We start from the raw sequence: 72089 nt of genomic DNA, 5'->3' as shown, positions 1-72089 counted from the left end.
TCACAATTCGTTTTCATTTAAGTATAAATTTATGACCTTTTCTTCTAATCTTTTATGGACATAGAACAATCCATCTCCATAATTTGAGATTGCATACTGGACAGATATTGCACACCCCACCCGACAATCTATAAATATATACATATATATATACACAAATACAATCACAAATATATATTATATATATCTCAGCAAAATATATATATAAGAGTAGGACTAACTAGCAATGCCACCCTCCTCAAGTTTTAACTCGATTATGTGCCATAAATCTTGATCTATAATTTCACAGTTCCAATTACAATACAAAACCAGAGCAAAAACCAGCTATTTTTTTACTTTTGCACATTATGGATCGGGAAAAAAAAAGAGCAAAAGTAAAAAATAATTATAAGGAAATAAAAGTGAAAACCCATTACCCCAAATGCAAAATAAAGCTTAAGAAGTAATGAGAAAAGAAGAATACCAGTCAGTCACAGTGGAGCCGTCGACGTTGGGTCTTCTTGGGTGGGTGGAGCCGTCAACGTCGTCGGGCCTTCGCCGAGAAAGAAGGCTGCCTCCTCCCGCTCCCCGCTGCTACACCGGAGATGTGCTGATTGCTGACGGCGATAAGAAGAAGAAGAAGGGTTTTGGATACGATAGAGAGAGGAGGAGAGAGTGCGAAATGATCTTTAGGTCTGATAGGGTTTCTCTCTCTTTTTTTTTAATTATTTTTATTTTATATTTTATAATTTATATTTATGTTACAATAAAAGCTAAAAGTAAAAACAAATAATACCCATTTGGGTTGGGCGGGTTATCTTCTGTTAATTGGGTTGGTTACTTGGTTAGACCTATTTTTAACCCGTTCAATTAATAGATTTGACGTTTTATAATTTAGTCATTTTTTTTTTGGTATTTTTTATCGGTTTAGCTTGAACAGTTTACAAAAAAAAATTGTAGAGTTTTAATATTGGGATAAGTTGAGAAATATTTTTTTTATCTATTAATTTAAAGGCTAATTAATAATTTTTCCCCCTGAACTTTAACATGTACTAAATCATACCCCCTAAACTTTTTTGGCCGTTAAAAATTCCCCCTGAACTATTAAGATTGTTAAATTTAAAAACTTTTATCTAATTTTAGTAAAAAAATTCTAACATGGATGAAAGTTCAGGGGCCATGATTTAATACATATAAAAGTTTGAGGGGCATGATTTAATAGATATCAAAGTTTGGGGAGCATGATTTAGTACATGAAACAGTAAAATTGAATAAAATTAGACAAAAGTCCTTAAATTTAACAATTTCAATAGTTCAAGGGGAATTTTTAACGGCCAAAAAAGTTCAGGGGGCATGATTTGGTATATGTCAAGTTCGGGGGAAAAATTGCTAATTAGCCTAATTTAAAATACCATGTTATATTTCATTAAAATATATCTACTTTTGTGAGTGATTTGCCCAAAGTATTTTTACTCTCCACTTAAATCTACCATATAATTTATATTAACCAAAGGCGTATAAGGAAGACATCATCTATAAATATGAGTACATCTTAAAAAATATAGGGTGATTCTACAATGCACCCCCTTAAAAGGAATGTACTGATGCACCTTCTACTTGTTTCGGCATCCTGAAAATTTTTTTAGTCTATTTTCTTTCATATTCATGTATGTTATAGCTATTTAAGATATCCTACAAAATGTTGAGAAATTCGGAATAATTAACAGTATATAAAACAATATTCAAACAGTCTATTTTAAACGCGTATAAAATAAAATAGTCACGTGTGCCACATACTGCTTGAACGTAATTTTCAGCGTGTTAAATTTTTTTGAATTTTTTAAAATTTTGCAGGATGTCTTAAATAAGTATAATTTACATGACCATGAGAAAAAATTTGACTAAAAAATTATTTTGGATACTAAAATAGATAGAGATATATCGGTGTATCTCTTTTAATGGGGTGTATTATAAAATGATGCCTAATTGAGCTTGGGTAGTGAGGCTTTTTCTCTTGCCTAATTGACTGGGTCGATAAAGGGGCCACGTGCGCTAGTGTTGGATAATAAACGACGGGTGTTGCCTTCTTCTTTCAAGCCGATGATAAGAGCATCTCTAATGGTAAAATTTTAGTGGATGTTTAGTGAGGTGGACATATTATCTGGCAAAATATTGAGATGTTATATCATTGAAGAGAAAAATATGTCATTCTAGAAATTTGCATGGATGCTATGTTGTAGCATTGATGCTATTCTTTTTTTTTTTTAATAAAAAATTGAAGCTAAAAAAATTATTGTAGCTAAAAATTAAGATATATATTAAATAATAATGACTGAGATCATAATTATAGTATTTTTAAAGAGTCTTATACATTAGAGTATTTCTAGAAGTAAGAGTGTCAAACATAATGTGGAAGAGAGATAAAATAAAATATTGGAGATGTTCTAAAAAGATTTTGAGTCCAACTGGTTTTGTTCCAAGTATTTTCCTCCGCTAAAGATGCGAAGAGAATAGCTCGAAGTGGTGGGTTTGATGGGGAGGGTGTTTTATTGAAGTATATTATTCATTAAATTTTAGTACATAAATTCCAACAATTTCCCTCTTGCAGCATAATCTACCACCCTTATAGATGTTATTTATTATTCGACTATTCATGCTAAGTACTGTGACGAGACTCTCCAGATGATGTAGTTTCATATTCTGGAGACTACCATATTATCATTGGACAAATATACATAATTTAATTCTCGTATATTTTGCTTATTTATTCTTTTATTTCCTCCAAGTTCATAATTAATCATTTAATATTCTTAAATATTAAATATTTATTTATTCAAATTTTATTATTTTAAAATGATTAATTATGATTTTTGGCCCAAGAATTTTGACATGTACCAAATCATGTCCCATGAATCTTTTTAGTAGTTAAAAATCCCCTTAAACTATTGAGATTGTTAGATTTAAGGACTTTTATCTAATTTTAGTAAAGAAAATCTAACATGGTTAAGAAGTTCATGGTGCATGATTTGGCACATGTCAAAGTTCGAGAGGCGTGATTTGGTAGATATTAAAGTCTGAGGAGCATAATTTAGGATATAAACAATCATTAAATTAGTAAAATTGAATGAAATTGGACAAAAATCCTTAAATTCGATAATCTCAATAGTTCAGGAGGAATTTTTAACGGTCAGAAAAGTTTAGGGGGCATGATTGGTATATGTCAAAGTTTAGTGGGCAAAAATCCTAATTAGCCTTTTAAAATTGATTAATCTAAAACCTTCTATTAGTCACATCTAATTAATTTTATTAATTATTATAATTAAAAAATTTATTAAAACCCATGACTAATCACGTTAAATGTTGGAATAAATGATTCCAGTCCACATCTTATGATATTTAAATTACTAACAATTTTACGTGATTATGATATTTAAGATTACTTAATTAATGAGAATATTTATTTCTCGTTTCGTAAACAATACTGTAGTATATATATTAATTAACTCCTTAATCTTAAATTCTAATAATGTGGGGAGAATGTATTTTTTTGATGCCTAAGTAATATTTTGATATCACTTAGCTTGTTTTTGTATTTTGGTGAAGGTGGTCACCAATTCTCAGAGATGGAAAACTCGAAACTACCCAATTTTTGAGTAAATCATCTTGTAAGAAAAGTGAAAATATAAAGTTGTGAATTTGACTCTTCTGACTTCATAGCTCTTAGTTCCTTTGAAAAACTAGATGAACGGTTGAGACAAAATCAGAATCGGATAAGCATAATCCAATACTGTTGGAAATTATTTTACCAGGATCTAGATTTACTAACAAGTATGTTGGATTAACAATCTAATATGAATTCTAAAACAATGAAAATAAACACATATAAAGTTAGAAAACCTTACAGTGGGTGCAGCGGAATAATATGACTCCTTCCGTTCAGATCTCTAGCCCTTGATTCCTTTATGTAGCAGAGCATTACCAAGATCTGAACCTGGATCTTCTTTTCTTCTTTGATGCAGAAATTCCATAGTCTTCCATACTATGATTGAGATACCACTTGATGTGTGTGGGCACTACTCATTCACTCAAAGTTTCGAAATTTAGAGAGAAGAAAAGAGAGAGAGGCGTGTGAGGCTTTTTCTGAGAGAAACAAAGTGATCAAAGATGTGTGTGTTAGTTTCCTCAAGCCAACACTTTCTATTTATAGAAAACCCTCTAGGTTTAGGTTAGAATTGTATGGCATTAAAATAATAGAAACTACAAATGGAATTTCCTATGCATAGGGCCGGTCATACAAAGGGTATTGGGCCTCACTTTGCAACTTTCCCATTTTGTTATTTTTCATTCCCATTTTCTCAAAAATGCCAATTTTCCAATTTAACCTTTTAAATGCCAATTCTAATTATTTAATAACTTGGAAATAATTATCAAATAATATTGCCATTTAATATATTTATTAATTTAGACATATAAAGTCTCTTAATCAATAAATAAACCTAAAATCTCTTTTCTTTCCAATTTCGCCCTTGCTTAGTGAAAATTCATAAAGTAGACATAGTCTAACTTTTAGAATTTTAATTGATTAATCAAAATCAATTAACTGAGTCTTACAAGCAGTATGGTCTCAACTAGTATGGGGACCATGGGTCTATATAACCGAGCTTCCAATAAGTCGAACCGAATTTACCAAGTAAATTCCCTAATTATTAATTCCTCATTGAATCCACACTTAGAACTTGGAATTGCACTCTCAGTCATATAGAAACGCTCTATATGTTCCACGATATAGACACGTCATTAGTTATCCATTGTTATAACCCTAATGTGATCAATGATCCTCTATATAGATGATTTACACTGTAAAGGGATTAAATTACCGTAACACCCTACAATGTATTTTATCCTTAAAACACTTAACCCTGTATAAATGATATTTCACCTAAGTGAAATGAGATCTCCACCATTTATCTTCGTTTGGTTAAGCTCGAAGGAAATCATCCTTTACTTCTATTTGCCAAATAGAAGCTATAGATTCCATATTTATGTTAGCGCTACCACTCAATTGCATTACCGTGTTCCCAAAATGTACGTATCACCCTGATACAAAACTAGGCTTAACTAACGAATCAAAGAACACGAGTAAGACTCTTGAAATTGAGCCTAACCATATCAGGATTTCGATCATGTGATCTAGGATCAACAGGTGATATTGAATTGAATAGATATTACAGTAAATTTTAACATATCTAATCAAAGTTCAATATCGGTCCCTTCCGATGTATACTCCATACATCCGATACTGGTAAACTTTGCCAATGTCCTGGAAAGGACATAACACTTTTCCAAGGTGTAAGAATACCTATCGCTGATTATACCATGTCAGTCTAAATCCAGTGTTCTGACAAATCAGGGAATCAACTTTTGAACATACAATAAAGATTATATTCCACTGTGCTGACAACACTATAATCTTTAACAAACTCATATGTTCTGGACTTAAAAAAGAATTCATACATTATATACATATAATCATGAAATAAATCATGTGAACCATGCAACATAAAATGTTATTTCTGATCTTTATTAATAAGTAAATATGATTATATGAAATGAGTTTTATTTAGGGCATAAAACCCAACAAACTCCCACTTGCACTAATATAAAACAAAAAGTGCATTTCAAATAATCATTAACACCTTGATGTACAAATCAAGTGTAGTAGTAGTAAACTCCTCGTAATGGGATCTGACAGGTTGAATTAAACACAACCTCTTCTCCACTATTACTCTTCCTTAATCACAAAATCCTTGATAATGTGAAATTCCTCTCTATATGTCTACTCTTTTGGGATATTGGATTCTATACTTTTGGGCAACTACTCTTTCGTTATTCAGGAAGTAACCCTAGTAGTTAAGGCAAGTTGGAACACTGCCACAAATGTATAGAACTTTCCTTAGACTGAATAAGTATCTTTCCTGCAACTTTTAACATTCAGTCTCTCTCTGGTAGACCAAGAGATTTCAGATAGGTTCTTACACTTCTCCAAAATCACTACTCCACCCCCAAAGTAATCACCATCTCATCAACAGACTTTCTAGCACATAGGCAAGTCTCGAAATCTGATGTGGTGTAGTCTAAGAGTTTTAAAACCACCCTTATTGACTAACATATAGTTCCTCTTCTTAATCTTAAAATTTACTTGATTTTCTTCCAATGTTCTTCTCCTGGATTAATCTGATACTTACTCATTACTCCCACTCAACAGCAGGTGTCTGGTCTAAGGCATACTAAAGCATATCTGAGACCTCTCACTGTTGACTTAAGAAATTCTTTCATGGCTTTATCTTCTCTGGAATAGTTGAGACTTTTCCTTAGATAAATAAAATCTATATCTAAGAAGTTGTGAAGCTTCTATAGATTTTCATTGGAAAGAAAATGCTTCAGCATCTCATGCTTGCATTAGAGTAAGTAATTTCCAGGTATACCACAAGCCATAGGTTTAGATAAACTCAAACCTACAATACTAGGAACAGGAAGTTTTGTTAAGTCCATTGAATAGACTTATTAACAAAAATTTCCTTTCATGTCCTTGTAATAGAAAACTTTTAGGTTACTCCATGTGAATGGATCAAACCATAGTTCTCTTGGCTTTCTTCTTAGTTTCTTATCTTGACAATCCATTACTTGTTTAAACTCACAATGGATTTTAATCACTAGTGTCTTCCAAGTTATAACAAGGTGAGTTCCTAGAAACTCTCCCACTACAACAAGGTACCGTGAACTATGTCAAAGAAAACTAAATGGTATAGACCTCGTCAGTTGTGTTAAGACAACAGAGGTAGTGGGATCATCTTGTAACGAATAAGATGATAGAACACTTATGGAATCAAGAAGAAAAAATATCTCCTTTATTTGCTACTTTATTTTCAGACTTAGTCATTTTCTTAGAAAAGTAGTATTTGTTTAAACAAACACTTTCTTATCTAATGACTATGGGATGCTCCACCCCTAATCACTTAGAATAGCTAACAAACATGCAAACCAAGGTTAGCAGTTCTAGCTTTTCTTAAGATTTCGATTAGGTCATCCATGAATCTAGTAATGATTTACATTAAGTATACAACCATTGCATCATTCTGAAATTTTATTTCCATAGAAGGATTTAGGCAACGACTAGTAACTAATCATCAATATGCAACTCGAATTTCTGGGGAGGTAAGTTTGGATATAATTTAAAATCAAATTAATGATCTTTGAACTGCATATCTACTAACTTTTTCTCCACCCCTATCAGTTCGCAAGATCTTTAACCACTTACCATTGCTAGAAATTCATGAAATTTTTCAAACATTTCAAATTTCTTTTGCGTAAGGTAAAATCTAGAGTGATCGTTTTAAGAATACAACGAAAACTCATATCCACCCCTGAATGTACATCCATCTGCGAATGAGATGATTATACTTTCAATGGATATAGACATATTAACTCTTTGCAGAGAATGATCTTGTCAAAACCACTATGATCAAGATACAAATGCCTTAGATTTATAAAATATGTGGTTGTATCTTTTGATGACTTAAGTTACATCAAAGAGTTCTTAGAATAGTGCAAGTGGATTCTGGTCACAGAATACTAAACTCATACAGTATAAATCCATTGAAAGAAAATGGTTATGAAACACTTGTGAAAGTGTAACTGTATAATTAGTAACTCTTTCTTGGACCACCACTACTAGTCTAACTCTATGATTTGCCTATACAAGTAGGAGATATCTAAGATTGAGGATTTATATCATTTTGGGATAGAATTCCGGGAATATAATCATACGCGTCATCTAATTTCTTAAGAGAAAATAAGACTTTATATGATTTATAGACCATTCATCCAATGATATGTCATTAAGCTAATTCGAAATGAATAAGCTAAGAGGAATTAGGATAATTTCGTTTTAAATAAGAATCCAACGATGCTCCGATTAGCGAGAGTCAAAGTAATCTTATTTATACAATCTTCTTGTTTCATATTGTAAAATACTAGTCTAAAGTGTCATCAATTGATGAACAGCTAGATGTTGCATATACAATATTTATCTTTCGAGATCTAACACTATTATGTTAGTCTAATGGTGAAAATCCATTAGGGATTTATCTCATTAGAAAAACAAATCAAGTTAGACCAACAATGAAGATTCGAAATTAAACTACAATTTAATAACAGAAAATAACATGGTTCAATACAAATTCATACACAATTCAGAAATTATCAAGCATATAGCAAGTAGGAATGACAAGTGAAAATACTAAAACATACAATCCTAAATAATTTCCAAGGTTTTCAACAAACTGATATCAGTGTCCCGTTTAGGCGAGAGTCAAAGCTATCATCCATTGAATAGAGTTGTCAGCTCATCTAAAATGTCAACATTCTAGCAACCTTTTATTCGATCAAGATGTGAATCCGCGTTGTCCCGTTTAGGCGAGAGTCAAGGCTATTCTATCTTATGAGCTTCCACCATTGTTTCATATTCTTGCAAGTCTTATACAGTCGCCACCATTAGGGTGAGCATAAACTATATAAAAAAACTTACAAGATTACTTATCTTTCGAGATTAAACGGTGCTAACTTGCTAATGAACGTTCCTCCATTAGGGAGGATTACTCACTAAAACAATGGCTATGTAAAACCAACAATGGAGATCGAATATCCTTATAATAATAAAGCTCATTATTTAATGAAGGGTTGTATTTTCTTCTAATATTTATTTTAATCAATTTATTTTAAATATATATATATTTATTTAATTAAAATTTCCAATTTAGAATGAAAAATTCTAAATATAAATTTTAATGTAATATTTATAAATTATACTTAGATGGATATGAAATAACGTGAATTATTTCCATCTTAGTAATAATTTCCATAAATATTTAGAAAACTATTCAATTTAAGTTGTTTCAAAATTAATTTAAATTAATTTACAACTCAAATTTAATTTTCTATAAATATATATTGCATTTCGAAAAAATGCTTTAAAATAAAATAAAAATAAATCCTGGAAAATTACTCTAATTTTATGTTGGCCCAAAATTAATAAAAATTAATTTTCAACAAAAAACATAATTTTCCTATTTAATTAAATATCTAAGAAAAATTTCAAATATTTAAGTATCATGATTAAAAAATCAACTTAAATATTAATTTTCTATTTAATTAAATACACTAGAAAAATACTTCAAGCAAAACAGATAATATCTATCTAGACTTTCATAGACTAATTAATCCAATTTCTAATTATAATATATTTTACTTCATTTATTTTAATTAATCATTAAATGAAAAAGTCACTGATTTAAGTTGGTCCAAAATTAAATAAATAATTTTCAACTTTAATCTATTTTTCAAATAAAATTCGAAATTTCTACATTAAAGAAACATAACATTTCTCGAAATTTTGGGAAATGATTAATAAAATAAAATAAATATATTCTGAAAATTATTCAAACTTAAGTTATTCTGAAATAAGATTCCAAACTTAAAATAATATTCAACTTTAATTAAATAACATGAAAATAACAATATTAAAGTATCATGATGAAAATCAACTTAGATATTGAAATTTTCAATTTAATTAAATGTATTAAATTTAAGAAATAAATAATTAAGTAAAGAGGAAACTTAATTATTAATTCTAGTTTAATACTAGGAAAATATTCTAAACTTAGATTGTACCAAAATTAATTATGAGACAATTAATTTCACAATCAATGATATTTTCCTATTTAATATTAGAAATAATAACTAGTACTAGAAATAACTGTCTAGAATATATCATTAACTAAGTGTTTTTCTAAAATTAACTTTAAAATATTACATGAAAAATAAATTTCATATATTTTAAAAGTTAATTATGTTGCTAATTCAATTTTAATTAGGTTAGACTAATATAATTAACCTAATACAATTATTTAAATAAGGCAAATGGGCCTTCACAATTGGGGTAGTTCATGTGAGGGGGAGCTGGGTTCAGTATGTCGTACCCACTTCTATGGCCCCCAACTCTCACACAAGGCCCAAAAGAGAGGAATTTAACCTTAAAATAAACAATTGTTATTCATTGAATAAGCCCAAATCTAATTGGGCCTAAATAAATTTCCTTATGTCAAAATTTATTTTAGCAACCTAGTCCATTTACTTAGTAAAAACTTAAATGGACTTCCTATATGTATCTAAGCCCAAAAGCAAACATATAGGCTCACACAGGTCAAATGTTTTAAATGGGCCCTATCATGTTACTAGGTTTACACAGATGAAAGAAGTACAAAATTTACCTGTTACAAATTATTTATAAGATCTTTCGTCAATTGGACTATGATTAAAATCAGATCATTGGATCATGATCTGTCAACAAGTTAATCATAGCAATTTAGATCAGATAAATAATAGGTTTGTTAAAAAGTTTTGAATAAACAATATAAATAAACAAACATTGTCCATGTAACAGATGTGAATTAAGATATTAATATAATTAAATTATTAAACTTAAACTAACCAAATAAAGGAAACTAATTTTAAAATATCTAGGTTTATTTGAATCAAATTAAATATCTAATAAGATCAATGATTTGAAAGGAAAGAATCTTCAATATCACTTTCAGATCTTATAATTTAATAAAATAAACCAATTTTAAAATAGATTTGGTTAGATAATTATTATTTTAGGAATAAAATAATAAATGAATAACAATTACCCTAATTATATGTCAAAATATCTCAAATTAAGCAATATTCAAATCTCTACAAAAATATCTATGTTATTTAAATATTTAAGATATGATTTATAAATTTCTAATAAGGAAAAAATGATATATATAGAAAAAATATCATTTTTAACTTATAATTTATAAATAATTAAATATTTAACAAAACAATAAATTTTTGAATTTGAAAAACACTATGGTAAGTATATCTATAAAAATATCTATGTTAATTTTAAATTTATTAATTATTTAATTTGACATATAAGATAATTTTAATATAATATTTTAAATAAAAAGACAAAGTTATCTTTTAATTTAAAATATCTTAAATATCAAAATATCTAATCTTATAATTAAATAATAAATAAATATTAAAGAACTTAACAAATTTTTAAATCTGACCATAATAGGAAATATTTAAAAATTGGAAACAATCCAAAATAGAAATATTTAAAATTGGAAAAATTCTAAATTGAAAATATTTAAAATTGGAAACATTTCAATTTAGAAATATTTAAGAAAGGAAAATTGAATTTTGGGAAACAATCCCATGAAAAAATTGGATTTTTGGGGAAAAACCCCAAAAATCACAACTTTTTGAGAAACTGCCCAGGAGGCTGCACGTGCAGCCCAGGAAGGCTGCACGTAGCCTCCTACGCGCGCGGACACAAGGCACCCAGCCGAGGTTTCTCGGCGTCAGCAGGGTGCATGAGCGGGTAACCTCGGCGCACGCAGGGGAGACACGGGCGAGGCTTACGGGCGCTGGCAGGGTGCACTCGGACGTGTCACGCGCGTGCGATTGAGCACCCTGCATACCCGAAATCCCTATTTTCCAAAATTCATAATTTTCTCAATTTTTATCGGAATCGAGTTCCATAAAAAAACAAAATTGCTTAATTTTCACAAGGAATCCAAATAAAATATTTTCAAAAATTGAAAAAAATATTTTTCATGGAAAACGAAACTGTACAACATCAACATTCATCAAACAACACATAAACCAACATGAAACCATCCAAATAAACACAGAAACATGCAATCATCGTTTTAATTCATATTACATGAAAGTAAATCATTACCATGGCTCTGGTGCCAGTTGTTGGAAATTATTTTACCAGGATCTAGATTTACTAACAAGTATGTTGGATTAACAACCTAATATGAATTCTAAAACAATGAAAATAAACACATATAAAGTTAGAAAACCTTACAGTGGGTGCAGCGGAATAATATGACTCCTTCCGTTCAGATCTCTAGCCCTTGATTCCTTTCTGTAGCAGAGCATCACCAAGATCTGAACCTGGATCTTCTTTTCTTCTTTGATGCAGAAATTCCATAGTCTTCCATACTATGATTGAGATACCACTTGATGTGTGTGGGCACTACTCATTCACTCAAAGTTTCGAAATTTAGAGAGAAGAAAAGAGAGAGAGGCGTGTGAGGCTTTTTCTGAGAGAAACAAAGTGATCAAAGATGTGTGTGTTAGTTTCCTCAAGCCAACACTTTCTATTTATAGAAAACCCTCTAAGTTTAGGTTAGAATTGTATGGCATTAAAATAATGGAAACTACAAATGGAATTTCCTATGCATAGGGCCGGTCATACAAAGGGTATTGGGCCTCACTTTGCAACTTTCTCATTTTCTTATTTTCCATTCCCATTTTCTCAAAAATGCCAATTTTCCAATTTAACCTTTTAAATGCCAATTCTAATTATTTAATAACTTGGAAATAATTATCAAATAATATTGCCATTTAATATATTTATTAATTTAGACATATAAAGTCTCTTAATCAATAAATAAACCTAAAATCTCTTTTCTTTACAATTTCGCCCTTGCTTAGTGAAAATTCATAAAGTAGACATAGTCTAACTTTTAGAATTTTAATTGATTAATCAAAATCAATTAACTGAGTCTTACAAGCAGTATGGTCTCAACTAGTATGGGGACCATGGGTCTATATAACCGAGCTTCCAATAAGTCGAACCGAATTTACCAAGTAAATTCCCTAACTTATTAATTCCTCATTGAATCCACACTTAGAACTTGGAATTGCACTCTCAGTCATATAGAAACGCTCTATATGTTCCACGATATAGACACGTCATTAGTTATCCATTGTTATAACCCTAATGTGATCAATGATCCTCTATATAGATGATTTACACTGTAAAGGGATTAAATTACCGTAACACCCTACAATGTATTTTATCCTTAAAACACTTAACCCTGTATAAATGATATTTCACCTAAGTGAAATGAGATCTCCACCATTTATCTTCGTTTGGTTAAACTCGAAGGAAATCATCCTTTACTTCTATTTGCCAAATAGAAGCTATAGATTCCATATTTATGTTAGCGCTACCACTCAATTGCATTACCGTGTTCCCAAAATGTACGTATCACCCTGATACAAAACTAGGCTTAACTAACAAATCAAAGAACACGAGTAACACTCTTGAAATTGAGCCTAACCATATCAAGATTTCGATCATGTGATCTAGGATCAACAGGTGATATTGAATTGAATATATATTACGGTAAATTTTAACATATCTAATCAAAGTTCAATATCGGTCCCTTCCGATGTATACTCCATACATCCGATACTGGTAAACTTTGCCAATGTCCTGGAAAGGACATAACACTTTTCCAAGGTGTAAGAATACCTATCGCTGATTATACCATGTCAGTCTAAATCCAGCGTTCTGACAAATCAGGGAATCAACTTTTGAACATACAATAAAGATTATATTCCACTGTGCTGACAACACTATAATCTTTAACAAACTCATATGTTCTGGACTTAAAAAAGAATTCATACATTATATACATATAATCATAAAATAAATCATGTGAACCATGCAACATAAAATGTTATTTCTGATCTTTATTAATAAGTAAATATGATTATATGAAATGAGTTTTATTTAGGGCATAAAACCCAACAAATACACCATGCCACATGTCAACGTAGGCGTTGGGTGGCTATTTCAGAGCTTCTGGGATGTCATTTTGACACTTCTAAGGTTCTTGAACTTGAGGACAAGGCATCTTACCCCTGTTTTTGCCATTTTGGAGAGAATGCTCGGAGTAGAATTGGCACGTGAGTGATCAAAACCAACGCACCAGGTTGATTGTCAACTTGGGCGTTAGACTCAATTTTGGTGCTCTTTGTGGGTTTCTCCCAGAGTTTACTTGAATCTTCGTTATTTCTAATGACGAAGATAATGCTCAAAACACTTTTTTTGAAAAATTGATTGGAAACAGCCCAGATTGACAATATGTCAACTTGGGCGCTGGGCCCAGTGCTAGGTGCCAACCAAGGCACTAGATCCAGTTTCAAGCCAGCTGGAAGTTCTGTTTGGTCCCCAGAAATTGAATCTTAATCTTTGGTGAAAACGAAGAATATTCTTAGAACACTTTTTGAAAAACTCCTCGGGATTGGCGTAGGTTGACAAAATGTCAACCTGGACGTTGTGCTAGCTCTAGGTGTCAACATGGGTGTTGGTGCCTTATTTTGGCCCCAAGTTGGGTTATTTTTTCCCCGAAAGTACTTGTTTTCTTGTTTTTGATGAAGACAAAGAAGATGCACGTTTCGATCTGATGCTGGAAAGTGTCCAAGGTTAACAAATTGTCAACCTAGGCCTTAGGTGCTCCGGGTGTTCAAAAATGGAAGTTCTCCAATTCTAATTCTAATGTCTCAAATGTGTTCGTGGTATGTCTAATTTATGTCCTAGTACAAATTTTGACCCATTTGCACTAGGACGATCCCGAAAATTGGAACCCTAGTTGGGTTGTCAACTTGGGCGCTAGGTGAAGCCTGAACTGGTTTGTCAAAATAAAATTTAATATTAATCTGATTTAAAGGTGTTATGACAAATCTGTTTATATTTTATTTATCTGTTCGTGTTAGGAATTGTCTTCAAGTTGGTTATATTAAAAAAATTGTCAAAAATTAAGTTCATGGTCCTATTTTTACTTTTTTTTGGAAAAGATAAGGTCAATTTTGTCATTTAACAAAATAGAGGGTCCAATCGGTAACTTTTGCAAAACACGTGGTCCAAAATACTATTTATCCTTATTATTATATTATCTGAATATTATTTTCATATTTTTTTTGTTGTTTTCGTATTATTTTTTATAAAATACTGTAAAAATATAATTTTTTTTATTAAAAATAGTACTTTGTGTAATTTTTTTTTATATAATAAATGGCCCATAATAAGCGGGTCCAATGGAGAAGTTGAGATTTTCAAAAAAACTAAACAAAAAGTAATAATTGGGTAAACATTGGCTCCCCAAAGAACAAAGTTAAAACACAAAGAGAAAAATTAAAAGAAGAGAGAGATGCATCCCAACATGATTTTGTTTCCTTGGATCCCAATTCCTATATGCCCTTCCAAAACATATATTTATAACTCAAATTTAATAATAAAAACACCTTAACATTTTAGTAACGGTAAACAAAAACCTAGCTTAGCTTTCCCCTAGGCTCCCTTTAGTACACTTTTTTTCTTTTCTTTTTTTTTTAAAAAAAAATTATACATGCTAATATGCTATAGATCAATAAGAACAGCCTAAATTTATTCAAATAATAATTTGTATCTTTTACTGATTTTTAAAGTTATAATTCAATCAAAAGTTTTACTGATTTAAAAAATTAATTAAGTTCATTTAGCTCTAAATACAATATCAATATATATATATATGCAAAATAAATTGTATACTTTCATACTCAAATTGAATATGAAATTAAATTTAAGAAGGAAAGATAAAAGAGGGAAGGGGCACCTCTCAATTTCAAGGATAAGGTCAATTATTGGAAGGTGTAAAGGCTAAATGTATGGGACAAAAAGAAAAGAAACTTTGCAAAATAATATATATATATTTAAAATAAGAAATTAAGGCAGTACAAACACACTTGACTTTGAGTTAATATGAGAATAATGATGAGATTATATTATTTAAAAGAGGGACTAATTATTATTTAATTTATCCAAAGTAATAATTAGGAGTTTCTTTCTTGACTTTTTGACTAGCAAGCAAGAAGAGTGATTCCCTTTCATTTAATTCCCCAACACATCAAAGGAGCCTAATGAAGTCACAACTCATATAAGGAACCTGTACCACTCTGCCTACCAAGTACCCTCTCTTTTTGGCATTACTTCAAAATAATTCAATAATTTATGCATTCTTATTCACTAGTTTTTTTATTTTTTTATTTAAAATCAATTTTTATTTTTGTGTTTATATCACAACCTAAATTTATATAGCAACCCATGGAGTAACTATCAAAACAACTCAAATTATAAAAATAAAAAAAAATTAAAAAAATAGTATATAAGATAATTTCTCTTTTATTTATTCAATATTTTTTATTTTTAAACTCTTATAAATATCAAAACAAAAACATCACTTTACTGGGTGTATTATAAACATAGTCTATTATAATAAATAAACTAATGATTTATAATTTTAAATTGAATGACTATTAGAACAAACAAAGCAAATTACACCTAAGCATATACTACTTTGGTTTGCTTTATGTAAAAGTTTAAAGCAATACTATTAACACATAGATATGTAAAATGTAAATGTGAATAATCACATTTCACCTGATTCAACCAACCAAAACACACACACTTACTTTATTAAGTAAATATTTAATTGGTACACTGTGTGTGTATATATATATATGTCTATATTAAACATTTAACTTTTTTCCTAGCCTGGGTCTTTTCAAATGACAAATATTAGACTCTGTAGTATTTTAGATTTGATTGGGAAAACATCTTACAAAAAAATTGCCAAAAACATATATCTAATACATTATGGAAGGTAACATTTTTCTTAAAACATATACACATGCATATGGAGGTTTGCAATAATAGTAGTACTATATAGATATACATAGGTTGTGTTTAAAGTAGATACCTTTGTTGTCTTCAGACTAGAATATATATTATTAATATGAGAAGTAAAGTAAAGTAATAATAAAGTGATGAAGAGTCGTATATTTGTATTTAATCTGTTTTCTCTGACTTGGATTGTATATTATGATGGTGTAAATCAGAATGGTCCAGTCCAGAAACAAAATCCAACATTGAGATATGAACTTTGTCGTGACTTTATTGACTTTTGGCACCCGAAATGAATGCAAATAGAATATAAATCTGAGTTCAGGTTCATTTTTATTTGCAGTATTTATACTAAGCATGCAATATCATCATTATATATATTTCCTAAAATTTCATCTTTATTATTAAATTCCTCAGTGTACGATCATATACACAACCGCTATCTATTCTATCATCTAAAATCTCAATTTATACAAACCTATATATTTTAATTTAATTTTTTTTTTTATAATTGTGTATGTTAAAATATTTTATTAAACGAGTGACTATTTTTTTATACACATTAATAAAAATTTGTTTAATTTTTTTTGTTCAACACTACAAAAAATTATTCAAAATTTTAAAATTTATATGTAGTTCTAAATAAATACAATGTATACTAAAATAAATAGGGGTAAAAGTTTTCCAACATTTTATAAATTTTCAAAATTAATTATAAATATAATCTAACTGTGCAAATTAAAATTCAAAATAACTTGTTAAACACATATTTTTTTCCCATACACTGTATATATAATCATAATAATAAAAAAAATTATAATATGCATAGGTATTATAAATAATGTTTTTTTTTTTAAAATTAATGTTTCAGATAAAGATAATTAAATCTCATAGTCATCATTGTATAAAATATTTTCTGGTAGAGATGACACTTCAATCATACCAGAGAGATTGTTGGAAAACGTTCGTTTAGCCACATTATGGGCCGCAAAATTACATAATTGAGAAATTTTAACAAAATTACATATTCCAACAAAAGTTTTAAAATTAATATAGCTATCAATCTCCCATCTTGGTGCACTTCCTCTAAGAGCATTGATGGTGACTTCCGATTCACTTTCAACTATCACAAACTTGTAGCCCAAAGCTATTGAGGTCTCTAAAGCAAGTAAACAAGCACCTACTTCATCAATGAGGGGGTCTGAAAACGGAAAATTATTGAAAGCTATCCACACAAAAGAGCCCATATGGTCACGAGCCACAACTGTCACCCACATGGTCTCCCTCTTATTTCTCACGTTACAATTGATCTTAATCCAATCATTAGTGGGGGGACCACTCAGTCAGAGCAGGATCAACAAACGTTGGGAGAATAGATAGGGAAACTTACAAAAATACTGTTTTTTTCCCAAATTTTACAATAATACTGCCACACGGCAATTATTTCTTTTTTACTGTCCAAGCCTTTTTTTTTTTCTTTTATACTGTCCAGACCTAAAATATTTACTTTTATACTGTTAACAGTAACATAGCACAAACGGCACTTCCTTCGTGGTTGGGGACGGACAAATCAACACCAGAATCATGAAAACACCGGGGAAAAACCATAAAATCTGGCAAAGAGAAAAATTTACTAAATCAACAACAAATTACTGTTTTGTAGTGTTATTTTACTATTGTTTTAATATGAAAAAAAGGCCACATAAATGAAATATTGTAAAAAATGACAGGACATGAAATCTATATCAGATCTCTTAAAGAGCAATGGACAATGGGAAAAAGAACATAATTATTTCAAGAGAAGGTGACAATCCTATAAAAAAACATAAGAAAACACTACTAAAACAACACAAAAAAAAAATACAGAACATAAAAAAATAAGCATAAAAAAACTTTGGAATGGTAGTATTTCGATCGGGTGTACTTGGATTCCCATCCTATAAAAAAAATAAGAAAACACTACCAAAACAACACAAAAAAAAAAAAATTAAAGAACATAAACAACAAGCATAAAAAAACATTAAAAAGACTAACAAAAAAAAACATGCAAGAAAAAAAAAAAGAAATAGGAAATATAATCAACTTGAAAAAACTCTTAAAACAATAAAAGAACAATAGAAAAAAAACCTTATCAGATTTGGGAGACTTTTGAACTTTCTTTTGGCTGTTTGCATCTTTTACTTTGTTTCAAACATCTCATGATTTGATAAATAATAAAACACACAAAAACAAACTAAAGTTTTCAACTTTACACAAACCAAATTATAACTATTGCTCATTCATATGTGGACAAATTTTACATTAACAAAATAAAAAGAAAAAAAAAACAAACAAACAGATGCCCACACAAGAAGAAAACTCCATCATAGTCCACACACACCATTATTATTATTATTATCAATAATAACAAAATTAACCCAAAAAAAAAAATTGAAACTTGAGTTGTATATACAAAAGGGTAATGATTTGAAATTGAAAATTCTGTTGTGTGTGTGTTTTTTCTACCTTGTTCTTCTTCTTGGTCCACAAAGAACCCAAGATAAGATCCATGACCATACACGGCGAGCTCTAGAGAAGAGTCTATCAGTGTAAGGTTTGGACTCTCTGAGAGCATCTTCCATGGTTTCAACAAAGAGGTTGAGGTTTCTTGGGGGAGGGATGTAGAGAGTCAAAGGGATTGCAGAGAAAGGTGAAAAAGAATTGTAACATGGTTTTGGTTTTTGTTTAGAGTGGAAAATATAAATAAATAGATAAAGTTGATGAGAGGGTTAGCTTTATTGAGTAGTGTGTGTGAGAGTTGTCACATCTCACATCCAAATCAATCATTTTAATAAAACAAAAAAATTTAAATTTTGATGTGGGGAGACACAACTACCCATTATTTCTTATTTTATTATTATTATTATAAAATATTTTGGAAAAATGAAGCAATGAAGCAATTGGTAATGAATTATGTACTCTGGAATCCGAAGAAAATAACCAAACACAGATTTTGAAAAAATTTCCAATTGGCTTTCAGTTAAAATTCTACGAAAATAAAAACACTGATAAAACACCATAAAACACTACGAAAATAACAACAAAAAAACAATAAAAAAAACATGGAACAGAATGCATAACATGACAAACCTCAACAATCCTATTAACAGGAATTTCCTCAGCCACACCTGATGATGGCAACACCTTTACAGGGGATTTACCCTTGCCCTAAAATTAAACAAAACAACACCAACAAAACAACAAATAAAAAATTAACAAAAACACATAAATAAATCAAACAAAATATATAAAACCATTACAAATACAGAGACAAAAACAAACAAATACCCAGATATATGAACTTGAAAAATCGAATTTAACAAAAAAAACAAAAAACCTCAAAAACAACAACAGATAAATAGTAAAATACCTTAACAGAAACAGGCGACTTAAGAAATTCAGAATCCAACTCAAAATATGAGTCTGAATTTTCAACAACAGTTCGAGGTCTTTTTCCTCGAGTGTTCTTCGAAGGTCCAGCAATGGTTTTTCTTTTAACAGAAGGGGAAGTGGGGCTAGGAGGGTTCTCTTTCAGATTTTTTTTACCCATTTTTGATTTGGGTCTGGTTTTCTGCGATTGTTTTGTGGGTTTTGTAACTTTGGCCGGAGATGGTGATGAACGAGTAACGGCCATTATCAAGAACTATGAAGGTATTTATAGACAAAAATAATAAAAATGGGAGGGAAAATGAGAGGGAAGTTTAAGATAGTGGTATGAGATTTGAAATTTTTTAAAATGAAAAAACCACCCACTACTACAACCGTATAACAAAACTGAAAATGGGGAAGAAGATGAACAGTTGAGATGAGAGAGATTACCAATTACAAAATTTAGATTCGAAAATAATAAAAAAAAAATAAAAGAAAAATACATAAATACAATACTTTTTGATCAGAACACATAACCGTCAAATCAAACAATTAAAAATATTTTTTTTAAAAAAAAAATAAACGTGGCAAAACCCTATCGTGACAAGTGGCAATGATAAATCCCTTACACAGCTAAATTTTCAAGGCGATGGCAAAAAAAAAAAAAAAAAAAACAGTACAAATGTTGTTTCCAGCGTGGCACAGTATAAATGTAATAAAATGGGAAAAATCAGTAGTGGGTGTAAATTTCCCAATAGATAAAGTATAATCTGCATACAACAATGATTAATAAAGTCAATATAATCATGTATGCTAGCTATATTGTTGTTATGTACCTTATCATTGTGAGCTCTCCAAATTGTGTCAACAACATTGGATGCATAAAAGAAAATCTCATTAACATTGGCTCTGCTTGAGTTAAGATTCTATAAAAAATTTATCCAATCCTGCATTTTTGCTCCAGAGTCAGTAATCGAAATGAATCCCCATGGAGACGACCGCCAAGATAGTAAGACAAATTACAATATAGAAAAAGATGCTCCATGATTTTATTATCACTTTCGCAAATAGAGCAAGCAGTATCTTCAATTGTCATTCATTGTCCAAGAATTTTGTGAATGAAAAACGCATTAGACAGAATGTTCCACCATATAACTTTATGATGTTCTAAAATTTTACTATTCCACAATCTGTTCTAAAGGTAAGAAACAACAACACACTGATCAGGAGCCTTGTCCAAAGTTTGAATCATGTAGGCAGACTATGTACAGAATTGGTCGTTTGCTTCCTTAGTCTAAATTTATTAACTTGACTACTTGGGTACTTACTTTTATTGCACGAGTGACTATTTTTTTCATTCGCATGGTAAAAAATTTATGATTTGTAATCGTACCACACTACCATATATAAATTTAACACTCCTAGTAAAAGCATAAGTTCTAGCTAGAGGCTCCAATATGAAAATCTCTATTATATATAACAACAATATTTATTGTTTATAAGGTTGTAGCACAGTGGTGAAAATGATGAACTCTTATATATATTACTATATATATTGTTTTTGGTTATTAAATAATATAGGATACGAGTACAATGTATTGACCAGTGCAACCTTCTTTTTTGCTAGGGCTTTATTATAACATTCACTGTGTAATTCTGTAAGTGTAACCCGCTGGATACGTAAACACAGTTTGGTGGAAAAGGCTGTATATAAATATGGGTAAATACCATTTTGGACCCTCTATTTTACAAAAGTTATCAATTGGACTCTGTGTTTTGTTAAATGACAAAATGGACCCTGTATTTTTTAAAATAGTACAAATAGGACCCTGAATTGATTTTTTATCAAAATAAAATTTAATTATAATCCGATCTAAAAGTGTTATGACAAAACTGTTTACATTTTTTGTATCTGTTCGTATTAATCATTGTCTTCAAGTTGGTTGTATTAAAAAAAAAAGTTGTCAAAAATTAAGCTCAGGGTCCTATTTTTACTATTTTAGAAAATATAGGGTCCATTTTGTCATTTAACAAAACACAGGGTCCAAAATGGTATTTACCCTATATATATATAAATATAAATGAGATGATCATATGTATATACACCGATGGGTCACTTCATTGCACGTACCGTTAATTAGGAGCAGTGTTATACATATTACATAGTAGTATAGTAGTATATAATGTTGTTAAACAGACAGTTTAGTGACAAAATTTCACTTTAGTAAAAAGGGTTCTTAATATGATTTTAGTATTCTTTGTCGGTTCTAATTATAACAACACAATATAATTAAAAGAGGAGTATATTAGAAGGGTAAGAGTTAAAATAATTATTTCATTTTTTTTTAATTATATGTATATATGTTATTATTTTTTGAGTTTTTTTATTTTTATATTTTAAAATAATTTTTTTTATTTTTATTTTTATAGAATTCTACACAGAAATTCCTATAGCAACTAATGGAACAACTTAAATCGCAACTTAAATTCATATAGCAACCCACAGAAACTACATGAAAAATTAACGGAACAAGAGCAACCCAACCCGTAAATTTGAAAAAAAAAAATAGTATAAAAAATAATTCCTCTTACTTTTTTTTGTCAATATTTTTCTTATCACTTTTTTAACTTTAAAATATATTTAATGCAATAAAAATATAAATTTATACCAATTTTAAATATATTATGTCATGTAAAAAATAAAGTATGCCTCCTATAATTAAAAAAAAAATATCCCTTATTCTCTCAACTTAAATTTTAGCTCCGCCATTATATATATTGGATTTTTTTACCCTTAAAAATTAACAATACTTTATGTAGTTTATACTGGTTTATTTATAATAGCATAGCAAGTCTCAGTTATTTATTGATTTATTAATTATAAGAAATAAAATAAAAATTAAAAAACAGCTTAAAATTGCATTTTAATAAGATTTGACACTCTATCTATGGCTCCTATATAAACCCTACTTTTGACAGACAAAGTTTCATCCTTTGGCATTTCATTTTTTACCCCATATTTACGCTCCCAAACAAAACTAGGTAAGAAGAAAAAAATGGCCAAACGTTTCAACTTCAAGCTTCGAATTTCCAAAATCATTTTTTCTATCAATCCTTGTGGTGGTTCCAATTCCAAAGACCCCTCTTCCAATAATAATCCACTACTCCCATCTTTCTTCCGATTCTCTACGGTCAACCCCACAGTACTACTTCCAAACCACCGCTCATCACACACCATCACAACCTCGACCACAACTACCACTACCCACCGTTCTTTCCTGAAACGCCACGTGTCTTCCGCATTCCTTTCCGCGGGATGCTGTCGCAGCAGATCAAATTCGCAACCCACTCACTCCGACCACGACGAAGAAGAGGACAATATCGGTATTACAACGACAAAAAAATCGTCACGTGAACAAGACAACAACTGGCACGTGATAGAAAATGTGTTCGAAAACGACGTCGTATTCGAAACCCCTGCTCGCCGAAAAGTCTACACTTCCTCTGTTTCAGGGCGTTCCGAAACCGAAAACGACGACGTTTTCCTTCCTCCTCCTCCGCCTCCTTCTTCAGCCGAAACTAAATTTAGAAAGAAGAAGAAGAAACGACGATCCAAAAGGAAAACGACATCATCAGTCGCTAGATCTATACTATTCAGAATCAGCACTTCTTCAGCCGAGAGTGGAATTTTCAGCAACGACGAAATAATAAACTACAATAACGAATTAAACGACGAAGAAGAAACAGAGACTTTGGTCTCATCTTCTAGAAGCTTCTCCACCACAACTGATTATTCCTCTTCAGAATTATTCAACACACAGTTAGAAACCATACGCGAGACCACACTGGATCACACCAATTATAGTAATAATAATAATAAGAAAAAAAAGAAGAGGAAGAAATCATCAAAACGGTGCGTTTCCAAACAGGGGATGAGGAAATCTTTGTCGTCGTCTTCGGAGAGCAGTAGTAGTCCGGCGAGGCTTTCGATGTTTCAGAGGATGATTCCTTGTAGTGTGGATGGGAAAGTGAGGGAGAGTTTTGCTGTGGTGAAGAAATCGGCTGATCCTTACGAGGATTTTAAGAGGTCTATGATGGAAATGATTTTGGAGAAACAAATGTTTGAAGATAAAGATTTGGAACAGCTCTTGCATTGTTTCTTGTCTCTTAATTCCAGAGATCACCATGGGATTATCGTCCGAGCTTTCTCTGAGATTTGGGAAATTTTGTTTTCTAGTACTCAGACATGACCTCTTTCATCATCACCCAAAACAACTTGTTATAATTAATATAATTAAACTAGTAATTAATTAGTATTTATGTATTATTAGTATATATAAAATCAATGAAGTGTTTAATTTCCTACGTGAATTTGTCTATTTCATGCATTTTTCACGTGGCATAGATAATTTAAGTTGTGTTTTTTTCATTACTATAATTTGTCTTTGAAATAATCTCGTTATTTAAAAATAAAAATAACATACAATTAATGGGTTGATTGTTGATGATATAATTGATAGTGATTTTGTATTATTCTAAAACTAATTAAATATTAGTTTTAATTAGGATATATTTTTTTTAAAGAGAAAAAGAGAGTGGGTGGGCCCGGCGTGAGACTGGAATCAATGGGATGGGACCCAATTTTTGTTCCAAGGAGTCCGCAGTTTTGGTGGACGATGTCGTTTTGACAGGGAACACGGATTTAACTAATAGAATTAAAACAACTCCAAGAGAGAAAGAGAGAGACAGCTCTCTTGACTTGACCAATGATTTAACCAATAAAACGCTTGAATTGAATATTAATCATTAACAGCAACCAAAAAGCATTTATGGTTATGTTTATTGTTTTTTTTACATATAAATTATTAATTTAAATGTGGTTTAGATTAGAATTTGAGATATGATAAGAGAGGTTTCATTTTAAAAATAATTGACAATGGTAGCTTATTATCTTATATATCACAATTTATTTTCATACATTAATAATGTGAGACTAACTCTTAATAGTTTATCATGTGGTTAGATTTTTACTTAGTCGCACTTTGCTGGTGTTAGTTTAATTTTTCATCAATTTTCCGCCCAACTCGTATCACCCACTCCCTTAGATGATATTATAATTATATAAAGTTTTAAGTTTGTAAGAAACATAAGTTTAATATTTATTTTTAAGGACATAAATATTTAATATTTATAAAATTGTAATTTTCTTTTAATTTTGTCATAATATTACATTAGAATTTAGCCAATAGGAGATTTTCTAAGTCTTATTTGGTGTGAATCGAAATGATCGATCCTTAGTTAGGGTCATAATATTGTATATAATTTCGTAAAGGTCACGCCAATGTCATTATAAAATTACCTAATGTGGTGTGAGGAAAACTAAAAGTAGTGAGCCATATTTTTTGGTAGATAGATAGAGTTGTTAAGTCTTTTACAGTAGCAGTACTAGTCTAGTAAGTAGGAATAGATAGATATATAGGAATAGGATACACCCACCCACACGGTATCAGTCTGAGATTCCTCCTTTCCCCAATAACTCAATTAAACTCCACTCTCTCTTAGATTCTTAAATGTAATATAGACAAATCTGTCACTATTGTTTTATGAAGCATGCTTAAAAATCAAAATCATCATCTCTTGTTTACACACCGTTGGATAATCATCTTGTATATTGGGATTAATTATACTAGAAATTACAACAGGAGTACTGTACTGTTGTCTCAGTTTGTACTTGCAGTAGTAAGTATTCATGACATCATAACATAAAAATTCAATCCTTCCCTTTCATTTCATTTGGTGCTTTTTGTTATAGTCTAGTAAATAGTTGAGACGCGTGAATTTTTTATCTAACAATAAAAGTATAGTCTCGTAGATAGTTGACAAGTGAATTCGGTTTCTAATAAAAAGAATGATGTGTCAACAAATAATTCCAGCTAATCTCGCATGACATAGATTTGCGAGAATGTGTTATCGAGATAAAGTCTAATCGCACGCTATGTTTAGTATAGTTGATAAAAAGTACAATCGAGAAAAATTAGTATTGGTCACACATATATTGATTATATGTAATGGTGTCGAAGCTAAACCAGCAAAACAGAAAAGGTAGAAACCAGGAATGGTAGAAATCAGAGAAAAGAAACTCAGAGAGAAAAGAAAACAGAGAGAATTGCTGAAAAGCTTAGCTCAAAACTGAGCCAATAACCCTTTATTTATATGACTGTATTACAAGGCAAAACCAAGAGTTAGTTAAGAAACTAACAGAACTAACTAACTAAGTAAAACAGAATTTAGAAAACACATAGTTAGTTAATATCCCCCCTCAAACGAAAAGGGGTTGCAGCCATATTGAGTTTGCCTCGAAGATATAAGAACCGATCTTTGGAGAGAGGTTTGGTAAGAGAATCAGCAACTTGATCAAGTGCTGGAACATATCTGACAGAAATCTCCTTGGCCATTATCTGATCTCTGATGAAGTGAAGATCTATCTCTATGTGCTTACTTCGGGCATGGAAAATGGGATTAGCTGCAAGTGCAGCTGCTCCTTGATTATCAACCCAAATGACTGGTGTGAGGGCTGGTTTAATGTGTAACTCAGATAACAAGTTGACCAGCCATTTGATTTCAGCAGAAGTGTTGGCAAGGCTGCGAAATTCACTTTCAGTACTTGAGCGAGCGACAACATTCTGCTTCTTTGCACTCCAAGACACTAGATTTCCTCCAAGAAACACCACATAACCTCCCGTTGATCTTCGATCATCAACACAACTGGCCCAATCAGCATCGGAATAAGCACAAATGTCCATAGAAGCTGCTGGTCTAAGAAAGAGACCGAGAGAGAGAGTGCCCTTTAGATATCGAAAAAGGCGCTTACAAGCTTCCCAGTGGTTGACAGTTGGTGCATGAATAAACTGACTCAGTTTATTTATGATAAAAGCAACATCAGGCCGAGTGAGTGTGAGATATTGGAGAGCACCAAGAGTGCTTCTATAAAGAGTTATGTCATGAAACGGGTCTACATCGGCCAAAGATAACTTTTGAGTAGAACTAGTTGGATTGGGACAACTTTTAGCACCATCAAGCTGAAGTCGAACAAGCAAATCAATTACATACTTGCTTTGAGAAAGATACATCCCTGTAGCATCTCGAAAAATCTCAATGCCAAGAAAATAGTGAATAGGGCCGAGGTCTTTCAAGGCAAAAGAGGTGTTCAAATCAGCAATCAGTTTTGAAATGAGACTAGAATTAGGACCAGTAACCAGTATGTCATCTACATACACAAGGAGGATAATCAGGTTTGCATCAGATCCATAAACAAAGAGAGATGTGTCTGATTTTGAAGCATGACAACCCAACTGCAACAACGTGTGCCTCAATTTCTCATTCCAAGCCCGTGGAGCTTGCTTCAAACCATAAAGAGCTTTATGCAACTTACAGACATGAGTCGGGTTGGTTGGATCTTCAAAACCTCTTGGTTGTCTCATATACACTGTTTCTTGGAGATCGTCATTTAAAAAGGCATTACTAACATCCAATTGCCTAACAATCCATGCTGAAGTGACAGCAAGAGTGAGAACAGTTCGAACTGTAACTGGTTTAACCACAGGGCTGAAAGTGTCCTCATAATCAATCCCAGGTGTTTGTAAATATCCTTTGGCGACTAACCTGGATTTGTATGTATTGAGGGAGCCATCAGCATTAAGTTTTATCCGATACACCCACTTGTTGTCAATAACATGCATATGCGGCTCATAAGGAACAAGAGTCCAAGTGTGTGATCGAATCAAGGCAGTATTCTCCTTTTGCATAGATTGAAACCATTTGGGATCTTTAAGAGCTTGTTGGACTGTTCTTGGTTCAGTAGGAACAAGAGATTCGGGAAAAGGATGTCTAGTAGATAAGTATGCTTTAGGTTTGTATATTCCACTTTGAGACCTTGTTTTCATGTGGTGAACTCGAGATAACATGCTTGAGTCATGTGTTGGAGACAAAACACCAGAAGAATGCTGCTGAGATGAGTTATGGGGCTGCTGGTGGTAGGGGTGTTCGCGGTGCGGGTTGTGCAGTTTTTAACCATTTTTTCAAACTAACCCGCACATACGGTTTTCCTAATTTTCCAAACCGCACCCGCACCGCGATACTAAAAAACCGCAAAAATCGCACCGCAAAAAATGATGCGGTGCGGTGCGGTTTTTGCGGTTTATGCGGTTTGAACTATCACAATTTTTTTTTGAAATAATCATAAAATAATTAAACTATCATTAATATAATTATTCCAAAACACTTAAGAAAATACAACAAACTTGAGACTAATAAAAGTTATAATAACAACAATAAATCAATAATCTTTTTAAAGTTTCAACAACACACTTAAATCAAAATAACAAACTTGAAACTAATTAAGTTCTAACAACAATATAAATGTACAACTAACATACTTACATCAATAGATTAAAAATAAAACAAACACAAACTTCCAACTCCAAATTTTAATACACATGTATGGACTTGGGTTTGTTGCTAAGAAGAGAGGGTTTGTGAAGAGTTATGGATTTTGCCCTAAGATTTATAGGCTTGGGTTGGGCTCATATGTATGGGCTTAATAAAATAAATATAAAAATTGAAATTTTAAAAGATGCGGTGCGGTGCGGTTTGAATCGCGGTTTAATAATTCAAAACCGCAAACCGCACCGCACCGCGCGGTTTGGGAAAAATTCAAACCGCAACCGCACCGCGAAGAATTTCAAACCGCATTTTTTTTGCGGTGCGGTGCGGTGCGGGCGGTTTGAGCGGTTTGAGCGGTTTGATGTACACCCCTAGCTGGTGGAATGATTTAGAAAGCTGGTTTGAATATTGAGGTTGTTGCAGTGGTTGAACAGGCTGTTGGATTGAGGTTTCAGGTTGCTGAGATGAGTGTATAGGCTGTTGGGTTGAGGTTTCAGGCTGCTGAGATGAGTGTATAGGCTGGTGGGTTGTTGCTTCAGGCTGTTGAAGTGAGTGTATAGGTGGCTGGGTTGTTGTTTCAGGCTGTTGGGTTTGAGATGGGGGTTGGGGATTGTGTATTTCTGGTTGTTGAGTGGTAGGAGCAGGGCGATGGTTGGTAATGGCGGGTTGCTGGTGTTGAATTGGAGATGAAGACACTTGTGTAGTCAGGTTGTAAGAAGGAACAGCAGCACAACCAAAAATTGGAGCAGTATTAGAAGTAGCAGTGGGAAAAGTAAATGCAGCAGTAGGTAAAGATGGAGAAGACAGTACCTGAGTGTTAGAGGAGGCTTCAAAGGCAGGAAAAGTTCGTTCATTGAACACCACATTTCTTGCAATATAGAGCCGGCCTTTAGAATGTTCACACAAGTACCCTTTATGATGAGAAGAGTATCCAAGAAAGATACATTGATCTGATCTGAACTCAAGTTTGTGATTGTTGTAAGGTCTCAAATGTGGAAAACAAGCACACCCAAAAGGTTTGAGAATCTTGTAATCAGGTAGGCTGCCAAACAAACTTTCATAGGGGCTCTTGAAGCCAAGAACAACTGTAGGAAGTCTATTAATGGTAAATACAGCACATTGGAAAGCATACCACCAGTAAGACAAAGAAAGACCAGATTGAGCAAGTAAAACCAAACCAGTTTCAGTAATATGTCTATGCTTCCGCTCAGCTCTTCCATTTTGTTCATGGTCATGAGGACAAGGATGTTGAAAATGGATTCCTTGGTCATGTAAAAATCTAGCAAATGGTCTGTACTCCCCACCCCAATCTAATACACTAAAGTGTATGAGAATGGTGGCTAGAGTCACCAAGCACATATAGGCCATCTTTAACTGGTCCTTTGAGAAGAACAGCTCCAGTGAGTTTGTCCTTGACAAAACAACAATTTTTGTGAAATTCAAGATACACATTATTGTCATTAGTAAGCTTAGACACACTAATTAAATTCTTTTTGATGGCAGGCACATTTAAAACTGAATGTAAATTTAAAGCATGAGAAGAGGGAGTAGACAGAGAGGAAGAACCTCTGTGAGTGATAAGAAGGGTCTTACCATCGCCTACAGAAAGTGCCTCAGTACCAGCATAGGGAGAGGGATTGTCAAGAGACTCTGAACCATTTGTAACATGAACATTGGCCCCTGTATCAACAAACCACAGATGGTCATCTCCAAAGTCAGGTAAAATGGTAGTATTATGTACCTGATTGTCACTGTCAGCTTCAAGCTCAGTGAGATATGCTCGAGGAGGAGCAGACTTAGGAGGAACGAAGTTCTTGTCAAAGCGATAGTGGCACACAGCAGCAGTGTGTCCACTTTTGAAGCACAATTGACAGATGAGCCTGGTTTGAAGACTAAAAGGACCACGAGATAAATTCTTCCCAGCGTTTCTTGAAGAGTTGTCAGAGTAATTTCCACGAGCAGGTGGTGGGATGTATCTCCCTGAGTTGGGTCGGTTGTTGCCTACGGTGAGATTGGCTTGGAGTTTCATGGAAAGATCGGTCATAGAGCTATGGTGCTCTAACCGGCTTTCATGAGACAAGAGAAGGGCTTGAACTTCATCAAGGGTTAAAGAATCACTTCTTGAAGTAATTCCAGAGACAATGGGATCAAACTCAGCCCCTAATCCATTCAAGATCTGAAGCACAATATCTTGTTCACTTATAGTAGAACCAGCAAGAAGAAGGGAATCAGCAAGAGACTGAACTTTTTCAATATATTCCGAAATAGACAGATTGCCTTTGTGAACATGGGAAAACTGACCTTTCAATTGGAGTAATCTTGCCCTAGATTGACTCGCAAATCGTTGCTCAAGAGCATGCCAAACTGCAGAAGAGGTTTGGTGATTGGCAACTGAGGCAAGGACTCCTTCAGTCATAGAGGAACGAATCCATGATAAGAGCAGCTGATCACGTTTCTTCCATTGATGATAGGCAGGGTTGTTAGTACCATTAACCAAGAATTGGGGAGGAGAGATACCACTGAACAAAATGTCATCTAGGTCATGACCAATCACCGTTGGAACCACCTGAGACTTCCAAGAAAGGAAGTTTGTACGATCAAGCTTGATCGTTAGAGAAGTGGAGAGGGAACTAGAGAACGGATTCCAAACAGAGGGGGCAGAATCGGAAGATTGAGCAGACTGGTCTGGTGCAGGGGCGGTGACCGTCTGAGGAGGATCGGAGGGTGGAATCGACGACTCCATTGAAGGCGACTGATACCATGTAGAAGCTAAACCAGCAAAACAGAAAAGGTAGAAACCAGGAATGGTAGAAACCAGAGAAAAGAAACTCAGAGAGAAAAGAAAACAGAGAGAATTGCTGAAAAGCTTAGCTCAAAACTGAGCCAATAACCCTTTATTTATATGACTGTATTACAAGGCAAAAGCAAGAGTTAGTTAAGAAACTAACAGAACTAACTAACTAAGTAAAACAGAATTTAGAAAACACACAGTTAGTTAATAAATGGGCAGATATAGGCCCGATCGCATATTTGAGCATTCATGTGTTGAAAAATTAGACAAACCATTAAGACTCGCAAGTTCTAGGTTTTCAACACATGAATGCTCAAACATGCGATCAGGGTAATCGTAGGCATTCAATTATTTAATCGCAATTATAGGCTCGAAGGCCCAATATGTGAATAACACCAAAGAATCTGTGAGCTCGAGTGTTTAGAATATGAATAGTCAATGTGAGACTTAACAAGTCACGAGCGTTTAGGCAATCAATCAAAAAAGGGTCAAAATTGTTCTTTCATTTATTCTTTAAACGATTTTTGTTATTAATTTGCATAATTAATGTAATAACGTTCTTGTTTGGCTATGTAAATCCAAACGGATGATTGCTTTCTATATAAATGAGTGATCTAAATTAAATAAACTAAGCTAAAATTATTGTCAAAAATGGACTAAGCAGACCGAGCTCTTACTAAACCATTATAATCTCTTGTCTTATTTATAATTTCTTGATTTTATTTGTTTACTCACGATCTATCTTTGAGTATTTTGCATTATAGGTGCATACACGTTTGTATAGACGACGGTTATAGAAACCGACAGGAATACTTTAAATGACTATTTAAAAACTTGGAGAAAAACTATTTTTGTAGTATATAGTTCTTTCATCACGAGATTTGGCTCAGGTTTATAGAATTCAGCAATCCTACTCTTGGCAATCTCAGAACCATAACTTGCTCTCTTGCATTGAACCTCCATCAATCAGTGCTTCTTTGTGGACGAGTGTTTCAAATATGGCATGTATGGTGTTGTTGCTATTGCTCTTGACCCCAAGTTTAACCATTGGCGACTGTCGACCATTGCTGGTGTGAGCTCCTCACCTTTCAATGTTGAACTCTCTGCAATTCATTTGGCTCTTGGGTGGGCAAAATACCTCGAGTGAAACAACATTACTATTTTCTCTAATTGCTCTGTTACGTTTCAAAGCTCTGTTGCGGTTCAAAGCCTCTCCTATCTTTCTTTTTCGGGTAAATACCATTTTGGACCCTGTGTTTTGCAAAAGTTACAGATTGGACCCTGTGTTTTGTTAAATGACAAAATGGACCTTGTATTTTCTAAAATAGTAAAAATAGGACCCTGAGCTTAATTTTTGACAATTTTTTTTTTAATACAACCAACTTGAAGACAATGCTTAATACGCACAGATACAAAAAATATAAACAGTTTTGTCATAGCACTTTTAGATCAGATTATAATTAAACTTTATTTTGACAAAAAATCAATTCAGGGTCCTATTTATACTATTTTAGAAAATACATGGTCCATTTTGTCATTTAACAAAACGCAAGGTCCAATTGGTAACTTTTGTAAAACAGAGGGTCCAAAATGGTATTTACCCTTCTTTTTCTGATACTTTTGAAAGCTGCAACATTGTTTTTGTTAAAAGAAAAAATACCTTGCTGGTAAATCACTTGGCCATTGAGGCTAGAAAAGGTCAAACTCCTCTAATCAATGTAATTGGGGAGGGATTAGCCCCTGTGAATCCCAGCTCTTTCCTTTGTTAATGAACTTGAGGTTCTTTCCAAAAAAAAAAAAAAATTCACAACAAAAAATCACATGTAATAACCCAACATGTGAACAGGAAGGACTCAATAAATTAAAGTTTATATTTAAAAGTTAAATTACATTCCAATTTACACTAATAATTTTTATATGCTTATTTAGTGCTATGACTTACGTTAAATTTGATAACAATAAAAAGACCATAAATGCTATCATGTTCCCATGTGGTGGAAAGAATATTTGCTTGCATAATTATCCAGCTAACGAATTATTTTGAGAGTGTAATCTAAAACTTTAGATAAATATATTTATAAAACTTAAGAAAAGTAATTTATATAATTTGTTTTTTTAAATGTAAAATAAAATTTTGCTGAAACAAAGCAACTTTATTGAAAATACCATAGACAAACTATATTTGAAAAATAGACAATCTAATTATTTGAGGACTCATGCTCTCTGCTGAAGCAAAAGAAGATTAGAAATCATCAATTATTATAATTTTTATTTTTTTTTCCTACAATTTTTATGCAAAGATTTTCTTCAATCATCAACATTTTAGGAATTACTTTTGTTTTTCCTTTTTCAAATTTTTACAATTTTACATAGTGTCTACTTTATGATTTTAACATTCTTTTATTGCTTTTAGAATAACTTACAAACAATTTGCAATTGAATTATCACGAAATCTTCAAGTGTCAGACTTTTATTTAAATCAATATCAGTCACATATAACAATTAATATTTACTTTTATTTCTTCTTTATATATAGATAATATATAATATCAGAATCCAACAAGGCTTTGGACACCCAAAAATACACTTAACCTATTACCCGACTTAGCCATAAGATCATGGAAACGTACTATTTTGATAACTGTGTTTGTTTTCAAATCATAAACAACTAATTTGTGGAAATCAAGCATCAAGAAAATCTGATCATTAGTAGTGTTGTAGTATTTCAAAGGCACAACACTGAGGTTACTGCCAAAAACACCAGGCACAACCGAGAATAACATACTCCAATTACAACTACTATTCTCTTTATCATGATCTTTCATCACCCATATCTCATAATCCAGTAGTGGACCAATATCTCTGTAAATAGGTTTGATGACACAAACTGAGCCTTCAAATTCCACAGCTCTAAACGCGTTACCCTTACTTTGAAATGGCAAAGACAAAGTATTGTGTTTTTCAGTCTTAAGATCAAAGGCAAAAATTAAGTTCATACCACTTGATTCACTCTTCACTACTATCCAATACAAACAATTGTCAACAAAGGCACAATTACTCAACTCATAACCATAGTTTTCCAAAAAAGCATCGTGACAATCAAGCCTTTTCAAAGTCTGAGCCTTGACATAATACAAGTGGTACTTACTCACATAATTTTGTCTTATGCTATCAAATCTTGTGTGAGCTACAACCTTATAGTCATCGATAAGAGGATCGTAACCCAATCCAATAACTTTCGCATAGGGTGATAATCTATAACTATAATGGGATAAGGGTGTGTGATTTTTTGTAAATGGATTGTAAATTGAAGGACGATCTTGGGTTATTATGAGGCCATTGTAACAACCAGAGGGTGTGCCGAATGGGGGTATTGATGATCTGATTTTTTCAATTGAGCAGCCTTGGTTAGTAAGGTCGAGCCAATACATGTCTTTTTGTTGGTTTTTTTCATTGTTGATGAAGATGAAGAGTCCTTGTTTGGAAGATTTGAGTTGCATCTTGATGAAATGTGGAGCGTCGATTAGAGTGCGCCATTCTTTGCATACTGATCTGTAACGGAGCAAGTCTTTCACACTTAAATGGCAAAGTATGTTCATGAGGATATCACTGTGTATGTCTACACTTGCCATTATTATTCTTTTAATTTATTTTTGCTATGGTCTATTGATGTAGTCGATTTCGATTATATATAAAGAAAGATAAAAAAAAAAGATTAATGTTCTAATTCTAATTGCAAAATAAAAGATTATATCCGATATTTTTAATTCATTTTTTTTTAAGTAAAAGATAAGTATTCTCCTGAGATATAGGGGAGTTAGTTCAATTGGGGATTTGTTATTTGTTTTTTACGAAATTAAATAATCACATTCATTCAAAAAAAAAAAAAAATCATTTGAATTTCAATTTAATTTTTAAATTATTTGAATGAGATTTTCTTACCCTTAATTTCGGTTAGAAGAGGAAGAAGAAAAAAAGTAGTTGAAACCCTAGCCTGGAGCTATATTTTGAAGTTAAATTTTGCTAATGAAAAAAAAAAGATATATGTAAAGGAAATGTAGGAAAAAAAGGATGAAGAATAAATCAAAAATAATAAAAATAAAAAATTATGTTTAGTAGAAAAAAATTTGTTGAAAGAAGTTTTTTTTCAAACAATTTTGCATTCCACACCAAACAAAACATGAGAATTTGTATATTTTCTACTTTCTTTTCCTAACATTTTCCTTAGTTTTTCTTTTTCCACCAAAATCTAACTACTGATATCGACGAAAACATAGACATAAGTATAAGTCAAAAGTTCTCAAAATGGCATTAGAGAAATTAAAATAAAATATATCAACTCTTCTAATGTCTCTCTCTCAAATTGTTTAATAGCCACAAGTATAGAAATATAAAAACTATGCTACAATAATAAGAAACAAAAGAACCAAGGGGGATTCAAACAACATAGTAGATCAACTTGAGGGAGGTGGTGGCGGGAGGTTATTAGGAGGAGGGGGAGGAACTAATCCCTGAGGCATATGAGGAGGCCTTTGTTGAGGCGGTGGAGGTAGCCGCCAATTCGGCTGTTGGCCTCCCATGTGATGGGGCTGTTGTTGGCCTCCCATGTGATGGGGCTGTTGTTGTTGGCCTCCCATTCCCATTCCCATCCCCATGGGTGGCGGAAGAGGCCTTTGAGGAAGTTGAATTCCCTGTTGGGGTGGGGGCGGCATGTTTGGAGGTGGTCGGTATTGTTGTACTGGAGGTGGGTGCATCATCGGTGGGGGAAGACCTTGGCCGGGTTGCTGTGGCTGACCCTGCCAAGCTTGTTGTCCGGGTACTTGCATGTGTTGGAAAGCCAAACCTTGTGGCGGTGGTGGACGCATTGAAGGAATTGGGTTTGGAGGAATAACACCATTTGCAAAAGGCCGTGGTGGCACTGGAGCACCCATACCACCATTAACCTGAGGACCGTTCGGAAGTGTTGGAGGCCCGCTGGCAAACAGTGTGTGAGGCCTGCTCTTTGAAGTAGGATTGCTAGCAGCCAAAACTCTCTCTGCAAGCAGGTAATGTTCACAAATATGAGAATAATTATTATCCCAACAGAACACAATAAGGCATATATCCATGGCCAGAAAAAGGAAAAGGAAACAAAGCAATTCAAGCATGTAGTGCGAATATAAATGAAAAGTCAGTGAGCATTCTTATCAAAATGGTCTGATTAATTGCAGAAATACGGTGAATTGATGCAAATGGAAGTACCATACAGCATCATGGTGAAAAGAGAAACTGACCTGCTGGAGTACCATGACGCTCTCCCTTGGTGTCTTTCTTATAGGCATATGAAACTGTTATTTGACGGTTGCAAAGATATTGGCCATTCATTGCCTGAAAGAAACAAAAGGAGGATTAAGTCTTCGTCAGTATATACATGGTCAGCACAGTTAAGAAGAAACAACATGACAAGCATTAAGAATAAAAAGTAAAATTGTACAGCCAAGCCAATCCATTTGCATTAAGGCATCTATCCTGAAAAAGAGTAAGGTGAGCCAAATAATTTTGATACACGCTGACTCTATTTCAATTAGGCATGGCCTTGACCAATAAAAATCAAATATATTTATAAGTTTAAATATATATATATTTAAATTAAGTTGTTCGTTGAAATTAATCATCATAGAAACCAACTAATCAACTGTTTAATTCATCAATTCATTAGCTGAATTTTACAAAAAAATGCATTATCAATGTAGGCAACATACCTCAATAGCTGCATCAGATGCCTCAAAAGAATCGTAACTAATAAAACCGAAACCACGAGAATTTCCTGTGTCTGGATCTCTCATAATCTGGAAAAGAGAAGAAGCATTTATTAGACTCAGATTAATTTCTTACATACTATATCATGTCTGAGTACAAATGAATGCAGAAACTAATATATTTAAATTTGGAATAACACCATTCTTAGTATTCCATTGATAAAAAGAAAATGTATTGGTTCAACTGTTTCTCTCTTTTTCTCAGAGAGTAATTGAGTGCATTCAACGACCAATCGTGATTAAAAAGATTAATGAGGATAAACAACTTCATACCTACAATTACAAAAGCATATGATGTACAGAGCAACCTGCCAATTAAGTAAGAAAAACGTATACATTAAACTTGCAACCATTCCATTTGTATTTTATTTGATTATCATTTTATTCTTTGGTTTGGTAAGATGCATTGGGCAGTAATCTATATCTTGAAAATTTGAAAAGATTACACTACAAAAAAAAGGCTATTTCCATTACATTACCATTACACAGACAAGCAAGTAGATCAATAGGTTCGTGCATGTTCTAATAGTTTGCAGAATAAATCAAAGAATTATTCACACAAATTTGCACAAATTACTTGAACACAATAATAAGTCTCTATCCATTTTATGTTCTTTTTAATGAAACATGAAAAAGAAAAAAAAATGGAAGCTCCACTATGAACAAAAGACAAATGCAGTACCTTTGGATTAGTGACAATGACTCCAAAAGCACTAAAAGTATCATAAAGAAGTTTCTCATCCACATCCTGCCAGAAAAAAAGATAAGAATCTGTAAAAAACGAGAATGCCAATGATGATATATAATCCATTTTTCTGATATTGTCTAACTAACTTACAGGATCAAGGTTTCCAATGAAGAGATTAGCTCCAACATCCAAGCTCTTTTTATCTTGTGATGCCTAAAACAATACAAATCACACAATCTATTATAGCCATAAAAAATACATATACAATTTACTAATGTTGCATAATTTTCTACACATTCATACGAAAGTAAAAGACCCAAGTAACCTTTGGAGGAAAAGAAAAACAAATACCTTGTTGACACGGATTGGCTTCCCATAAAGCTTAATCATATTAAGCACCTTGATTGCCTGTACAATTGTCACGAAAACATAATAAAAACAAGGTTCTTAACTACAGCAAGATACATAAATGAAAGTTGATCAAGTCTCAGCATAAGCATTGAAAATCTCATAAAGCAAAATAGTATCAAAATCACTCACGTAGTCCGCATCTTCTTCACTTCGAAATTCCACAAATCCATATCCTTGATGAAGATTAGTAACTCTATCTTTGGGAACGTACACATTAACTGAAAAAAAAAACATAACAAAAAGCAATGAACCCTTTAAATTCCTACACAGGACAAGTTAGTAGTACTAATCTATTCCAAAACCAAAGCCACATACAATGGATGCCTATTATGCAAAGACTAAGTACCATTATTATTATTATTACAAAAAATTGAAAGGTTGAAGACTCAATAAAGATTACATCAAACTTTAAGAACCCATTTCATCAAAATGATATAGAATTACTTCGAAATTAAAGGAAATGATGACATACCAACAGGGCCAGCTTGAACGAATAACTCCCATAGTAACTCCTCCGAAACCTACATGAATTGTAGAAATAAACACTGAAATTTGAATTCAAGACAAAACCCTAGAATCTTCCAAGCAGAACGACTATATACATATATTAATTAATAGATAAAGAATATAAATTCGGAGAAAGTGAAGAGTGAGAAAAGAGGACCTGAGGGTCGAGATTGCCAACGTAAGCAGTGGCATCTTGGTTCCTCTCGGCGGAGTGTTGGCCGAGCAAGTTTGCTCCAACTCCCGGCGCTATACGAGTAGTCATGGCTTCAAGTGTGTTGGTGGGTTACCGTAGAAGACTCCACTATGAAATTGGTTTACAGTATGAAACGAAAATCTCAGCAAAGAGACTCGGCTCGAGACTTGTGTTCTGGTCCAAGCCCTGGAAAGGGTTGCAGCTCAGCAATGCCGCCGTTGTGCTTTTCGAACCAGGATTTTGATGGACTCACTTCACTACCACCCATTCTCCACAACGTTGCCTCAACTTGGGCCCTAACAATTGGGCCCAAGTTTATGAGAGCCCAGTACTCGACTAATTTCGGCCCGGATAAATTGACAAATTTCACCACAAACTATGAAAATAATTACAAATTTTCTGAATTATAGTAGTTTGGCGACAAGATCTTTCTTACATTAGAAAATTGTTTGCAAAGATGAACAAAACTAGGTTTGTTCATATAATCTGCAATCTGAGATTCTAAACCCCAATCAATCTAGACCGAATTAATCTGGTGTCAATTTGGTCAATTTCATTTTTTATAATTCTCTGATTCAATCACGATTTTAAAATTTTCGCTCGTAGTTCAAACCAAACCAAACTACATAACTACTGTTTCGAACTAAGCAAATAGGTTTTTAAGTGAAATGGTATCATTTGGTTTAAGCATTTAATTGGTCTGATTTGGTTTTTACAAAAATAAAAATAAAAATCCGAACCATGAACACCTATAAACAAAAGACAATCAAAAGGACAAATTGATAAGAATTTCTATAATTCAAGGAGAATTTTTACCAAAAAATAAATAAATAATAAAATAATTCAGGGACAAAACTCTGCGTAATAGTTCAGAGAGCAAAATCCTATTTATTCTTATTCTTAATATGTGTTTTTGGTTGTTACTGTTTTTATAATAAAACAAAGGAAATTTACATGGTATACTAACTTTTGCTATTTTTTTACAAAACTACTTTCAGGTGGTATTTTTTACTTTTTTACTGTATTTTTTATAAGTTTCACACTGCAGTATACTGCATTAAGTTTTTACTAGTGTTCTACTGGTGTTTTGAGTTGTTCTGCTTTGTGTTAAGTTTTTACTAGTGTTCTACTGGTGTTTTGAGTTGTTCTGCTTTGTGTTTTACTGGTGTTTTATAAAAATACAATATTTTTGAAAAAAAATCCGTGTGATAGTATTTTTGTAAAAGTTAATCTAAATTTCAGTATTTTTGTAAGTTTCCTGTGTATGTTTTGTTACAAAGAGAGAAGTCTGCAGTGCCAACAGTGGTATTTTTTGTAAGAAAAAATGAAAATAGGCAGCATAGTTAAAAGTGAGTGACAAAAGAAAATATTCATGTCCAACCCAAGTATATTTGGTAAATCACATATTTTGTGTTTATTTATTTATATAAAAAGAAAATGAAAAGCTTCAACACAGAACTAAAGCATTTTGATTTTAAAAAGTGGAATTTTAAATTTGGATTATGATTATGCACATTTGATCAAATTTCTCATTCTCATTATGCCTTTTGAATATTACTATATCAGTTATCAAGCTCGTTAGTTTTGACTTTGTAACTTGATTTAGTGAATTTGGATCTTCATAAATCTTAAAAACTTCTACTACAACATATTTGAAATTACAAAGAATTATATTAGATTGGTTGATCTCTCCTTCACCCATATTTCTTTCCAAGACCCACCATCTCACTCCTTCCATGGCTTAAATGCATAAATAACTATATTTACTCAGCAATGTAAGGATGAAAATTTGTAATTCTAGCAAACTTTGTTGCAAAAAACAAAAGAACAACATTTAAGGGCATTACAAGGTGCATCTTTCTTACGAATTCAATCACCAAAAAGTGCTTATTGGTAAAGTAAGGCCACACCAATTGCATTGACGTGACTCGAATACAACACAATGTATTAATGGTGTTAAAAAAAAGAATGTAATTTTTCACTAGCAGTAAAATGATGAAGCTCTAAACAAAATGGCAGAATAAGCATTGGAAAAAAAGCTAACTCTGAATTCCCATCACAGATAAAGAAAAACTAAAGCTTTTACACTTTCATGATACCATAGTCAATTCAAAGATTAAAACTCTATATCCTGCACTGCCAATACTTATCAATTCAAACAGATTATTATCATCATCATCTCATGCTGCAGCCTCTTCATCCTCATCATCAGTAGCTGCATGAGCCTCAGAAGAAGCAGAAACCAAACCAAGGCTCTCTTCAACTTTCCCCCAAGAAACCAATACATTAGGAGGGAATTTCTTTTTAATAGTCCGAATCATTCCTTTAGCTTCCTTAATCTTCTTCTTCTTCACTAACCCCTCAACCAAATGCTTCAATGTGTTAAAATCCGGAATCTTATGAACCTGCACACTTTTCTTGAAAATCTTATACCCTTTATCAAAATCCCCATTCCTACACAAATAGTATATCAAAGATCTAAATGTTGCCGCATTCGGATTACACCCATTTCCCTCAAGCCCATCAAAGACTTTCTTAGCTTCATCCAACATCCCACTCTTGCAGTAACTAGTCATCAAGTAATTGTAGCTAATAGCATCAGGTTTAAGCCCAGCATTCCTCATTTCTTCAATCATAGCCTTAACAGTCTCTGGTTCACCGCCATGGCTATGCATTATTCTAACATTGTAAGCTGTAACATCAACTTCACAACCATTTTCAAGCATAGTATTCCACAACTTATCAGCCTCATCAGCCTGGCCCTTCTTATACAGAGCATCCATTATGGTCGTATAAGTTACAGCAGTAACCTCAAGATCATTCTTTTCCATATCTGCAACGATCTCTAAAGCCTTCTCAGGTGTCCCAGCCTCACAATACGACCGGACCAATATCCCATAAGACACTTTATCAGGCAAAACGCCGTATTTCTTAGGAAGATCGTTGAACAATTCAGGAACTTTATCAAACAGTTTCGAATGATTACAAGCCGTTAAAAGAGAATTGAAAGAAATCACAGACCTGGGAGTGCCCAATTCGTCCATTTGTTCGAAGGTCTTCATCGCCTGCTCGAACATTCCAGCTCTTCCGTACGACCTAATGAGAGTAGACAAGTAAGGTTCTTGCTTGATTTTGGGATCCTTTTTATGTGACTCGATGAGAGCTTCGATATCGGTGAAACGTCGGGACTTTGCGAGGCGGCGAATGGTGAGGTCCTGAGCGTAGCGAGATATGGTTGGAGAGGCGTAGTGATCGGAAACAGAGGAGTAGATTTGGAGAGCTTTGTCTGGATCATACTCGCTTCGGAGCTTCAACTTTGCTTTGGAGATGGAGATTGCAGATTTGGCGGTGGATGAGAAATGGCGAAGATGGCGAATGGAGGTTGAGGACGACATTTTCTAGGGTTTCTGCAAATGAAAATGATCGGGTCTGAGACTAACAAAGCAAGTGTTGTTGTAGGGTTTTAGAGGTGGTTTTAGGTTTGCATAATTTCGATGTCGTTTTAGTCATTTTCTGTCGTTTATTGTGTTTTTTCTCTTTAACTATTCCAAATTAATTATTTTTTCTTTTTGAACATTGACCTCTTAATAAAAAATTTCAAATTAATTATTTACAATAACTCAAATATGTTAAGACTGATTTAGACTATTCAGTCTAAAACCTGAAGAAGAAACTATTTTTTTCGGTAGAGAAGATTTTGGTTATGAATTTTTATTATATTAAAAGTTTAGAACACAAATATGTAATTCTATTTTTACATCAAAAGTAAAATAATTAAGGACTATCACACAAATATGATATTTTTATATTAGTAAGATAAAACACAAATATGTCATTCTATTTTTGCATCAATGGTAAAACAGTTAATGATAAAACAAAATAAAAATCTAAACTCTTATCACTAAATTATATAAAATTGTTTCTCAAGCGTGAGTAGGTTTAATTTTTAATTTTAATTTTACAAACGAAACTTATATTTGATATTTTTTTTTTTTGAAAAAACTTATTATTATTCTAGAATTATGCAATGATTTACATATCTTTTTTTTTTGAAAATTAACGTAGTACTTCATTAAATAAAATCAAAAGTTATCTCACAGTTATTACAAAGTAAGTTCTCCGGCAAAGCGGAGACCGGAATACATCCAAACATCTGGTGGGAAAACGCCCACTTAGCCACATTATGGGCAGCAAAGTTACACTGTCTACTAATATTCAAAAAGTTACAACTAATAAAAGAAGGAGTTGATCTCAAACAAAAGGAGGCATAGTTCTCAAGGGCCCAATGGGATTCCTTCCCATTGAGGACATTGATCACTAGTCTCGAGTCACTCTCAATAATAATAAACTTTAAACCTAAGTCAATTGCCAGAGAAATGGCTGAACAACATGTCGCTGCTTCTCCGCACAAAGCATCCGAAAAGTCCAACTGAGCTGTATGGATCCGAATCACCTCACCCAGGTGGTTCCTAGCAACAACAGCTGTGCACATGCTTGCCAGTCCCACTCGAACATCAATTCAGTTTAATCCAATTCTCAGGGGGTGGAATCCAGTTTTCTGTCAAGGTCGGAGTCGGTGACGACACTAGAGAAGCATGAAAATCTGCAAAAGAAGTGTAAATAAGGTCAATGCATTTTGATACATCCGGGGAAAGGTTATTGTGAACTTTGTCATTTCGCGCCCTTCAGATAGTGTCAACTACAATCGATGCGAAAAGAAAAACCTCCTCTTCGCGAATGTCCCTGTTCTTAAGACTCTAGAGAAATTTCACCCAGTCCCAAACACGAATCCCATTGCCACTGACCGAATAAATGCCCCAAGGGGATGATCGCCAAATGTGTAACGCCACATCACAAGTTAGAAAAATGTGTTCAAAAGATTCCTCCCCCTTTCCACATAAGGGGCAACTGGTATCTTCTATTTGGAATCTCCTCCCAATAACAGCTCTGACAGGAAGCGCCTTTGAGAGGATGCACCACCAAAGAATCTTATGCCGCTCCAGAATTTTACTATTCCATAGTTTGTTCGAAAGTGATGGAGCCACCTCACAATGGCTGGCTCTTTCCAAGGCTTGCGCAAGGTAAGCAGATTTGCTTGTAAACCGCCCATTGGACTCTAAAGTCCAACCCCATCTATCCACTCCTTGGCCCGAAGGATTGCCTCCTTTCAAAATAGTAGAGACAGTGTCTCTATCGAACAATCTTCTAAGTTTAGAATTGTCCCAAGAACCAGAATCTGTGAGGAGATTAGCCACCCAAGTCAAATTTGGCGGGATTTCTCCCATTGGTTTCGGAATGAAACCTTTTAAATGAGGAATCCAAGGATCCCTCCAAATGCAGGTGTCTCTTCCATGACCCACTATCCTACAAGCCCCCTTCCTCAGAATTGCATTAGCTTTGATCACATTCTTCCAGAACCACGAGTCAGAATCTTTATACTTGCAGTTGAGAAAATCTTGTCATCGAAGATATTTGGCTCTAAGAGCTCTGCAGCATAAAGATTGACAATCATTCAGCATCTTCCAACCCCATTTGGCCAAGAAAGCCAAGTTTATTTCTTTCGTTTTCCTAAAACCAAGGCCTCCTAAGGACTTAGGAAGGCAGAGTTTATCCCAAGCTCTTAGATGCAGGCCATGATTTCCTTTCTCAAAACCCCACCAAAAATCCCTGACAAGCCCATCTATCCTCTTAGCCATTCTGTCAGAAAGTTTGGTGGTTTGCATGGCATAAAGAGGTAGAGAAAGACCAACATATTTAATTAGAGTGGCCCGCCCAGCTTTGGATAGCGTCTTCGCTTTCCATCCTTGTAATTTTGATGTAAGCCCTTCAAGGATGAAGTTGAAATCCGCATCCTTTTGTTTTGATCTGAAAAAGAGGCAGACCCAGATACTTGATGATACCCTCCGGAGAGCCAATACCAAAGGCTTCCTTAATGCTTCTTCTCAACCCATTGGAAGTATTCTTGCTAAAAAATATTGACGTTTTGAGCTTGTTCACTTTTTGACCCGACCAAAAGCAAAACTTCTCTAGACAATTCCAGTAACCTTTAGCTTCATTCACATTGGTCCGACCTACTAGAATTAAATCATCGGCAAAGAATAAGTGTGTTAGAACCGGACCACCCCTACTTAACTTAATACCCTTAAATACACCTTTCGCAAGATCATCTTCCAAGAGTCTAGATAAAACTTTTGCTGCACAGATAAAGAGGTAGGGAGAAAGAGGATCCCCTTGGCGAATTCCACACGAGGGCATAATCTTGTCCACCATTCCTCCATTAAGGGACACATTAAGAGAGGTAGTGGAGATGCACTGGGTGACCCAATTACGAAACTTCTGGAGAAAACCATACCACTCAAGGGCTTGATTAATGGATTCCCAGTTTAACCTATCATAAGCTTTAACAAGATCAATCTTTATTGCAAAGTATCCCTCCTTGCCTGTCTTCCTGTTAAAAGAATGGATAATCTCCTGGACTATCACGTTATTATCCTGGATATTCCTACCCGGGACAAAAGCCGCTTGAGTAGGGCAAATCAGAGAAGGGAGGATAGGCTTTAGTCTGTTTGCAACTATCTTGGAAATAACCTTGTACAGCACGTTACACAAAGATATAGGTCTGAAATGATTAGGTCTTTTTGGATTCTGAATTTTAGGTATGAGAACCACATTTGTCGAGTTTATACCCCTATGCATCTTACCAGACTCAAAGAAGTCGGCTACCGCATCACAGAAGGCATCACCCACAAACTCCCAGTAGTGTTTGAAAAAGAGAACTGACATTCCATCCGGCCCAGGAGCCTTGTGGTTATTCATAGCAAACAACGTCCTTCTAATTTCATCTCGAGAAGGGCAAAGGGTGGTCGCGTCTTGATCGTCCTGGGAGATTCTAGCCGAGAAGAGATGTCCGCAGTCTATAGGTTGCCCGGGACCAGACCCCGAGAAGATGCCTTTGAAAAACTCAATGAACTCACGCCCAATGGCCTCCCGGTCATTAATCCAGACATTGTTACTATCCAAAATGCTTTCAATGGCATTTCGTCTTCCTCTAATAGCAGCAGAGAGGAAGAAAAATTTAAAGCATTTATCACCATTCTTGATCCAATCAATTCTCGCCCTTTGTTTTCAATAAATCGCCTTCCTAGTCAAAGATTCATTCAACAATTGTCTAATATCAGATTCCTCCTTCCAGTCCCGGACTCCAGCAAGTAACTTCTGGAGGCTATCAAGTTTCTGCTCTAAATCTTTAATTACCCAATCCAGTTTACCGTATTGAGTCCTATTCCACTGAAGAAGAGCCACACGAGTAGCTCCAATTTTCTTGAAAGTATAACATCACAATAGTTTTTGAACTAAGTAGGAATTTACCATCAATTGGTTAGTATAGTAGTTTGCAAAATGGTTACTCTCAAATAGTTTCCAGCCTACCCACATTTAACATCCATTTCAGAAGTATTTATGCACCTAGTGCTCGATTGGGGGACATGTACAAGCAAGTTTAATTTTTATATAACAGAACTGGAATTGGAAAATATGTTTTTGAAAAGTGCCATTTCATTGTACAGAATTCACTTGAAACTCGTTCTTATAATATCAATGGTGATATATAAAGCTTTAAAATAAATGGTATCCAAGTGTATTAATGAGTGGAGCTTCGAATTTTCTGAATTTGGCAAACTCATTGAAGATGCCCATCACCTGAGACAATCTTTAAGCAGTTTTAAGCTTTCCCATTGTAAAATAGAACTAGTAATTCTACAGCTCACTCATTAGCTCAATTAGCCATCTCTTTAGCTAATACAATGGTTTGGTGGCCTAGACTACTTCCAATTTGCCTATAGCCTTTATCTGTATTGGTTGCTACTGTTGCCTCTTGGCTTTTGCTTTTTAGTGAAGTTTGATTAAGTGAAAAAAAAAAAGAACCATTCAAATAAATGAATGCTTTTATCAACATGTACAAGGGCACCAAGTAAAATTATGAATTGAAATTCTTCAGCAATATTTTGCTGCATTCAATAAGAAAATTACACAAGAGAAATAAACTATCTGTGTTTTTGTCAGTCTAAATGGCCACCATTTACTTGCAAGTAACTAGACAGAGAAAACAGACACCAATTCATTAAGTAATATTAAAGCTACAAAAGACACCAATTCATTAAGTGTCAATATTAAGCTACAAAAGACAGACACCAATCTATTGATAATAACAATAAAACTGTCTTAAGTTCAATCTATCTAAACAATGATAAAAAAAGAAAGAAAAAAAAAACCTAGGCATCGTAATCCCCCTCAGCAAACTTGTTTTCTGGATAGAACACCGCCACTACTTGATTCCCGCCAAATTTTCTTCCATTTAATCCAGCACGGGCCTTTGAAGCCCCTTCCATTTCGGTATATTCAAGAAATACCTGGAAAGAAAAAAAAACAGCAAATTCCATTAACCGAAATAATAGGGATAAGTTCAGTTCATAAGCATGTTTGAAAATGGAAGCAAAGTAATGAAATTATGATTCTAAGATACCTTGCCTACTCCAGGGGATGGTTCACCGTCCGGCCTAGGTCGTGGGATAACTACTCTTGTCAACGGACCTGCACAACCAAAAAGAACAAAAAATTTAAAATCAGTAAGTTTTATAAAAAGATAAAAGAATCCAAGGTGAAAATAGAAAGAAAGTCATCGAGGCTTCTGTTTGTATGTTAGGCCTGATTCTTTATAGCAGAATGTGGGACAACAAAAAGGCTGTAAAACAGAAAGATTCGACACAGAAAAAAATTAATACGATGCCAGCAACTTGGCAAGCTACTAAAAGTTATAATGATTTAAGAAAAAAAGTGTGAAATGGAAAAATTAAGAAGGTTACCGAATTTTTCGCCCTCCTGTCTCATGTCTTCCATAATGTCTTCATATTCTTCATCGTCTCTTAGCTCATCCGCAGTAACTACTTGAGTAAGGCATATGACCTTGGAGGCTGCTGCACCACCAGGCCCAGCACCAGGTTGTTGCAACAACATAAATCTCTGCAAGAGAATTAACATTAAGAGATCCATTTTCGAACAGGAAGATACACAGAAGCTTAGGCAAATATTAATCGATTCAAAGAATATAATGGAAAAAGATAAAAAAAAAAATTCAGTATTTCAGTCAAATTCATCAAATGCAATTACTGAAACAAACACTACAAAAACAGAGTTTTGTGTTGAAATTTTTCCAATAAAATAGACGAAATGATAGGCATAGGCAACTTGTAGAAAGAATTCACTCTAGCAGAAGGAATATATACGTGTGCGGACCCACATGTCATCCACACACACACACATATAGAGCATTTTTCATTCAAAGAGATATTTTATTGCAGATGGCATATGAACACATATATGTGTATACACAAATAGGTGACCACATAGGAGTGCGGACCCTGTCATCCACACACATGTAAAGACTATTTTCATTCCAAGTGAGGGTCTTTTTGTTTTTAAATATTTATTGCAGATGGCATACAGACATATTTGATGCATATTTCATCATAACATGAATTATATATTTGTCTTTGGACTAATTCATCGTTAGGCAACTTCACAAAACAATTGCAAAAGCAGACAAGGATCTAAACATACCTGCAAAGCAATCTGCTGCTGTGCATGTAACAACACACTCTCTTGTTCGGGTTTGGGCTGGCTAGCACCTTGGTTGGCTCGTCTAACAGTGAGCGTCTTATCACCCATTTTTATTCCATTCAGAGCAGCACATGCTATGTCTGTAACGGAAAGATCTTGGTAAACACAAAAGGCATAACCTTTAGAATTTCCTGTTTCTCTGTCTTTCACCAAATCAAAACCCCGCAGCGGGCCAAAGGACTCCAGCAACTCCTTGATTTGTGCTTCTGTAAAGTAATAGGGCAACCCGCCCACAAAAATACGATCAGGACCCTCAAGCCCACCAGCAGAACCTGGTGTAAGCCCAACAGCAGCAAGATTTAAATTTGGATTGGGCTGGCTAGGGCCAAGAGTTGCAGCAAGTGAAGGGTTGTAATCACTGGGCCTCCTCACCTTAACAGGGGCTCCCTGCATTTGAAACAATAATATGTTAATTGAACAGAAATACCGTGCAATGCACTTAGGACAACACCGGTGCTGTATATGGTCCATATTTGAACCGATGTGTACAAACACATGGAAAAACAAAAAGATTAAATACCTCAAAAATAATCCCATCCAAGGCCATTGCATTACTGGCCTCCTCAACAGATCTCATCTCCACAAAGGCGAACTTCTTTTCATGGTTGATATATACATTTACAACAGCATCTCCTGCACCAAATGAATAAAAACTGAAATCAGACAAAATATCAATTAAACATTAGCTATGCATGCATATAGATTAAGATGCAACAAAGGTGTACCTGGACCAGCAGTGTTTCCTCCAATTGCAGCCATCACCTGACTGAAAAATGTTGCAACAGACTGCAGCAGAAACATTGTAAGCTCAATGTACTCACTAAACCGATAAAAATTTATTTGCAAACTAATGTAGTTCTAAGCACTCTAAATAATATTTGAGTATTATACTAGTTTTCTATAAATTACTTGTTAAACTAAAGTAGTTTTAAACAATATAATAATATTTGAGTAATGTAATGTAATAATGTAACATATGGGTGGAGACACTGTGCAATCAATCAATAATAAGTCCAAGAATTTCTTTAATTCAACTCCACGGGAAGACAATTCGAGAGAGATTTCAGCCATCGCAAAAGGGTGCATACTAATGTTAACTAACAAACAATTTCGTGAGATAATTAAGGAATTATCCAGGTGTTTTACCTGTTCATTTGCTGTAGGAGGAAGCCCACCAACGTACACCCGTCGGGCATGTCTAGTAGCCTGAAAAGCAAAGAAAATTAGGATTAGATATAAACTGTTCGTTGAAACTCAGAACTCAGTTTTAAAAAGATGCCAAACACACACACATTCATGCCAACCTGCTGAGTCATGGCTTGCACTGGCATGACTGGAAGGGCTCCAAATTGCTGCATGGGAACAAAACACAAAATCAACAATGCAAGCCATGCCATACAGGTAATACCACCAATTTTTTATTTACATTTTTTTTTTAATTTCAAGTGAAGGTGTAGAGATTCACCTGGCCAGTTGCTAGAGGAAACATGTTTGGAAACATTCCAGGGATAGCTGGAGGAGTACCAGGAATCTGACCTGCAAATAAAATTACAGAACAAATCAGTCTCCGAAAACCATCATGATTTGACATCAGCTCATAGGATGGTACAGTAAAATAACACCTTCCACTTTTAATTCCATACAAATTCATTAAGCATGTCATAACCTCAAGAGTACATTTTATCAAAGGAGATGAAAGGAATTTGTATACAAATTCTGGAATAAATATTTGTAAGACTACCAAAAAAGGAATAGTGGCCGGTTGAAGACGAACAAGATCCATCAAACCGGTGCATTGATTCCTCCTTGTACATTAAAGCTACAGTAGTCGGCTCACACCCATTGTCAGCACATTGGGGCTAGTAGCCCAACATTGCCTTCTTACAACAAAAGACAAGACACAAACAAACAAACAAACACCAAACACAAGAAAAAAAACCAAAGAGATCTCTCAGTCCCGAATTATTTCACCAAGTAAACAATAAAAAACTTATAGCCCATCCAGAGAACACTTCTTTTATAAAGCTATATGCACAAAATAAGAAACAAAATATATCTTACCAAAATAACACCATGAAATTTGATACGAACTTTCCACACTATTCCAACAAAGAAAAAAAGCAGTTAAGAGAATACAAAATGCTAAAGTGATGTTGATAAAATATACCTGTAGCAGCTACTGCAGTAGCTAACATTGCAGAAGCAGGAGGTGCCATATCAAAACCGCTAATCCTTTTGCTGCAAGTATTGAATGTTAGGGAACCAAAACCATAAGCAATATATTGAATTCCGTATTAAAAAAAATAACAATACATACTATATCACCTATTTGAATTGTTCATATTCTGACTATCAAGTGTGTATTAAAGACAATAAATCAGACAATTCAGACAAGGACGTTCAACAATCACCTAATGTAAATAATATATATATTATGAAAGGCTCTAGTGTAGTACCTTTTTGAGCGTGAACGAGAACGCGACCTTGACCTAGATCTGTGCTCAGACCTACCCATTGAGCGTGAACTAGATCGAACCTTGTGCCTATCTTCCCTATCTTTGTCATAATCCCTCCGTCTATGGGAAATTAAACAAGATCAATACATCAAGAAGTATAAAAGATCTAAATACAAGAAACTAAAATAGATTAAAATTTTGATAAGTTCATTAGACTAACAGTATTACCTATCATAATCTCGACTGCGGTAATAATCATCATCGTCATCATCCCTATCTCTGCCACGTGACCTTCTCTCACCACGATCCCTGTGGCGATCTCTATGATGTCGATCACGATCTCTGTCTCTATCTCTATCCCTATCACGGTCCCTTCCTCTATCTTTGTCCCGGTCTCGGTCTCTTTCCCTATCCCTATCCCTGTCTTTCTCCTTGCTTCTCCCTCTATCCCTATCTCTATCCCTATCCTTATCCCTATCCCTTTCGCGATCCCTGTCTTTCTCTTTTTCACGCCCTTTATCCCTTTCCTTTTCTCTACTCTTCGAAAACTCCCGCTCATAATCTCGCGTACCATGCTGCAAAAGATATGTTAGTAATTATCAATTACAATAAAGAAACTGACAGTGACATTTGAATTCCAAGCAAGAACATAAAAATTTTGGACCATGAAATAATCATATGATAAATAACTACATAGAACTGTAAGTAACATTCATACAGCAATTTTCTACAGATTACAAAATGTACAAGTCTAGAACAAGTGCCAACAAAACCACACCACTAAAGAACACTCTAAATCCAACTAGAGCACTACAATCATCACAACTTTTACTCCCTAAATAGACACAAAAGAAACCTTCAAAATCAGAGCTATGACTTATTCTCTCATCTCATACAGCTTCCACAAAAAACCTAGAACTCAAATCCAAAATAAAGCCGAATATAAGTTTATATCGCAAAAAAAAAAAAAATCTAAAGGAAAAAAAGAAGCAGTGTTGTACGAACGTAGTTCAACCTGAGATTTAGAGTCGATATAATCCTCGGGGACACCATGACTGCTACCACGAGGCTGTGGAGATGAACCATCGCCACCGTAGCTGTCCATGTCGTCTCCATTACCGTCATATCTAGCTTCGTAATCCGCCATTATCAAGAATTTCCGTCAAGATTTTGCGCCGTTATTGTGTAATAGTTCAGTTTGGTTCATAAGAAAATTTGTTTGAGAAGGAAGAAGAAGAAGGTGAATGAAGGTTGATTCTAGGGCTTACGATTTGGGTGTTCAAATCTTTTTTATATGATTGGACCACATGGGCAGCCAAGGAGTGACATTGTAATATTGGAATAATATTTTATTGACTTAAAATAATAATAATAATAATATTTTATTTTAAATTTAAAAAATAAATAAACTACTTAATTTTTTTTTAGTGTTTTTTCGTTTGTATGGTTTTTTTATTTTTACATTTTAAAATAATTTTTTTTATATATTTTTTGGATTTTTTTATTTTTACACTTCAAATCAATTTTTTTTTGCTTTTTTACGAAATTCTACATAGAAATCCATATTGCAACTAGTGCTGCAACTTAAATTGCAACAAAAAATCGTATAGAAACTCCTATTGCAACTAGCGTTGCAACCACTTTAGAAACTCAAACCGTAAATTTGAAAATAAAAGTTAAAAAAAATAGTATATGTGATAATTCCCTTATATTTTTTTTACGGAAATCCACATAGGAACTCACATAGCAATCAATAGAGCAACTTAAATCGCAACCAAAATTCACATAACAAGTCACGTAGAAATTACCGAAGCAACCTGAAAACATAAATTTGAAAAAATAAAATAAAAATTAATATATGGAGCAATTTTTTTTAATAAAAAGGTACAATTTTATTAACTCAAAACATTCAAAAGTGCATCACGTAAACTACTCAGAATCATAGAATGTGAATAAGTACAATTAACATTTATCCACGAAGCTCTAGCCAAATGGTGAGCAACACAATTAGCGGATCGCTTGACAAAATTAAAAAGATATTATTCAAACTATAAGGAATTCCTCTACACTCAGAAATGCAGAACTCAAGAATAGAAGTCATATCTAACGAACTTCAGATAGCTTGGATCATGAACAAACTGTCCGACTCCACCACTGGCCGACTCCACCACTACATTATGTTGTCCTATCTCTTTCAACCAACTCAACACCTCGTTAACCCTGATAACTTCAGCAAGAACAATATCAACCACCCCCATCCGGCTTATTGTTCGAGCCATAATAAGCTGACTGAAAGAGTTTCACGCCACCCAACCATACCCATACTTATTCTGATTGCTAAAGAAAGTTGCATCAATATTGATTTTGATCATATTACCTACATGTGTAATCTAGTGCTCATGCATTTTGCCGTCTTGTAAAGAAAACAATGAGGAACCAAATTTTTTATCTTGAGCATAACTCCATTGATCAAAACTACCCTTAGCCAACGAAACCACCTCTTTAATAGTCTTGTTCTTACCATTTCACACCTTGTCATTGCGCACATACCACAACGCCCAGCAAAGCATAACAACTATACGTTTCATCCCAGAATCTCATAACTAAAATATATCATGAAACCATCCATTAAAAAAATTGTCACCAATCTCTATCATTGAAATACCTGCCATCTGCTAGAAAGAAAAAGCAAACGAACACCCCACAAGACAATGAGAAATAGACTGTCCAATTCGCAAGCACCTTGAACACAACAACGAGGAGAGGGGAACATGTTTCACGCCTAATTGGACACGAGTAGGAAGACAATTGGAAGCATCCCTCCAAACTAAATCTTTGACTTTAGGAGGCACTCTCAAATCTCACAACTCTTTTTAAAAGACCAAGTTACCAACTCCAATTAACTCACCTTTAAGCTCTTGAAGAAGCCTATACCCACTCTTGACCGAATATACATCAGAACTCTCACCATTCTACTGCCAAATATCGTCAAACATTGAGGAAAACAAATAAAAAAGAGAAATAGAGTGAAGAGAAAGAAAAAAAAAATCAGTCAAAACTGATTATAAAAAATATAAAGAAGAGAAAAGATTTTTTTTAAAAAAAATTTTAATAAGAAGAAAATAGTAAAAAAAAAAATAAGTAGGAAAAATATAAAGTTAAAAACAGATTGATAGTTAATAAATTAAATAAATATAAATGATGTGGATGCCTTCACAAACAAAAAAATTAAAATAATAAATAATAAAGAGATGGATCATTCTTCTTTATACTATGTTGATGTTATATTTTTTTTTAATTAGACTCAATTAAGTGATGTTAAGTGCAATATATGTATGTTTATTTTTTTTTTTAATTAGGAAATGTATTTTTTTTTTAATTTTTGAAATGGAGTTTGAGATTTTGATTTTTAAGAATTTTTTTTAGCTATTGCTCATTCATTGGTGTGTCATTTGAATGTGATTATATATACGTATTTTTAAATTTTAATTTTTTAATTAGGTAAATATTCGATAATGTTATAAATATTAATAATTATGTGGATGTCCAAATCTTTTATTTATTACCATTAATTGTAATCAATATTCCTCTTTTTCTTAGTTTCCCTTTTTCTTAGTTTCTTAATATCTCACTCTTGTATTTGTATAAATAGGGATTCACCCCATTGGAATAAACAACTCAGAAATTTTCATTCACTTTCTCTTTCTCTCTTCATCTTCTTCTTCTTTCTTCTCATCTACTTTATATTGTTTTATATTATTTTATAACACGTTATCAGCACGAGTCTCTGCCCAAACTTCAAGCATGAGTCTCTGCCCAAGCTTCAAGCATGAGTCTCTGCCCAAGCCCCAATGTAAGCATTTTGTTAAAGTTCTTGAATTGTTTCAAGGTCATGATACACTAAATATATATTTATATATATACTTATCTGACTGAAACAATTTCAAGAGTCATTTGTTTTCTTTTTTCTTTTTATCTATATATCTATATATTATATATGTAAGTATATGTTTTTATATGTTTATTATTGATTTCATATATATATATTATGTTCTTATCATTTATAATATTTATAATATATGTGTGGCTATGATATGATAGAGAAAATCAAAATAAATTATACATATATCCAGAAGATTATGTATCATCGATAAAATATTGCATATATCCTAAAGATTATGCATCATCGATAAAATATTGCATATATCCTGAAGATTATGCATCATCGATAAAATATTGCATATATCTTGAAGATTATGCATCCTCGATAAAATATTGGATATATCCTGATGATTATGCGTCCTCAATAAAATCTTGCATATATCCTGAAGATTATGCAAATGTAATATTCATTATATAGTTGATGGATATATAATGAAAGAGATGAATACATATTTATATATATGTTCTTGTATTCTTTGAGGACAATGAAAAGTAATCTAATATCGATATAGATTTTGACAAACATTTCCTGAAGTAAATGTTTTATATTTGTAAAAAAAAAATGATTGTATTTATGTGAATACAACTAAAGAATCATTAAAAATGATTATTATTGATGCAATTTTATAGTGGGTTTCGAATACCTAAAAAGAATATTAAGAAAATTGTATTGAAACATCAAAGTATAAGAATAAGAGTGAGCATGACTAATGTTATTTAAATACATGAGACATGTATTTATTGTTCATCATTCCCTGCAGAGAATGATACGAATTGAATTCAACTACTTTTAAAGATTGCTCGTATTAGTCATGTTATTATACATTGTTATTACTTGCAATGTTAGAAATTATTGAATCTGACATATATTAAAGATTAAATTCTGCATACATCTTGGAGACTATGCAAAAATTGCATTCATATATTCTTTGAAATATCGTAAAAGAAATTGCTGAATAATTTCTTATATTTTTATGGATGAACAAGTAATAAATTTTTAAGAAATTTATAATAATGTTCTACTTGTTCAATGTCATTCCCTGAAGTGAATGCAATATTGTTTACTACTCATATATTTCCAGAAGAAAGTGGAAACAACCAAAAGATGAGATACCACACAAAGTGCATGAAATCTATATATCATGTGTGGAATTGAATAATAGTAGTCGCGTACCTGTAGTACGGACACACTTATAATCAAGATAAAAGTATACTTGATTATTTAATAGAATGTGAATTGTACAAACTTATTGTACATTTAGAATATTTAAATATCATTACCTAAAGAGAATGAATAGACATGAAATTCTATTTCAAAGAATATAGATTTCACATATATTGGTAATGCCAGAAGCAAATTAATATATACATATTTTATTATTTCTTGAAATCAATAGTTTCAAACTATTGTTAGTACAGGATATGTATATATATATAGTTACTATATAATTCAGTTTGCATATTCCCAAAAGTGGATATATAATTTACTAATATTTGTTAGTGATCTAATATAATCAAAGTGATAAAGAATCACAAAATGATTATTTGAAAAGCTTCCTGAAGAAGTCTTACATACAATTGCTTCTTGGAGTAGTAAAATATATTTGTATATACCTAGATGTATAACTTTTATCTACTTATGAAAGTAATAAGAAATAACTTATTATATGTACTGGTTGTACATTTAAATATATAATATATCAAGTCATGATAATTAGACTGATGAATAGTCTAAATAAATTAGACGACTTGTTAAAAAGATACCAGGAAAAATGAATGATATATTATGGTTATATCTGTTTGACCATTACAATAACATGATGAAGTTGTCATGTATCTTTAAATTATACACATCATTAAATTGATGATAGTGATTCCTGAAGAAATATAAAGTTTGATAAACATAATAGTGACTCCTGAAGAGTGTATATGTTTTGGAGAATAATATAATTATATTATTCGTGTATATAAAAATGAAACTTGTAATGATTATGTTGTAATGAATTTACATTACCTTTTAAAAGTTTCATTGAAATACAAATTACAGTGAACCTGAAGTTCATGAATTGAGTTATTTTGACATGATCAATCATATGCAATAAATTGTCAAAGGATTTGACTAAATTTTGTTGAAGAACCAGAAGATTCTTCTCATTATTAATTTATAAGGCTCAAAATAAGAATATGCATATATTTGCACATAAAAAATATTTAAATTATATTTCTTTAACAATTTTGAGTCATTGTTAGATTTTTATTGCATAGTTTCTTATCGATGTAATAAGATTATATGATCATGCATTTACAAAAGGTGTAAATTTATGTATTTCTAATTATACACGTATGACTCATTCTTAGAAATGAATTAAGTTCATAAGGATTGAACTTGAACCTGAAATTTATTGAACCTGAAGTTCAATGTCATATAGTATATATGGGTTTAAATAAATATTGATTCATTGTGATATATTGAAATCCCTACATGTGTATTAATATTATTAGATATCACAATTTCTTAAAATTCTCTCGATCAGGGGGAGAGAAGCAGTTGAGATCGATGATAATTTTTGAAAAATAATCCTTGCACAAAGTGTATAAGAACGATATAGTTCAAAATGATATATACCAACTGAAGAGAAAACGCCTGAAGCGTAAATGAACAATATAGAAATTATTAGTAAATGTTCATTTGATTTGCCCTGAAGTTGTTAAATCTAGAGGTACTCATGGAGATACCTTAATGTTATAAAGTATTAAAATGATAACCGTGATGAAAACGGTACTCGAAGAGACTCCCAAGAGAAGTTAGACATAACACATTTCATCATAATTGAATCCCTGAAGTGATTCGTTATAGGTACCTATAAATGATAAACATATTTGAAAATATGTAATTTAAAGAGATCTCTATAAGTTATGTCAATATGGGAGGAAATTATCATTTATTGAAATTTTTATCGACAATAAATATTGAATGTGTGCATATGCAATAAACTAACATGAGATAGCAAGGATCATTGTATTAGATTTGTCGAGAATTATCGACATACATTTTGATTTTTGGCCAAAATATTATGACGCAGTCCAGGCAAATTTACTCACATAAAGTGAAGTAAGACCTGTAGGGTGTGCAAATAAATATTTCTAATGAGAAATTTGCATATATGTATTTGTACATAATGAATTGTTGTACAAAGTTTGCATAGACATGAGATTGATTGAAGTAAGGCTTAAATATTGAGAAAATATAATCATGATTTGATTATAGCCTGGAATATATTTTATGAGGATTTATAAGCGTCACATAAAAGTTGCAACAAAAGATTATTTATTTGGAGCTCCTAATATAGTGAGAATTTGAAATAAGCCTTATCTAAAAATTCTAGAAGAATTTAATACATGTCTTAAGTGATATAAATTCTAAGTCGTGCGCACTATATGACAAAGATCTTTGTATGAAATAAAGACATGTAAGTAAATTATTGTTTGAAAAATACGTATGGTTGTCTATGCAGTATAAATACGTAAATTATACATTGTGATAGACTCTTGAAGAGTTTTTGATTAATTGCAAAACAAACTTTTATTTCTTTTGTATATCGAGAAATATTATATGTATAAAGTTTGTTCATTAGTATTGAAGTCCTGAAGTACTTCATATGTATTAAGAATTATAGATATATGATCATTTGATATGAAAATTAAGATCATACAACAAGATGGAACAAATATATGGTCTTGGAGTACCATCATTGTCACAAACGAAAATTTATATTATCATTAATGTGTTATGTTCATATCTACTTGAAATGTTAAATTTTAGTATGAACAAGATTGTATATACACATGAATGATATGTTAGGTTTTATGCCCTAAATAAAACTCCATTTCAATGTAATCTATTTTATTCAACATCAATAAAGAAACAGAAGTATTTTTTCATTCATTTGTGTATGTTTTGGCTCACTTTATCAATTGTTTGTCTAATTGATTTATAAATTCATCTTAAACCCTTTTCACATACTTGATCATGTTTATTGTGCTGTCATCACATTGGAAAGTAAACATGACTATGTGAATAAAGTTTCCTAGATTTATCAGACACAGGGTTTTACTGATATGATAATCTACAACAAGAGTTTACTTGTATTTGGAGAAATACTATGTTCTTTCCAGAACATTGGTTAAAGTATAGCTCAGGTTGGATGCATGGAGTATGCATTGGAAGGGACCGATATTGAACTTTGATTATGGTTTAATTAAACTTACCGTAAAATCTATTCAAGTCAATATCGCCAAGTTGATCCTAGATCAAATGATCTTAATCCTGTTATGATTAGGCTCAATCTTGAAAGGCTATTCGTGTTCTTTGATTTGTTAGTTAAGCCTACTTTTAGGTCAGGGTGATACGTACATTTTGGGAACACGGTAGTGCAATTGAGTGGGAGCGCTAGCATAAACATGGAATCTATAGCTTATATCTGGCAAATAGTAAGCAAAGGGTGATTTCCTTCGAGCTTGACCAAACGAAAATAAATGGTGGAGATCTCATTTCACATAAGCTGAAATATCATTTATACGGGGTCAAGTGTTTTAAGGATAAAATACATAGTAGGGTGTTACAGTAATTTAATCCCTTTACTATGTAGATCATTCATATAGAGGATCATTGATCAAATTAGGATTATAACAATGGATAACTAATGATGTGTCTATATGGTGGAACATATAGAGCATTCTATATACTGAGAATGCAATTCTAAGTTCTATGCGTGGATTCAACGAAGAATTAATAAGTTAGTGAATTTTAGTGCTAAATTCTTGATCTACTTATTGGAAGCTCGGTTATATAGACCCATGGTCCCCCCACTAGTTGAGATAATGTTGCTTGTAAGACTCATGTAATTGGTTTTGATTAATCAATTATAATTCACGAATTAGACTATGTCTATTTGTGAAATTTTCACTAAGTAAGGTCGAAATTGTAAAGAAAGAGTTAATAGGGGCATATTTGTTAATTATGATACTTTGTATGGTTCAATTAATAAATATGATAAATGACAATATTATTTAATAATTATTTATGGTTATTAAATAGTTAGAATTGGCATTTAAATGATTGAATTAGGAAATTGGCATTTTTGAGAAAATCAGATACAAAAGGTGTTAAAATTGCAAAATTGCAAAAATCAAGGCCCAGTCCACCTAGCCAGGGCCGGCCACCTATTTTATCTTTTTAAATTGATTTTTTTCATTATTTTAATGCCATATAATTCAAATCTAACCCTAGTGGAATGCTATAAAAAGAAAGTGAAGGCTTCAGGAAAATTACACTTTCTGAATCAGAAAAACCTGAGCCTTCACTCTCTTCTCTAGCCGCCACTCTCTCTCTCTATTCTTCCTCTATATTTCGAACCTCTCTTAGTGATTAGAGTAGTGCCCACACACATCAAGCAATACCTCAATCATAGTGAGGAAGATCGTGAAGAAAGATCATCAGCAAAGGAGATTCAGCATCAAGGATTCAGAGAAGAAGATCCAGGTTCAGATCTTGATAATACTCTGCTACAGAAAGGAATCAAGGGTTAGAGATCTGAACGGAAGGAGTCATTATATTCCGCTGCACCCAATGTAAGGTTTCTTGAACTTTATATGTGTTTAATTTATCGTTTTAGAAAGTTCATATTTAGGATGTTAATAAACATACTTGTGAGTAGATCTAAGATCCTGGTAAAATAATATCCAACATGATACAATTAGTTGGATAAAGATTAATGTTCCACGAACCCCTCATCTATAATTTAGAAGTCCATACATACTCTGGAAGAGTTATAGAAAATATATGATCAAAGATTGTATATTGTGATATTTTAAAAGTGATAACAATAATCTTATGAGATTTATTATCACCAAAAGAATTATGGATCATATGTGCATGAGGGGGAGACATATTCATGTTGCACTCTTTTTCCCTTAGCTCAGGTTTTGTCCCACTTGGTTTTCCTGGCAAGGTTTTTAACGAGGCAACTTGCAAATAGTTATGAATATGAAATATATATTGTACTCTTTTTCCCTAGCTCAGATTTTGTCCCACTAGGTTTTTCTAGCAAGATTTTTAACGAGGCAACTATAAATCATGTTAACATACTTGCATTTTATGAAGCAAGTAGAGAATGTGTGGGAGTGAGATCATTAACATAGCATATTCGGGAAACATATGGATTGCACTCTATAAAGAAGTATCAACACAAACAGTTCTCTATGAAGATAATACTGCTTGCATCGCTCAACTAAAAGGAGGGTACATTGAAGGAGATAGAGTTTGAACACATTTCACGAAATTCTTCTTTATACGCTTCAAGAAAATACATATTGGTGTTCAACATATTTAATCAAGTGTCAATCTTGTAAACTTATTCACAAAGTTATTACCAACATCAACATTTGAGAAGACGGCAGATAAGATCGAAATTCGTCGATTAGAAGATCTCCACAAATGCCTAAATGAGGGGGAGTTAGTTTATACTATACTCTTTTTCCTTTGATCAAGTTTTCAGCATGATTTTTAATAAGGCAGTTATTATGGACATCCAATGGGGAGTGTTATAAATATTAATAATTATGTGGATGTCCAAATCTTTTATTTATTACCATTAATTGTAATCAATATTCCTTTTTTTCTTAGTTTCCCTTTTTCTTAGTTTCTTAATATCTCACTCTTGTATTTGTATAAATAGGGGTTCACCCCATTGGAATAAACAACTCAGAAATTTTCATTCACTTTCTCTTTTTCTCTTCATCTTCTTCTTCTTTCTTCTCATCTACTTTATATTATTTTATATTATTTTATAACAGATAATACATTTATTATAATTTACTATATTCTTAACCAAAACGTACATAACCAAATTTGAGTGTCTATATATAGGCTCAATTCGTAAATTTGATATAAAAATTTTTTATTCTCAAACTTTACGAAAAATATAGTGTGAATCGGTTTAGCATAATTAAAACAGAAAGCAATCAATCTTTTATTACAACAATTTCAATTTAAAATATAAAATAAATAATAATAAAATTAAAAATATGGTTAAAAATATTTATAATACATTAAATTTAAATTTCTCAATGTAAAATATTTTTATAATTTTTTTATTTTACGTTAAAGTTAAACTAATAAATTTAAAAATATCAATAATATTTTAAATATTTTAAATTTAAATTAATTTTTTTTATACAAAATATCTATATAATTTTTATTTTTAAATACATATATATAATAATAGGGGTGTTCATCCGATCCAATCCGCACTTTTTTGGTCAAACAACATCCAATCCGCACTAAGTGCGGATTTCATATTTTGGATCCAATCCGATCCGCATAAGAGTTTAAATCCAATCCAATCCAATCCGCAGTAGTGCGGATTGGATCGGTTATTTGGATCGGTTATTTTTTTAATAATAAATTATTTAATATTTCATAGAAAAAAAAATTAAAAAAAGACTATTGTCTCTTAATCTCCAATAATAATCTATTTCCATCTCTATTTATATACAAATTAAACCAATATACATATATATCAATATATGTATATACTTATCTTTAGATTTACACTAAAATATATATGTATCTAATTACTAAAATAAATAAGCTAGTATATACATATTTAAACTTTATGTGAATAAGAATTATTTTTTTTGTGTTTTTATTACAAAATAAATAAAATGCACCAACTCAATATATTACTAAGAAAGATTAAGAAATTAGAAGTTTGTGTCCTTTTTTAATTAATATATATTACATATTATAATTTTTAAAAATATATATAATTAAGTACGGATTGGATTGGATCGGTTACTTTTTGAGGTTAAAACAACATCCAATCCGCACAAGTGCGGATTTTAGATTTTTCAATCCAATCCAATCCGCACAAGTGCGGATATCCGCATTTTGCGGATTGGATTGGATTGGATCGTGCGGATTGGATTGGATCGGATACTTTGTGAACAGCCCTATATAATAATATTATAAAATTAATAAAAAATATTCTGTTAAGTAATAAAATATTCTGTTAAAATTAACATAAAAACTTAAAAAACATCATTAAACAAGTATTACGTTACATGATAGATATTTGTATATTCGTTGAAAAAGTAAATGGCAAAAATAGTGTCATTTTTCTATTTCTAGTACTATATTCCAATCCCACAAATTGCTCTACTTAGAGGAGGGCTAAGTATAAGAATCTTTCTTTTCAAGTGAAACCTCTGAAGAAGATAAGAATATACAAAGAATGGCTTATATGGGATTTCAGTGTTAATGTAATAAAAACCACACAATTATAACACAAATCCATAAAGTAGCCATTACAGAACTAGAAAGACAAAAAGATGGCATAAATTTGCCATTAAAAGATATGAAAGGCAGCCCCAACACGAGAATGTACCAATTCCTCTTTTACTCCTACTTTATATATCCCTATTCTAAAAACAATTGCAGAAAACTGAGTTTTAGTGTTCATGTCATGAGTCGATAGCGAGTTTGATGAATCCGAGATGTAGATAGAAACTTATGTTTGAGCACATGTGAGAGGAAGAAACTAAGTAGTATAACCTTCAAAACTTTGGGCGGCAGCTATGCCTTGATGAGCGTATTTCATCTGGGGGTAATGTAGGACCATCATTTTGGATTGCCATCGCCGCTCTTCAACATCCAAAATGACCCCTTGAATACACAAATTTCATTCATGACCTGTATCAATAAATAAGACTACTCAGAGTTCTCATTCTTTAAACAAACACAGCTCAGATTTAAACTTCCAAGAAAAAATATTGAAGAAAATAAATTAATGATCGTAACAGTTTCAGCACTCTGCAATCAAATAAACGAATTTATGCCCTTCAAGCCTAGGAAGTCATTTAACGTTTTGAGGATGCTTCTAAAAGATCTTCATTCAGATTAAGTGTAAAGCAAGCAGGATTATGTGCATGCGGGACTTTTACTAGAACATCATGGAGTACTTGCAGGATCACAAGTTAAAAAGATTTAAACTAATTTAACCTCACTCTAAGCCCATCCCTTCTTTTCTAATTTCTTAAAGTACTATATGTAAAAAGAGAACACCGAAAAAGCCGTATAAACAAGTTCAACAGCTAACCTTACTATACTCATTGTTATTTATATCCCTGTTTAGGGATTTCTTAGCAGCATCAAAAATTTCCGCTTTTTTAAGTTTCGCATTGGGTCCATTCTGGCGTAGAAGATCAATGACAACATTCCTGAAAAGAGCACAATTTATTTTAGATAAGTGAAGAAAACACAAATGTCAAAATAAGATAATGATACAATCATCAGTTATGATGAGAACCAGCTGTAGATAATAAACCGGTACCCAATACTACAACACAACAGCAAGAATAGTACCAGAAAAACAATAGAGCAGTAGCAAAATATAGAGAAACAGTAGATTATTATGTTGAATGTATGAGAAAACCAATACAAACTATGAGAACCCTAAGGCCCCTTTGATGCAAAGAGTTTTACTCAATACATTACATACCCTTCTATTCTCTTACTCACCTATACATAGTAATCTCTCACTCAAAACTACCCTCCCAAACAAAGAATCATTTGCTCTTTTTATTTACTATATTCTAGCACACCATATTTATCCTAGGGCCTAACAAGTTACCACTAGTTTCATCATAATCATAATCTTTATAGCAAGAAAAGATTACAAACTAGCATGGCAGTCTCATATGCCAACTAGTATAGTCACACTAGATAAAAGGTGCTAATCAATTCCAAGCAGCCATTTACTTCATATTAGAAATAGAAATGGGGACAACCTGAATGGATCATATTGTGGATGCTCTGGAGATGACTTCAAGACATATAGATCATGAATATTGATTGCAACATGATCTACAAGTTTCCGCAGCTCATCTGGAGAATCAGTACCATATGCTGCCGCTCTTACAAATCTAGCATCTGCCTTTGGAAGATTCAATTTATTAAGTGCCAAATCACGTAAACCTTGACATATCAGCTGAAAGCTGCAAGGAAGATGAACATTCTACTATTAAGTACACACAACAAGATAGTGAGTGAAACTTCTACTAATGACCTTTATATATATGTATATATATCAAATACAACACTAATGGGAGAATCATACTACAATATTTGCATTCTTCTTTTAAGCTCATTTGACAGGAGAAAAGATAAATTTTTGCTGCTGATAAATACCTGCAAACCTTGTGATCTTGTATAACTTTTGGGAGGACCTTTGATGACAGAGCTTCTCGAATATCATCTGGAATGTTTGTCCCCATCAAAACTTCACTTGCACCTTTTGCCACTGTTGTTGCAGAAGTCAATGGTCTCACAGGCCTACTAGGCATGGCAACATTCTTTGCACCACGTGCAGATTTTCCGTCTCCAAAACTACTCATGATACGTCTCTCCACTTCTTCCCAACCATGTTCTTGCTTCTTAACAATGTCGGGGTAGAGTTTTATAAATGAAGTATCTGTTTGCTCTTTAAATTTCCAATCTTTGACTTTAGGTCTTTCAACAGAAAAAACCCTCAGAAATTCGTTCACCGCCTTTTTAAGAGGTGGTGGATTTTGTAAAGATGATGTGGTAATAACTGGACTCTTCCAAAATAAAAGAAGAATGTAATCCCTAGCTATACGTCGAATGCCATCCTCTTTAGCAGTATACAACAACGAACTCTTAGGAGCCCAGAAACCTTGCACTAATAAAGCATGATTCTGAAGAACATCCAAAAGCTCTTCTGTTGTACAATCAGGAGCATAATGCTTAAGAGCACTGAATCGGTGAACAGGAGGTCCCTAAAACAAACGCCTTGAATGATTACAAAGAAGGAAAAAAATAAATAGTCCGAAATGCAGTGTAGCTACTCTAAATGAAATGCAAGGAACTAGCAACTAACCTCACAAAGTAATTTCTTAATACGCTCTTCTAGGGGCAGTGAAAGCAACAACCTGAAAAAAAGTTGCACATCTTAGCGATAAGGATCAAACCAGGAATAAAACTAAGTAACAAAATGAAAGAACATAGTATACGAATGAATCGTTTAATTATAAGCATGAACACTATACATATAAAGATCTCCAAAATTTTAATTAGAAACAAGATAAACGCATAACTAGAACGTACCTCTTTGAAGGGCCTTTGGGCTTATCAACATTCTTGAAGGCTCCAGGACACAATGAGTTAATGTAGTCACTCCTGCAAATAATGATCAAAATCAAACATCATAAGCACATTTAATACTTTAAAAATATTATAACTTTGTACAATTGAGGCGTTGTCTCTAACAATAATATTTGTAATTTATTGAATTATAGTTAGTCGTGGTAGTAGTAATACTAGTAACAAACATACGGGGTCATTGTAAACTGTAAAGGTGAGGACTCTTCAGCAACCATTTTTCGTATATATGTGGATGAAAATTCAGTGTCGGAGCCATGGTACTTGAGTGGAATCCAACCCTACGAAAAAATTGTGTTTTATCATACTAAGATTAATATAAATTAGAATTTTCCAATATCGTATCTTATAACAAGTGAAAGGACACCAGCCAATCACATAGCCAATTGGAAGAAAGTTTAAAAATCAATATGGGCAAGTAATATTTTAAAGGATCAATAACAAAATAAATTAAAAGAACATTATCTAAGAAACAATTCAGTGTTTAAAGGTAAAAATAGCAGATAGTTAAAGTTCTGTACACGGAGTACTTCTAATCAGTTATGAGAACCATACAAAATGTTTCAATGAGTGAAAAGAAAGTGTTTGAAAAATGAAACGGAAATTTCACTTATTATGAATAGCAACTGATACCTCCCCATCTGCAGTTTTCTGCTCCACTGAATTCACTTGCTTAATCTGCACAGAGAAAAGGGATAAGTGAGAAGGTAACTGAAGCACTCAAAATATGCACAAGACAACTAGAAATTGAAATGGAAAAAATGAGTACCTGCTTCTTTGAAGAACCAACAAGTTTAGATTCTTCTAATTTAATTTTGTCTTCAGCATCTCCTGTAACCTTATCCTTCCTTTTGGAGCCACCAGAACTCAAATGATTTAGTGATGGACGAAGCTGTGCAACTGCATGAACAGGATTGAGGTGTAACTGCAAGATGAAGAGAAGTGAGTGAATATATTAAAAATGTTGGATTGTTAAAATAATTCACCAACATTGTGTGCAGTAATAGTCGTATCAAACTTGAAAATCCATACATAACCATATCTAAAAGGCATTTTCATAGATATACATACTTTATTACCCTTCAAAACTCCCACAGCGTAGCCAGTTGCTCGAGGTGTCTTCCATAAACTACACAAAGTCTAAAGAAAGAAAGAAAAGATGAAACAATGTCATATAATTGAAGGCAAATCTTTTTTCAAAAGCAGTACACAAGGAGAGAATGACACCAGAGTTATGTTGGGTTTTAATGTTTTATGTTTTGAAAAACCATATTTCTTATGTAACACATTTTATTATCAAATAAAGAAGTAGAGATCATTTTGTTTATCAATTGCATTGCTAGCTTGTTTTATTACATAAATAATTGCTTATCTAGACTTGAAAATTTCGTTCCTACAAGTTTTTACAAGGAAAACAAGCTTGTAAGATTCAATGACACTTTCTGGCAGCACCCAGAAGTTTCATGGTAACAGTTGATGAGCTTCGAGCAGACAAACAAATTGAAACAAAATAGAGTATAAAGAATTATCAAGTGGTAAAACCACTGATGCTACACCAATAGAGTCCGAACCTTCTAAACTTAATTTACTCTCCAGCCAAACTGGAATCAAATTAATCTACAGATTACTTTAAAATCAATAAGTAAAATGATAAGAGACCTGCTTTGTCATTTTTAGTTTGGTACCACAGTCTTGATCATAATTCTGGGAATCAACATCCATGGACAAATCGAGCTCCACTTCACTACTTCCAGGCTTAACCCTCACCTACAAAATAAGAATCAAACACAAGCATAGACATTTTTGATTCAGTCACCATATCAATAGAGATAAATTCAGTGGCTTGCAAATTAAGGTTTGAGGCATTTCTGAATTGATGCTGATGGGTGAGCATTTGGCGCTACAGCCGCAACCCTTTCTTCATGCCTCTCAGCCTCAACAGAAAAAAGGAGTTGTGAAGCTCAATTAGCGCCAAACCTTGAAATCAAGATATTCAAGATTTGATCATCTACACCAGACAGTTATTAATATATTGCCCAGAGCTCTATAAATAGAGCCTGATCACTTGGGTCTATTCAAGAGAGCATTTTGAGAGAGTTCACACAAGCAAAAAGAATCCAAATAAACCGAACCCTGTGCTTTGTTGTTTTTTATTCTCAGTTTTTGTTCTTTAGGAAATGCATAAAAAAATCTTGCATTGGAATGTACTTCTACTTTCCAATCAGTTCAAAATGGTGGAAAAATTATTCAATTCCAATACTATAAAATGCAACCATAATACAAAGGAGAATGGAATGAAAAATTGATTCATTTCCATTCCATTTTCATTACCTCCAACCAAACGCAACCTTAATGTGCTATTGTTATTGGTAAGATCAAAGATGGTATTGAATGAGATTCTTCATTATAATTCCAACAAAGATGAAAATGCAAATAAAATCAAGTGAGAACTTAAAAATAATTAAATTAAGAACAAACTCCATAAATAAGTACCTCTTGACATCGCTCATCCAATTCGTACGGTCTCCAACAAGGCCTTAAAGGATATTGCAAAACATATAGCTGCAAAAGTAAATAAAATGAATGAAATAAACAAAAACATTTCTTTACAAAGGGAAAAAGAGAGAGAAGGACATACCTGAGTATCTTCATCCATTTTAGGGTTAAAAAAGACGTCAATTTCTCGAACAACAGTATCTTCTCTATCGTCTACGTCCATGAAATCATCATTTTCTTTCGGTTCTTCTTTAGCTTCGGTGATAGGCTCCATCTCCATTTTCACATGCCCATTTTCAGAAAAAATTTCAGTCTTGGGCGGCAGGACAAGTTCGTCCTCATTTTTGTTCACCTTCAATTCCTGTGGCTCGTGTTTCAGAGTGGGGTGTTCGAATTCGCGCTTGGGGTCCTGTGGTGTGGAGTCGGATTCTGTTTTGGGTTTTGGTTTGAACTTAGAGGACTTGGGAGCAAACCTGGAGACTCGAGAAGGAGCATGGGTTGGCTCATCCAGATCGTCCAGGTCCATATTCAGAGAAGTGAGAAGTACTTCCTCCTCCTCCTCCTCCGATGATGATGATACTTGTTCTTTGTAAATATTAAGTTAAGACTGTTGGAGTGTGGTTGTTGTTAGTATGGTCCTTCTTTGAGTTTGTATATTAAGTTACTTTTTTGGTTTTGTGTTGGGATATTTGAGGGGCTATTTCACTGCTATGCAGTTTTTTTTTTCTCAGATTTGCTGGTTTTGTTAAGCTGATGGAACAAGTTATAATTTTATTTTCTAAATTTTATAAGCAGTTTATGTAATGTAGCTCCCAATAAAAATTCAGTAGTTTTTTTTTTTTTTTTTTTTTTTTGAAATCCAAAATTCAGTAGTTTATAGTTTAGTAAAATATATTAGTTGGGATATGATTTTGTCACTTTCACGGAGTTTAATTCGTGATGTACGGCAGTCGTCAGATGAGTGAGTTATTTGATCTGACGGCTGGGGTTGATCTAGAGTAATTAGGATTAAAAAGTAAAAACATACCTGACACTATCCTGAGACTCATCTAATGTACCACGGAATACATTTCGTGTGAAAGTACATCACAAGACAAAATTATATCCCTATATTAGTTATCCTAATTCATTAAAAAAAACTTTCAAATAAAATGCTGAATTAAGTAAAATATCTATATGCAAGGTGTCGTGTCTTTGGTCCCAGTATAAGAACATAAGAATAGATTTATAACTATATAGTATCGAAAATACAAAAAAGTGCATTGATAATTTCATTTCTACATAGACTACCAAAAAATTAGGACCATGAAAGGTTGTAGGTGAAAAATTTCTCTGTAATATTTGAATGGGATGTTTTCACTCGTGTAGTGCAAACTTAGGATATGTAGTATTAGCCTTAGGCTTGAGTTAGTAGTATAAGAAAAAAAAAACAATAAAGCAATGGCCATATTGTGTGTGTTTTTTAAAATAAAAAAAAAATTATTACAGACTGGAAACGAATGAAGCCCAATGCCACTGGGTTAGGATTGTTTGCGTATGCTAAGCCCGTATTATTTCGGGCCTGAGCTTGGGCTTTGTCTTTGTCTCCAAGCACTAGGCCATCAAAAGCAGCGTACCCTATCATGAGCCCACGATGTATTTTTTCATAAGAAAAGTTGAAGAATACCTCTTTTTTATATATATATTAATTAAAAATATTAAGACTAATTAGTAATTTTTTCCTCCGAACTTTAACATGTACCAAATTATACCCCTGAACTTTTTTGGTCGTTAAAAATTCCCCCTGAACTATTGAGATTGTTAGATTTAAGGACTTTTGTCTAATTTTAGTAAAAAAATTCTAACATGGATGAAAATTTAAGGGGCATGATTTAGTACATATCAAAGTTTGAGGGACATGATTTGGTAGATATCAAAGTCTGGGAAGCATGGTTTAGTACATAAACAATCATTGAAACATTAAAATTGAATGAAATTAGACAAATGTCCTTAAATTTAACAATCTCAATAGTTCGGGGGAAATTTTACGACCAAAAAAGTTCAGGGGACACGATTTGGTACGTGTTAAAGTCCAGGGGAAAAATTACTAATTAGCCTATTAAATATCTTCATATTATATTTCATTAAAATCTATCCGCTTTTGTGAGTGGGTTGTCTAATATACCTTCGCCTTTCACTTAAATATAGCACGTGATTTACATTAACTTAAAGGATATAATGGAGACATCATACATAAAATTGGGTATATCTCAAAGAATATAGAAATGAAGGTAAAAGTTAAAATAGATAAATTAAAGTGGGTATACAATATAATTTTCTCTTTCTTCATGGAATTATTTCACAAATACACAAAAATAATTAAAAAATTACAAAAATACGGTTTCACGGAATTTAAATATTTTTATGATTTTTTTTATTTTATTTATAGAAAATATAACCATTTTATGTTGTACTCTTATTAATTTGTTGTTGATTTTTTATTATTTGCATGCTATTTTTTGTTGTTGTTTTGATGTTATTTTCATGTTAATTTTATGTAGTTTTCTTGTTATTTTCGTGTTAGTTTTATGAAAAACTGTAAAATGTAAAAAAAAAAAAGAATCTTTAATCGTAAAAGTGTAATTTTTTTACAAAAAAAAATGTCTTATGTAATTATTCCTTTCATCATTTTGAAAAATAAATGAAGAGGATCTTATGTCGCTCATGAAGTTTGGCCTTCCTCAGCTATTTCTAATTGAAGAGGGTGTTGTTGTTGTCGTTTTCTAAGGGTAATCGCTGATAAGGGCCTAGTAGGCCGACTTAGTAGAAAAGTCACTACTATTATTGAGAACCTAACGTTAGACATCACGAGAACTTTAATTTTCAGGTGAATATCGCAAATGGCCTTAGCAGCATCTCTCGAAAAGAAGGCATTGAATAGAATTTAAGTAGTGAGTTGCATGCTCGTCTAATTTTTTATTATTATTATACATATGTATTTAATTATTTTAAATTTTATTTTAGATACATTAAATTATTTAAAATTTCTTAAAAGAATAAGTAAAATGTAAAATATAATTACAATGTACAAATACAAAAATTAAGGGTGTATTTGGAAGTAACTGTGTAATTACTATGTAGGATAATTACTAGGGTGGTAATTACACAGTTTAGTAATTACACTATATTTTAAAATGCAAGGTGTGTTTGGATATGAGGTGGTAATTACTTATGAATTCCTAATATCTTGTTTGACAAAATAGTTAGTAATTACATGGGAAAATAATATTTTTTAGTAGCTAATGTTTAATATGGAAAATTTTTAGTAATTACACAGTGTAATTACATCCAATTCTCATGAGGGGCCATGAGAATTGGAGAGTGTAATTGGAACCCTTCAATTACTTCTAATTACACAGTTACAGTGTAATTACATGGTCAGACAAACATGTCAAATTGTGTAATTA

At 32.6% G+C, this 72089-nt stretch overlaps 7 protein-coding genes and 1 long non-coding RNA gene across 21 annotated transcripts in view; 1 reads left to right on the top strand and 7 right to left on the bottom strand.

Annotated features, from left to right (window-relative positions):
* Window positions 1–715, bottom strand: part of LOC115714453 (uncharacterized) — a 3377-nt gene extending 2662 nt beyond the window's left edge. For all 6 annotated transcript variants that reach the window (XM_030643168.2, XM_030643169.2, XM_030643170.2 and 3 more), the window contains exon 1: window positions 464–715. The gene's annotated coding sequence lies outside the window, so the exon portion shown is untranslated. The remainder of the gene's footprint in view (window positions 1–463) is intronic.
* A 17317-nt stretch (window positions 716–18032) lies between these two features.
* Window positions 18033–20644, bottom strand: LOC133037392 (uncharacterized). Its single transcript, XR_009687500.1, has 2 exons — window positions 19103–20644; window positions 18033–18210 (listed from the first exon to the last, which is right to left on the bottom strand). It is a non-coding gene; the product is annotated as an uncharacterized LOC133037392 (long non-coding RNA).
* Window positions 20645–23000: 2356 nt separating this feature from the next.
* LOC115714427 (transcription repressor OFP7) lies at window positions 23001–24370 on the top strand. The gene has a single exon (XM_030643132.2). It carries the CDS (start codon window positions 23062–23064, stop codon window positions 24253–24255), a length of 1194 nt encoding a protein of 397 aa, XP_030498992.2. The 5' UTR covers window positions 23001–23061; the 3' UTR covers window positions 24256–24370.
* A 9364-nt stretch (window positions 24371–33734) lies between these two features.
* LOC133037391 (putative F-box protein At3g16210) lies at window positions 33735–35412 on the bottom strand. Its single transcript, XM_061114563.1, has one exon. It carries the CDS (start codon window positions 34868–34870, stop codon window positions 33788–33790), a length of 1083 nt encoding a protein of 360 aa, XP_060970546.1. The 5' UTR covers window positions 34871–35412; the 3' UTR covers window positions 33735–33787.
* Window positions 35413–35524: 112 nt separating this feature from the next.
* LOC115714428 (uncharacterized) lies at window positions 35525–39086 on the bottom strand. The gene is made up of 9 exons (XM_030643133.2): window positions 38800–39086; window positions 38608–38656; window positions 38265–38353; window positions 38076–38132; window positions 37875–37937; window positions 37719–37784; window positions 36980–37066; window positions 36512–36605; window positions 35525–36273 (listed from the first exon to the last, which is right to left on the bottom strand). Exons 1-9 carry the CDS (start codon window positions 38902–38904, stop codon window positions 35693–35695), a joined length of 1191 nt encoding a protein of 396 aa, XP_030498993.1. The 5' UTR covers window positions 38905–39086; the 3' UTR covers window positions 35525–35692.
* A 1700-nt stretch (window positions 39087–40786) lies between these two features.
* LOC115714425 (small ribosomal subunit protein mL103 (rPPR7)) lies at window positions 40787–42323 on the bottom strand. Its single transcript, XM_030643130.2, has one exon. The coding sequence runs from the start codon at window positions 42228–42230 to the stop codon at window positions 41016–41018; it is 1215 nt and encodes a 404-aa protein (XP_030498990.2). The 5' UTR covers window positions 42231–42323; the 3' UTR covers window positions 40787–41015.
* A 4563-nt stretch (window positions 42324–46886) lies between these two features.
* On the bottom strand, window positions 46887–52285 carry LOC115714405 (splicing factor U2af large subunit A). 9 transcript variants are annotated; one of them, XM_030643095.2, is made up of 13 exons: window positions 51982–52257; window positions 51195–51541; window positions 50967–51086; window positions 50678–50748; window positions 49976–50046; window positions 49803–49862; window positions 49657–49716; window positions 49236–49296; window positions 49031–49143; window positions 48451–48897; window positions 47697–47853; window positions 47357–47424; window positions 46887–47243 (listed from the first exon to the last, which is right to left on the bottom strand). In XM_030643095.2, exons 1-13 carry the CDS (start codon window positions 52111–52113, stop codon window positions 47106–47108), a joined length of 1845 nt encoding a protein of 614 aa, XP_030498955.2. In that variant the 5' UTR covers window positions 52114–52257; the 3' UTR covers window positions 46887–47105. The 9 variants fall into 9 exon arrangements, with proteins under 9 accessions (XP_030498955.2, XP_060970544.1, XP_030498961.2 ...); XM_030643097.2 differs by having other exon boundaries at window positions 46928–47243; window positions 49815–49862; window positions 51982–52285; XM_061114561.1 differs by lacking the exons at window positions 50967–51086; window positions 51195–51541; window positions 51982–52257 and adding exons at window positions 50252–50387; window positions 50572–50609 and having other exon boundaries at window positions 50678–50727.
* A 10782-nt stretch (window positions 52286–63067) lies between these two features.
* Window positions 63068–69453, bottom strand: LOC115714398 (uncharacterized). The gene is made up of 13 exons (XM_030643087.2): window positions 68786–69453; window positions 68641–68709; window positions 67807–67914; window positions 67219–67287; window positions 66917–67072; window positions 66781–66825; window positions 66322–66428; window positions 66094–66165; window positions 65867–65918; window positions 65158–65765; window positions 64758–64964; window positions 64067–64187; window positions 63068–63660 (listed from the first exon to the last, which is right to left on the bottom strand). The coding sequence occupies exons 1-13, from the start codon at window positions 69167–69169 to the stop codon at window positions 63589–63591; spliced, it is 2070 nt and encodes a 689-aa protein (XP_030498947.2). The 5' UTR covers window positions 69170–69453; the 3' UTR covers window positions 63068–63588.
* Window positions 69454–72089: the final 2636 nt, after the last annotated feature.

The sequence above is a fragment of the Cannabis sativa genome, chromosome 4 (assembly GCF_029168945.1).
Source record: "Cannabis sativa cultivar Pink pepper isolate KNU-18-1 chromosome 4, ASM2916894v1, whole genome shotgun sequence".
In the NCBI taxonomy this organism is placed as follows: domain Eukaryota; kingdom Viridiplantae; phylum Streptophyta; class Magnoliopsida; order Rosales; family Cannabaceae; genus Cannabis; species Cannabis sativa.
The sequence above is the reverse complement of the archived record's forward strand: the minus strand, read 5'-3'. Positions and strand labels throughout refer to the sequence as shown.

Excerpts from the sequence above, each read along its gene's own strand:
- LOC115714425 (XM_030643130.2), bottom strand. The coding sequence starts at position 42,230 with ATGTCGTCCTCAACCTCCATTCGCCATCTTCGCCATTTCTCATCCACC.
- LOC115714427 (XM_030643132.2), top strand. The coding sequence starts at position 23,062 with ATGGCCAAACGTTTCAACTTCAAGCTTCGAATTTCCAAAATCATTTTT.
- LOC115714405 (XM_030643095.2), bottom strand. The coding sequence starts at position 52,113 with ATGGCGGATTACGAAGCTAGATATGACGGTAATGGAGACGACATGGAC. Across the intron at positions 49,297-49,656 it reads CTCCTACAGCAAATGAACAG|TCTGTTGCAACATTTTTCAG; the intron begins GTAAAACACCTG and ends TTTCTGCTGCAG. Across the intron at positions 47,425-47,696 it reads ACAGGAGGGCGAAAAATTCG|GTCCGTTGACAAGAGTAGTT; the intron begins GTAACCTTCTTA and ends TTGGTTGTGCAG.
- LOC115714398 (XM_030643087.2), bottom strand. The coding sequence starts at position 69,169 with ATGGACCTGGACGATCTGGATGAGCCAACCCATGCTCCTTCTCGAGTC. Across the intron at positions 65,766-65,866 it reads TTAAGAAATTACTTTGTGAG|GGACCTCCTGTTCACCGATT; the intron begins GTTAGTTGCTAG and ends CGTTTGTTTTAG. Across the intron at positions 63,661-64,066 it reads ATAACAATGAGTATAGTAAG|GTCATGAATGAAATTTGTGT; the intron begins GTTAGCTGTTGA and ends TTATTGATACAG.
- LOC115714428 (XM_030643133.2), bottom strand. The coding sequence starts at position 38,904 with ATGACTACTCGTATAGCGCCGGGAGTTGGAGCAAACTTGCTCGGCCAA. Across the intron at positions 37,938-38,075 it reads AGCCAATCCGTGTCAACAAG|GCATCACAAGATAAAAAGAG; the intron begins GTATTTGTTTTT and ends GTATTGTTTTAG. Across the intron at positions 36,606-36,979 it reads CATCTGATGCAGCTATTGAG|GCAATGAATGGCCAATATCT; the intron begins GTATGTTGCCTA and ends TGTTTCTTTCAG.
- LOC133037391 (XM_061114563.1), bottom strand. The coding sequence starts at position 34,870 with ATGGCAAGTGTAGACATACACAGTGATATCCTCATGAACATACTTTGC.